The 71,349-nt window shown below is 44.2% G+C and overlaps 3 protein-coding genes and 1 long non-coding RNA gene across 4 annotated transcripts; all 4 read left to right on the top strand.

The window, feature by feature from the left end:
- The first annotated feature begins 23,804 nt into the window (after positions 1 to 23,804).
- On the top strand, positions 23,805 to 31,912 carry LOC116502971 (zinc finger protein 383-like). Its single transcript, XM_032209043.1, has 6 exons — positions 23,805 to 23,968; positions 24,601 to 25,087; positions 26,314 to 26,440; positions 27,045 to 27,170; positions 27,919 to 28,044; positions 29,837 to 31,912. The coding sequence occupies exons 2-6, from the start codon at positions 24,620 to 24,622 to the stop codon at positions 30,889 to 30,891; spliced, it is 1,902 nt and encodes a 633-aa protein (XP_032064934.1). The 5' UTR covers positions 23,805 to 23,968; positions 24,601 to 24,619; the 3' UTR covers positions 30,892 to 31,912.
- Positions 31,913 to 36,558: 4,646 nt separating this feature from the next.
- LOC116502995 (zinc finger protein 557-like) lies at positions 36,559 to 47,306 on the top strand. The gene is made up of 6 exons (XM_032209080.1): positions 36,559 to 36,715; positions 37,765 to 38,252; positions 39,188 to 39,314; positions 41,190 to 41,327; positions 42,643 to 42,767; positions 47,229 to 47,306. The coding sequence occupies exons 2-5, from the start codon at positions 38,157 to 38,159 to the stop codon at positions 42,705 to 42,707; spliced, it is 426 nt and encodes a 141-aa protein (XP_032064971.1). The 5' UTR covers positions 36,559 to 36,715; positions 37,765 to 38,156; the 3' UTR covers positions 42,708 to 42,767; positions 47,229 to 47,306.
- On the top strand, positions 46,746 to 48,694 carry LOC116524036 (oocyte zinc finger protein XlCOF26-like). The gene is made up of 2 exons (XM_032239134.1): positions 46,746 to 46,771; positions 47,229 to 48,694. Exons 1-2 carry the CDS (start codon positions 46,746 to 46,748, stop codon positions 48,073 to 48,075), a joined length of 873 nt encoding a protein of 290 aa, XP_032095025.1. The 3' UTR covers positions 48,076 to 48,694.
- Positions 48,695 to 53,036: 4,342 nt separating this feature from the next.
- Positions 53,037 to 55,241, top strand: LOC116502999. Its single transcript, XR_004254641.1, has 3 exons — positions 53,037 to 53,216; positions 54,088 to 54,522; positions 55,201 to 55,241. It is a non-coding gene; the product is annotated as an uncharacterized LOC116502999 (long non-coding RNA).
- The last annotated feature ends 16,108 nt before the right edge of the window (positions 55,242 to 71,349 follow it).

Genomic DNA, 71,349 nt, shown 5'->3' with positions numbered 1-71,349 from the left:
ATTTTGTGATTCAGTTAAGCCTAGCTCAGAACACTGCTATTTGACCTTTGCATGGGCACTGTGACACTTGACCTCCAATTGCCCCATCCATGGTCACTCCTCTATGCAAATAATATCTTCTTGGCAAATTAGCAGCATGAAGATCTTCAAGAGCAAACAGCAATGGAATGAACAGCTTGGTGAATTTGGACTTTGACTGAACACCAAATATATGGAGTGTGTCCTCCAGATTGATGGAACCATCAACATTGATGGAGAAGAGCTGAAGAAAGTAGTGCAATTCAAGTACCTCAGTTCTCTCATATGCAGTGAAAACAATAGCTTTATGGATGTCCACGCCAGTGTCAACACCACCTGGATGAAGTGGCACTGGGTAATTGGAATCCTGTATGTGATCATTGGATGCCCCTACACCTCAAGGCAAAGATTTACAGAATTAAAATTCAGAATTATAATGCTACAGGAACAGACCTGAAAATGCCCAATGATATCAATATGGTACGTGAATGGACACTCAATAAGAGACTTGACACCACTAGTTATAGATGTGGGGGAGCCGGTGTTCTATTAACACTCACCGTACAACAATGGCTAATGATTGTCTTTTGATTCGGTAGACTTCAATAGGAGAAACTGCAGTCACTTCAGGAAGACTTCTCCAAGCCATTGAAAACTAAACAGCATTGGATTTGGTTAGCCTCTACTGACTAAACTGTACACCTAACTTTCTACTGCACTACTTCCTGCTGGTTACCAGAGACATCAAGACCAGCCTACATTGCCAAAACTGAACAACTGATTGAATTCCTAGTAGGATTCAATTTGTGTTAGGGTAAAGGAAAAGGGAGATGGTGGAAAAAGGGGTATTCATCCATATGTTTGTAATTATTGGTATGCTTTAATATGTGCATTTATGTTTGATCTACCAGGTACCACATATGTGTGCAAACAAGACCTCAAGTGAAACTCCAGGGAAAGCCTGTGGAAGGCTGGACATGGCAGATTGTGAGGGTTGTAACCTATTGGGATAATTGGCCTTGTATGGAGCCTTTCAAATCATTTTCTTCCCAAAAACATTCCTCACTTAATAGAACAGAGGATTGCACAAGCTTGAAGCATTCTAGCCAACACTATACTCATTGCCCTCTACAGATTGGAATGCTGGCCAGTGACAGCAAAGTATGAGAGCAGGGGTGGGATTCTACCAATTCAGCCCGAGTTGGGCGTACCGGTAGCTCCAAAGATCAGCTGAGAGCGAACTGTTTCATTCTGACCTTCAAGTGGGCCTGATGCCTACCCATCCGCCCGCCCCTGGTCTATATTCACCTATATTTCCTTGTTTTTTAGCCCAGCTGATCAGCGCAGCAGAGCCAATTGCCGCACCTCAGATGTTTTGGCGTGCCTCAGCTGCAGTAGAAGCCTCTATTTCACCCACTGCGCACGTGCAAAGCGAACTGGTTGTTAGACCTGTTGAATCACACCACTGATGAGCAGGCCCTACACAGGATGGAAATGCGAATACTTCCATGGTGCCTTGGATTAACATGATTCCACCACGCCATGAATGACGATGTATGACGTTGACTGGGAGTCGTGTCAATCATAGCAAAACTGGTAAGGAAGATGTAGATAATATGGACACCCTGTACATGATAAAGAAGACTCGGTGATGATGACAGCCATGTGTCTAGAACCTGACGGTGGTGTCCCAGTGGTAGACTTAAGATAGAGTGGATGGATTGCATCAAGGAGGACATGAAATGCATGGGTGTCACTCCTGGATTGAGTCAAATGGGGACAAATGAGGAAGACTGAGATGAAGATGGACCTAGGTCCTGTGCACCTAAAGGCATGTGAATCGTGTCACTGGAAATCATGTAATTAAAACATTACAGCTGTTATTCTATTAACAGCTCATCTGTCTCCTGTCTGGCCATGGATTATTGAATGAATGAATGGTAGCCACTTTGAGATGAAGACATCCTGAATTCCAACCAAGAATTTGTTGACTCTCCCTCACCCAGTCTATGCCAAGCAAGAGAGAGAAGGTTTATACAGCTCATGTGTAGAAAGAAGAACCTGATTTCCTGCTGATGAAAATGCACAATGCACAATGCACAATGATATCAATATGGAATCTGAATGGACACTCAGTAGGAGACTTGGCACCACTAGTTACAGATGTATGGTGAGTGTTAACCCTGGCTCCCCCACAACAATGGATAATGATCGCCTTTTGATATGGTAGACTTCAAGGTTGGAGAAACCTGCAGGTACAATCATGTTTATGTGAAAGATGTGACAACATGGAGCTTTTATAGAGAACAAACAACATTGGACAAGATATTAGAGGGGACTGATGACCAATTGATAAGGATGCTATACATTTATTTATTAAATTATAAAATGGAAGAAGAATAAGTTAGAGACGATGATAGTATGGGCCAAAAATTTTGGATATAATATAGGCTTGGATAAATGCCAAAAGCTTTGGGATAGAAATCGGAAACTGACAATGGCCCATTATATAAGGAAAATATCTATAAAATGTTCTATGGGTGGCAAGGTTGGGTAAAGTGTTTAGTAATATGTCCCCAAACTGTTGGAAATGAAAACAAATATCTATCACATATTACCATATAAAAGCAAGGAAATTCTGGAAACAAATCCAGATGTGGTTAGAAAAAATGACCAGACAACATAGATGTTAAGCCAGAATTGTTTTCTTTAGACATTATATCAGATAGTTATGATAAAGGGACAATATATCTAATACTACACATCTTGCCCGCACAAGAGTTGCATATGCACAGCAGTGGAAGAATGAAAACACCCATTCAGAAGAGGAGATAATAAGGAAGATGCTAGTTGGTGCGGAAATGGACAGAGTAATGCTAATAATAAATGATAAAGGAAATACAGAATACTATGCCACGTGGGATAGATTCTATCAATGGTTAGAAACAAGAGGTGGAAGTTGGAATGCAGAAGAATCAGGTTAGGTGGACATGGAAAGAGCACTACTTCCTGCTGGTTACCAGAGACATCAAGACCAGCCTACATTGCCAAAACTGAACAACTGATTGAATTCCTAGTAGGATTCAATTTGTGCTAGGGTAAAGGAAAAGGGAGATGGTGGGAAAAGGGGTATTCATCCATATGTTTGTAATTATTGGTATGCTTTAATATGTGCATTTATGTTTGATCTACCAGGTACCACATGTGTGTGCAAACAAGACCTCAAGTGAAACTCCAGGGAAAGCCTGTGGAAGGCTGGACATGGCAGATTGTGAGGGTTGTAACCTATTGGGATAATTGGCCTTGTAGGGAGCCTTTCAAATCATTTTCTTCCCAAAAACATTCCTCACTTAATAGAACAGAGGATTGCACAAGCTTGAAGCATTCTAGCCAACACTATACTCATTGCCCTCTACAGATTGGAGTACTGGCCAGTGACAGCAAAGTATGAGAGCAGGGGTGGGATTCTACCAATTCGGCCCGAGTTGGGCGTACCGGTAGCTCCAAAGATCAGCTGAGAGCGAACTGTTTCATTCTGACCTTCAAGTGGGCCTGATGCCTACCCATCCGCCCGCCCCTGGTCTATATTCACCTATATTTCCTTGTTTTTTAGCCCAGCTGATCAGCGCAGCAGAGCCAATTGCCGCACCTCAGCTGTTTTGGTGTGCCTCAGCTGCAGTTAGAAGCCTCTATTTCACCCACTGCGCACGTGCAAAGCGAACTGGTTGTTAGACCTGTTGAATCACACCACTGATGAGCAGGCCCTACACAGGATGGAAATGCGAATACTTCCATGGTGCCTTGGATTAACATGATTCCACCATGCCATGAATGACGATGTATGACGTTGACTGGGAGTCGTGTCAATCATAGCAAAACTGGTAAGGAAGATGTTAGGTAATATGGACACCCTGTACATGATAAAGAAGACTCGGTGATGATGACAGCCATGTGTCTAGAACCTGATGGTGGTGTCCCAGTGGTAGACTTAAGATAGAGTGGATGGATTGCATCAAGGAGGACATGAAATGCATGGGTGTCACCCCTGGATTGAGTTAAATGGGGACAAATGAGGAAGACTGAGATGAAGATGGACCAAGGTCCTGTGCACCTAAAGGCACGTGAATCGTGTCACTGGAAATCATGTAATTAAAACATTACAGCTGTTATTCTGTTAACAGCTCATCTGTCTCCTGTCTGGCCATGGATTATTGAATGAATGGAAACCACTTTGAGATGAAGACATCCTGAATTCCAACCAAGAATTTGTTGACTCTCCCTCACCCAGTCTATGCCAAGCAAGAGAGAGAAGGTTTATACCGCTCATGTGTAGAAAGAAGAACCTGCTTTCCTGCTGATGAAAATGCACAATGATATCAATATGGAATCTGAATGGACACTCAGTAGGAGACTTGGCACCACTAGTTATAGATGTATGGTGAGTGTTAACCCTGGCTCCCCCACAACAATGGATAATGATCGCCTTTTGATATGGTAGACTTCAAGGTTGGAGAAACCTGCAGGTACAATCATGTTATGTGAAAGATGTGACAACATGGAGTTTTTATAGAGAACAAACAACGTTGGACAAGATATTAAAGGGGACTGATGACCAATTGATAAGGATGCTATACATTTATTTATTAAATTATAAAATGGAAGAAGAATAAGTTAGAGACGATGATAGTATGGGCCAAAATTTTGGATATAATATAGACTTGGATAAATGCCAAAAGCTTTGGGATAGAAATCGGAAACAGACAATGGCCCATTATATAAGGAAAATATCAATAAAATGTTCTATAGGTGGCATCTACCCCTGGCAAGATTGGCTAAAGTGTTTAGTAATATGTCCCCAAACTGTTAGAGATGAAAACAAATATCTATCACATATTACCATATAAAAGCAAGGAAATTCTGGAAACAAATCCATATGTGGTTAGAAAAAATGACCTGACAACTTATAGATGTTAAGCCAGAATTGTTTTCATTAAACATTATATCAGATGGTTATGATAAAGGGACAATATATCTAATATTACACATCTTGACCGCAGCAAGAATTGCATATGCACAGCAGAGGAAGAACGAAAACACCCATTCAGAAGAGGAGATGATAAGGAAGATACTAATGGACAGAGTAATGCTAATAATAAATGATAAAGGAAATGCAGAATACTATGCCACGTGGGATATATTCTATCAATGTTTAGTAACAAGAGGTGGAAGATGGAATGCAGAAGAATCAGGTTAGGTGGACCTGGAAAGAGATACTAAGTATGTATTAGAATGTAGATATTAGAATGATAGATAAGTTGACATGCTAGAATATGATGATCAGAAACTACTGTGCAACACTAGTGTTAAGTACTTTGAATATGGTAAGTACCTTGAATGCATGTAGTTTCCACCAAGGTCCACTGCTACCAGCAGGAACTCATTTAAATCTGATTGGCCGAAGGCCCTGCCAGAGCCTTATAAAAGGGCTGCTGCCAGACAGGACCTTCGCTGGATTGTAGATAGCAGTCATGAATAAAGAGCTGTTGTTACTGAGCCCGAGTCTGCCTCCTCTGTTCACCCTATCTAACACTGGTGATGAAGGTAGGGTTGGAAGGCAACTAGGCACCGAAAGAGCAGAAACAATCCAGCAAGTAATCCAGTCCGGAGTGAAGCAGCGCAGCGAGCAGCCATCTCAAGCAGCAAATTTGAATCGACTTCAACCAAGCTGACTACGCACGCCCCACCAGCTCTGTACAACCCAGCTGCTGAACACTGGGAGTCCTAAATGATGAGGTTTGACTGCTTCCTTGAAGACAACAACCTCCTGGGTCTATCCAAAGGCCGGAGGCTGGTCCTGTCTCCTCCAACGAAGTCACCCACCGCTCAGCTAAAGACTGGACTCTGAAACAGGATTTGAACTGGATGTGGAGGAGGTAGCCCTAACCCTAACCCTGTGAAAAGCTCCACGAGCTTCCACTGGGCGAAGCAACAGAAGCAACAGGTCCATCCAACCTGACTGAAGATCAGGCGCCAACTGAACTGCGCAGGTCTGGGTGAGCCACCAAAAAACCCACCTTGCATGACTACGTCACAAGCTGGACAAGCTCAACTAAGAGGGGAGGGATGTTAAGTACTTTGAATATGTTAAGTACCTTGAATGCATGTAGTTTCCACCAAGGTCCGCTGCTACCAGTGGGAACTCATTTAAATCTGATTGGCCGACGGCCCTACCAGAGCCCTATAAAAGGGCTGCTGCCGGACAGGACCTTCGCTGGATTGTAGATAGCAATCACTGAATAAAGAGCTGTTGTTACTGAGCCTGAGGCTGCCTCCTCCGTTCACCCTATCTAACAACTAGGATTGTTTAAAATAGTATATATACTGTATGTTATTTTGTTTTGCAAGTGTAATTGTCCTGGCAAGTGGAATGCCAGAACAATAGCACTGTATTCAATATATTTATATGTAAACAATAAAATATATATCTTAAAAGAAGGAGAAACTGTGGCCCCTTCAGGAAGAGTTCTCCAAGCCATTGAAAACAGCTTTGGACTTGGTTATGTCTATAGGTTAACACCTTGGACACCTAGAGAATACATCACTCAACATAGAAACGGAATGTATGATATAAAACAATAAAAAATATTTCACAAAAACAGCCTGAACTCTAATCAAAAATTCATTGATCATCACCCAATCTATGTCAAGCAAGAGAGAGAAGGTTTATACAACTCTGCGCATGTGCGAGAATCGGAATGGCGGCCAGGGCTCCTTCGTCGCAGATGATTTGACGGAAAAAGCATTGGGAGCCCGTGGAACCAGCTTTTTACCGCCTCTGCCAGGGTCCTCCGGGATGACAGGGATTCGGTGGACTTGTGCGGGCCAGAAGTTGAGGGAGACCGACGCCTTCGGCCGATCTGGGGCTTCGGATTCTCCGACGCGGCTGGGCGTCCTTGCCGGCGGGCGCAGCGGCCTTAAGGTCGCGGTGGAAGCGGTGGAAACGGAGGCGACTGAGGGCGTTTCGCGGCGGCTTCGGCAGCGGCTGGGCGCCCTTGGCGGCGAGTGCAGCGGCCTTATGGTAGCGGTGGAAGCGGAGGCGATTGGGGGCGTTTCGCGGCGGCTTCAGCAGTGGTGGGGTTTCTTAACCCCTTCTTTACAAGTTCTGAAGCTTGGCGAACAGCTTGGCGGACAGCTCGGGGAGCCCGGGGAACTCATAGTGACTCTGACTGTGTCGTCTGTTTATTACTATCGTTTGGAGTCGGGAAATTCGAACGGGGGCTTTATTCGGCTTAGGCGAAGTGGGCGGCTGTCTGTGCGTGCCGTGGCTGGAGCCTTTTCCGGATGCCTCCCCCCCCCTCCATATTTAGCTCAGCTTTTACAGCGACACTATTACCTTCAACAACACTGCTCCCCTCACTAATGCTGTCCCCGCTACCAACGCTGCTACTGGTATTATTATTACTCTTTCCAGCAACATAGCCCCCTGCTCCAGCATTGTTTCCTTTACCAACGCTGCCTTATTCTTCAACGCTGCCTTTTCTATCAACGCTGCCTTCTTCACCAACATTGGTTTCCTGCCGCTCTGGACTTTGCCTGCCAGACTTCCCTCACCCATATATCTAGGGCCTGTGATCCTGTTTGTCCTAGCCCTGACTGTTACCATCATTATTATACTGGTTTTACCCCCAGAAGGAAACTTTGGTCTGGGCTGCGGATGGACAGCTGATGGCAACAATCTGAACTCGCACTTTAAACTTTTAATCAATTGCGCAATTATTTTAGTTTCTTATTTCTTTCTTTTCTTTCATCTTTTTCTTCTTTCTTTGTATGGGCTATGCATGAGGTACGTATGAGATGAATGAATGTCCCACTTTTATGACCATATTGTTGTAAATTTTGTGTTTTTTAATTTTTACGTGGGGACTGTTTGGGGGAGTGCATGAGTAGGTGTGATTCGGAGGACCTGCCGGGAGTTGCGGGGGCCATGGGGGTGGTTGAGGGGACCAGAGACACGGGAGAGGGTCGGGGTATCGCGGTCGTAACAGGGAGGGGCAGATACGGCGGGGACTTTAGGGCAGGCCATTACCGGGGAAGGAGGGTTCGCTACATTACAGAGATCCCTCCTTCCGGCCCTAGGAGTCCCACTCCAAGACCAGATGGCGCAAGTAGTCAGGACCCTGGTCTCAGGCTGTTGTCGCTAAATGCCAGGTCTGTTGTTCAAAAAGCTCCTCTCGTCCGGGACTTAATTTTAGACGAGAGGGCAGACCTGGCATGTATTACTGAAACCTGGCTGGGCCCAGAGGGAGGAGTCCCCCTTGTAGAGCTGTGCCCAGAAGGATTTCAGGTGCTGCATCAGCCGAGAGCCCAGGGAAGGGGTGGGGGTGTGGCCGCTGTTATCCGGGAGTCGTTAGTTCCTCGTAGGGTCCCTGCTCCGGAGATTGTCGGGTGTGAGTCTTTGCTGTTAAAGTTGGACCTCAAGGGTCAAGTGGGTTTGCTGCTAACGTACCTGCCTCCCAACAGCGTTGCAGCAGCCCTCCCCTCGCTCCTCGAGTCGGTAGCCGAGCTGGCAATTGAGTTCCCTAGGTTGATGGTCCTGGGGGACTTTAATTTGCCGTCGCTCGGTGAAAACTCTGATGGGGCGCAGGAGTTCATGGCTTCCATGACAGCCATGGGCTTGACCCAAGTAATTCGAGGCCCAACCCATTCAGCGGGACACATGCTTGACCTTGTATTTCTCTCGGAGCAGTGGATTTGTGATCTTGGTCTGAGGGGGAGCGACATCATACCCCTGTCGTGGTCAGACCACTGCCTACTGAGGCTCGACTTCCGGAGGCCAAACCCCCACTGTAGGGAGGAGGAACCGACCAGGTGGTTCCGCCCCAGGCGTCTTATGGAACCGTCAAGGTTCCAGACAGAGCTTGGGGTTATTCCTGACACTTTCGCCCACAGTCCGGTGGAGACTCTGGCTGCTGCGTGGCACTCGGCAGCGTCGGAGGCCCTCGACCGGATTGCGCCACTGCGGCTCCTCCGAGGCGGCGGATCCCGGAGACCCCCTTGGTTCACCGAGGAGCTCCGGGAGATGAAGCGCCGGAGGAGATGCCTAGAGCACCGTTGGAGGTCCGATAAGTCCGAATCGAACCGAGCAATGGTAAAACCTGCACCAGGGAATACACCAGGGCACTTAGGGCAGCAAAAAGATCCCACATAGCCACCCTGGTTGCATCCGCTGAGTCCCGTCCAGCCGCCCTGTTTAGGATAACCCGCTCCCTATTGAACAAAAGGGAGGCGGGGGAACCCTTGCAGGGCAGAGCTGAAGAGTATGCCCAATTCTTAGCGGCCAAAATGCTCGGTTTCGGTCGGACTTGGACTCCACCCCCGCAGTTCCAGCCGAGGCACAGGGGGACCAAGTAGAACAGCTCTGGGTTGAGTTTCAGGACGTTACCCCCGGGGATGTGGACAAGGCCATGAGAGCTGTAAGTACCTCCACCTGTGTTCTGGATCCGTGTCCCTCATGGCTGGTTACGAACTGCAGTGAGGTGACACGAGGCTGGATCCAGGCGGTTGTAACCGCCTCCCTTCGGGAGGGGAACTTCCCCGCCGCACTGAAAGCGGCGGTGGTGAGACCCCTCCTGAAGAAACCATCCTTGGATCCAGCTGTTCTTAATAGCTATCGCCCAGTCTCCAACCTTCCCTTCTTGGGGAAGGTTGTTGAGAAGGTGGTGGCCTTCCAGCTCCAACGGTCCTTGGAGGAAGCAAACTACCTAGACCCCTTCCAGTCAGGCTTCAGACCCGGTTACAGCACAGAAACCGCTTTGGTCGCATTGATTGATGATCTCTGGAGAGCCAGAGATGAAGGACATTCCTCCATCCTGGTCCTCCTTGACCTCTCAGCGGCTTTCGATACCATCGACCATGGTATCCTTCTGCGACGACTGCGGGAGGTGGGAGTGGGAGGCACCGTACTACGGTGGTTCTCCTCCTACCTCTCGGACAGGTCGCAGTCGGTGTTAGTGGGGGGGCAGAGATCGTCCCCTAGGCCCCTAAATTATGGGGTGCCTCAGGGTTCGGTCTTATCCCCCCTACTATTTAACATCTACATGAAACCGCTGGGAGAGATCATCCGCAGGCACGGGATTAGATACCATCAATATGCGGACGATACTCAATTGTATCTGTCCGCCCCGTGCCAACTCAATGAAGCGGCAGACGTGATGAGCCGGGGCCTTGGGGCCGTTATGGACTGGATGAGGGTTAACAAGCTTGTGCTCAACCCAGAAAAGACCGAGTGGCTGTTGTGTTTTCCTCCCAAAGATTTGACTAATATTCCACCACTCAGGCTGGGGGGTCAAATTTTACACCCCTCAGAGAGGGTTCGCAACTTGGGAGTCCTCCTGGATCCACAGCTGTCATTTGACCACCACCTAACGGCTGTGACCAGGGGGGCATTCGCCCAGGTTCGCCTGGTGCGCCAGTTGCGGCCCTACCTGAATCGGGAGGCTCTCACAACAGTCACTCGGGCCCTTGTGATCTCTAGGCTGGAATACTGCAATGTGCTCTATATGGGGCTGCCCTTGAAGAGCATCCGGCGACTTCAGCTAGTGCAGAACGCAGCCGCGCGAGTGATCGCGGGTGCACCTCGATTCACCCGCATAACACCTATCCTCCGCGAGCTGCGCTGGCTGCCTGTCGATCTCCGGCTGCGCTTCAAGGTGCTATTAATCACCCATAAAGCCCTACATGGCAGTGGATCTGGATACTTGAGAGACCGCCTTCTGCCAATTACATCCCTGCGACCAATAAGATCTCATAGATTAGGCCTCCTCCGTATCCCATCGGCCAGCCAATGTCGGCTGGCAACTACAAGGAGGAGGGCCTTCTCAGCAGTAGCCCCGACCCTTTGGAACGAGCTCCCCGTGGAGATTCGTACCCTCTCCACCGTACAAGCCTTCCGCATAGCCTTGAAGAACTGGCTCGCCCGTCAGGCCTGGGGATAAGGATAGCCACCCCTCCCGAATGATGAATGTATGTTGCCTACTATTTTATTATATGTTTCTATCTTGATGTCTGTATTCCCCCTTCCCTGTTTTATGTGAGCCGCCCTGAGTCCCCTCAGGGAAAAGGGCGGCCTACAAATATTAATAAAACTCTAAAACTCTAAACTCATGTGTAGAAAGAAGAACCTGCTTTCATGCTGATGAAAATGCTACAGGAACAGATCTGAAAATGCACAATGACATCATTATAGTATGACTCCTTATTTATTTATTATTAAAATTTATATGCCGCCCAATCCCGAAGGACTCCGGGCGGCTTACAAAAAAGAAGAGGAAGAAAAAAATAGTAAAAAAAAAGACAGATTTAAAATCACATGCATTTCGTTCTAATCGGGGCTGGACTTCAACAGTGAACTCAGAATTCTCAACCTACCTAGCTGTTTCCCCCCAGTAAATTGAATACTTGAAAACTGTAGTTGTCAAACATCTAGGAAAACAGGTCATGGTTTCTGAATGTTGTTAATTAGGAGTCTAGAATATTTCAAATACCCTAAATTTGTGGGTAGTGAAAGCTAGTTTTGCTTTGTGAGCTCAGATACATTCATTAATATGGTTAATGTAGGTCTCTCCTTAGAAATGTAGCATTACTGGAAGCATATTTTTTTTCTTTGAATCTGAATTATTGTATAGACCATTACGTTTAGTAGGAGCTCTCACAAATGTCTGTATCTTTGTTTTATTGCATACTTATTCAGAATATTTATTATTACCCGGAGAAATTTGTCTGACGTTCTATATTAGTGTAGGACTCTAATTAAAAATGGATACACAATGTCCAATTAGACTTCTAATTAGTACTAGTTAAGCTTCAGTAGAAGAAATTGGCCAAGACTCAAGTCAATAAGTAGAAAGTAATTGCATCAGTTATAAGTTATTTCTCTTTAATTCTCTGCAGTGTCTGAACTTCTCAAAGTAATTCTCCAAGGACAAAACATTGAATAAATAAAGTTAAAGGTTAATTGTGTCTCCTTTAAATCAGGAGAGGGCAATCTCAGTCCAGGGCTGCGAGTCCTCTGAAACAAGATTGTGTGTGTGTGTGTGTGTGTGTACATGTGTCCCCAGAGATACCATTGACTACAGTTTGTGAAAATTGGTGCCATAATATCCTGCCATTCTGAGGTAGAAAATCCCCAAGTCATGCTTTAAATCATTGTTTTTTAATGGCAGCAACCCCCAGCATCCTGGAATGGGGAATTCTGGAATTCGGGAAGTTGAAGTCCACGTATCTTAAAGTTGCTGAGGTTGAGAAACACTAATTTAGAGGCATTCTGTTGGATTTGAAACCCATTGCAACTATTTTAGTGATCCTAAAGAAGATCTTTGAGATTTCCTACAAGTATTTTTTTTAATGCCTTCGAGTTAATCAACTCCTGGTAACTGCCAACCTCTGCAGTCTGTACACTCTGCTACACATATACAGAACATGAATATAAAAGACCAATTGCCTTGTTTTTTTCCCGTTACACCAAAGAGAAGAAGGGTTGCTTTCCATGGAGCTCAGGATCACTGCTGGTAGATTGGTAGTGGAGAACAAACAGCCTGTTGTCGGAGCTGGCAGCAGAGTTGGACAGTGAAGAGGTTGGGGAGAGACATGGGTCAGTCCTGGAGTCTGGAGAAGGCTCAGATGGGGGCTCTGTGTCGGAGGCAGAGAGGGGGGCCAGGGCCATCTGGGAGTTATGTGCTGCCTGCAGAGCCTCCAGAGTTAGACATCAGCGAGGCAGAGAAACAGGAGGAGCCTGTTCCCAGCACGAGTATGTGCAGAGCTGCCAGAAAAGGCAAGAACAATTCAGACAAAAGGGGCAACTCACATGAGCCTTTGCAGGAAACAACTTTGTTCGTTGTGGTCGGTTTAAATTCTGAAGCTCTATTTTGATTGTGCTTCGTGTAGCCTTGCAAAGCTAATTGGCAATTAGGTCTTTGTCAACATTTCAAGGGACAAGAGATTCTCATGGACATTCAGCCTTGATTTGACCCATTACATATCCCTATTGGTTTTCATTCCAAGATAGATAAATCATGCCCAGGAGGACCAACGTTCAATGAGCAATAGTCGGTGGGTGAGGCATGGCTCTACAAAAACTTTCCTTTTCAGGCTGCTGGGCACGGCGCTTCTCCCCTACTGGAGCGGTGCCTGGAGATTTAGTAAACTTATTGGAACAAGGAAGAGATACCTTCTTTGAGGCTCCCATCCTTCTCCGCCATTTGGGGGGTTGGTTTTTTTCTTCCCCCCCCCCCAACAGCCTTGCGCAGTGGGCTTGGGTTACCAGCTGGTATCTCTTCCTGGCAAGCGGGGCTTATGAGTCCAGGAAGGGGCTGACCTTGCCCGCTTTGCCTGCAAACCCCCAATGTTGAGAGACAAGCAGAAGAAGAACATCATGGCTTCAAAAATCTAAGGGGCTGCATATACTTGCGAAATACAGACTACAAGATATTCACATTAATAATAGCCGAATGCTTAAAAAGATTCCTAAAGGAGTTTATACACACTGACCAAAATGGTTTTCTACAAAAACGACACATGAAAAATAATATAAGAATAATATTAGATGTCTTAGAATATTACGAGATACTTAGTGGAACACAGGTGGCATTGCTATTTTAGATGCGCAAAAAGCTTTTGACAGTTAATTGGGAATTTGTGCTACAACAATTGAAATACATGGAATTTGGAAATAAATTTTTAAATATGTTTTGGGCACTTCTAACCAAGAAGCTAAAGTAATAGTGAATGGAGAGGTGACTAAAATAAGTTTAAAATACAGAAAGGTATGAGGCAAGGGTGTCCTCTATCCCCATTGCTATTTATATTGTCTCTAGAAGTGTTAACAAGAATAATATGGAAAGAAACTCAGATTAAAGGTATGGAAATTAGGAAAGAAGTCTACAAATTACAAGCATTTGCAGATGACTTAGTTTTTATTCTTGAAGAACCACTAAAATCAGGTCCGAGGCTGATGAAGGTACTAGAGGACTATGGGAAGGTAGTTGAGTTAAAAATTAATAAAGATAAAACCAAAATGATAGTTAAAATATGACAGAGAAGGAGGAGGAATTGGCCAAGGGAATAAATATTCAGATTGAAAAACAAATGAAATATTTAGGAATCTATATAAAGGAAAGGTGTACATCAATCAAAGAGGATAACTATGTTAACAAATTATATAAAGGAGGATTTGGAGAGGTGGGAAAATTTGATACTCTCCTTCATGGGAAGAATAACAGTGATCAAAATGAATATTCTACCAAAATTATTGTTTTTGTTCCAAAATATTTCTATAAAATTAGATAAAGAGTACTTTGGAAAATTGACTAAAATGACATCAGAATACATTGGAAAGGGAAGAAACCAAGGATTAAATTTAAACTTCTGCAAGCATTTGCAGACGACTTAGTTTTTATTTTTGAAGAACCACTAAAATCAGATCCGAGGCTGATGAAGGTACTAGAGGACAATGGGAAGGTAGCTGAGTTGAAAATTAATAAAGATTCGGGGAAAGGGGAGGAGTGAATAGCGACCGCGGGGGAGAGAAAATGGGCATCTTTTCTGGGCTAAATGCCAGGTCTGTGGTTCACAAGGCTCCCTTCGTCCAGGACCTAATTGTAGACGAGGGGGCAGACCTGGCATGTATTACTGAAACCTGGCTGGGCCCGGAGGGAGGAGTCCCCCTCACCGAAATGTGCCCAGATGGTTTTCAGGTGCTTCATCAACCGCGATCCCAGAGAAAGGGGCGGGGGAGTGGCCATTGTGATCCGACAGTCCTTAGCTCCTTGTAGGATCCCTGCTCAGGAGCTTGTCGGGTGTGAGTCCTTGCTGGTGAAGATGGACCTTGCAGGTCAAGTGGGCTTGTTGTTAACGTACCTGCCTCCCAACAGCGTGACAACAGCCCTCCCCTCGCTCCTCAAGTCAGTAGCTGAGCTGGCAGTTGAGCTCCCCAGACTTATGATACTGGGGGACTTCAATCTGCCTTCGCTCGGCGAACACTCAGATGGAGCGCAGGAGTTCATGGCTTCTATGACAGCCATGGGCTTGACCCAAGTAATCCAGGGTCTGACTCACTCAGCGGGTCACACACTCAACCTCGTATTTCTCTCGGAGCAGTGGAGTTGTGATCTTGGTTTGAGGGGTAGTGAGATCTTGCCCCTGTCATGGTCAGACCACTTCCTACTGAGGCTCGACTTTCGGAGACCAATCCCCCGTTGTAGGGAGGAGGAACCGATTAGCTGGTTCCACCTCAGGCATCTTATGGATCCCCAGGGTTTCCAGATGGCGCTTGGCATTATGCCTGACACTCTCGCCCGCAGTCTGGTGGAGACCTTAGTTGCTACTTGGAACTCGGTAGCATCTGAGGCTCTCCACTGGATTGTGCCTTTACGGCCAATCCGCGGCAGTGGATCCAGGAGGGCCCCTTGGTTTACCGAGGACCTCCGGGAGATGAAGCGCCAAAAGAGACGCCTAGAGCGCCGCTGAAGGTCCAATAAATCCGAGTCAGACCGAGCACTATTAAAAGCTTGCATTGGAGCATACCTCTCGGCAATACAGACAGCCAAGAACTATATTGCCGCTCTGATAGCGTCCGCTGAGTCACGCCCTGCCACCTTGTTTAGGGTGACCCGCTCCCTCCTAAATGGGAGGATTGCGGATAACCCCTTGCAAGGTAGAGCAGAGGAATATGTCCAGTTCCTCGCGGACAAAGTTGCTCGGCTTCGGATGGACCTGGACTCCAATTGCACAGAGCCAGCCGGGGTACCTGGGGAAGGTCTTGAACGCCATCTCTGGACTGACTTTCAACCTGTTGCTCCTGATGAAGTGGACAAGGCCATGGGAGCAGTGAGTGCTGCCATGTGTATACTGGACCCATGCCCCTCCTGGCTGGTTGCAAACAGCAAGGAGGTGACGCGGAGCTGGTTCCAGGCGATGGTGAATGCCTCTCTTCGGGAGGGCTTCTTCCCACCGGCATTGAAGACAGCGGTGGTGAGACCCCTCCTGAAGAAGCCATCGCTGGATCCAGGCATTTTGAATAACTACCGTCCAGTCTCCAACCTCCCCTTTATTGGGAAGGTTGTTGAGAAAGTGGTAGCCTCTCAACTCCAACAGTCCTTGAATGAAGCCGATTATCTGGACTCCTTTCAGTCTGGATTCAGGCCTGGCTACAGCACGGAAACCGTTTTGGTTGCACTGACCGATGATCTCTGGAGAGCCAGGGTTGGAAGTCATCTCTCCATCCTAGTGCTTCTCGATCTCTCAGCGGCCTTCAATACCATCGACCATGGTATCCTTCTGCGACGGTTACGAGAGGTGGGGGTGGGAGGCACCATTTTTCGGTGGTTCTCCTCCTACCTCTTGGACAGGTCGCAGTTGGTGTTGGTCGGGGGACAGAGGTCGACCCCTAGGCCCCTGAAATATGGGGTCCCTTGGGGTTTGGTCCTATCCCCCCTCCTGTTTAACATCTACATGAAGCCGCACGGGATAAAATACCATCAATACGCGGACGATACCCAGTTGTATCTGTCCTCCCCGTGCCAACTCAGTGAAGCAGTTGACGTGATGTGCCAGTGCCTGGAGGCTGTAAGGGTCTGGATGGGGGTTAACAAGCTTGCGCTCACTCCAGACAAGACCGAGTGGCTGTTGTGTTTCCCTCCCAAAAATTTGGTTAGTATTCCATCATTCAGGCTGGGGGGTGAAATTTTACACCCCTCAGACAGGGCTCGCAATTTGGGAGTCCTCCTGGACCCACAGCTGACCTTAGAACATCATTTGTCGGCTGTGACTAGGGGGGCATTTGCCCAGGTCCGCCTGGTGCACCAGTTGCATCCCTAACTGAACCGGGAGGCACTCGCAACAGTCACTCATGCCCTCGTGACCTCAAGACTGGACTACTGCAATGCGCTCTACATGGGGCAGCCCTTGAAGAGCATTCGAAGACTTCAACTCGTCCAGAATGCAGCCGCGTGAGCGATCGTGGGTGCACCTCGGTACACTCACGTTACACCTATCCTCCGCGAGCTGCACTGGTTACCGATCGGTCTCCGGATACGCTTCAAGGTGCTAGTCGTCACTTATAAAGCCCTTCATGGTATTGGACCTGGATACTTGTGAGACCGCCTGCTGCCAATTACCTCCCAAAGACCCATTAGATCACACAGGGTTGGCCTCCTCCGGGTTCCGTCTACTAGCCAATGCCATCTGGCTACCACCCGGGGGAGGGTCTTCTCTGTGGCAGCTCCGGCCCTTTGGAATGAACTCCCCGCAGAGATTCGGACCCTCACTTCTCTCCAGGCCTTCCGAAAAGCCATTAAAACCTGGCTGTGTCGGCAGGACTGGGGTTGATGAGTTCCCTTCCCCTCTCGATCTGTGTGGCTGTTGGCTATTTTTAAAAGCTTGTATTATACTCTTGTGTTTCCCTTTCCCCCTTGGGTTGTTCGCCGCCCTGAGTCCCGCAAGGAATAGGGCGGCATATAAATAAAACAAACCTCAAACCGAAAGAGGCGCCCGCTGGAATTAGGCGGGGGCCAGTCCCTGGGACCGGGCAAGCGAGCTTGGTCAAAGCTAGGTCCTGGACACTGCTGGTCAAGAGGAATTCAGTGCAATGAGAGAGCAATACATGAGGACAGGAGATGGCTTTCTTATAGTCTATTCGGTCAAAGACAAAGCCAGCTTTGAACATGTGGATAGGTTCCATCAACTCATTCTCCGAGTTAAGGATAGAGAATCTTTTCCAATGAATTTAGTGGCCAACAAAAGTTGATCTAATGCATTTGAGAAAAATCACCCAAGACCAAGGGAAGGAAATGGCAGCCAAGCACAATATTCCATATATAGAAACTAGTGGTAAGGATCCTCCACTGAATGTTGACAAAGCCTTCCATGATCTTGTTCGAGTAATCAGCAGCTGCTATTTCCAAACTGCAGAAATAAGTTTGTCCGTCTGTCCATCCATTCATCCATATTGATTCTGCATAATCTGAAAATGGCATAAGATTCTTGCCTGTGTTTACTTTTCCTTTAGAATATTCAGATCAAAATTTTATTTTAATAACGCCGGTGCTTCTCGGCTTTGTTTCTGGATGTGGGACTTTACCTTTGGACTTGACAAACTCAGGAGAACCCTTGGGGCCGCGCTAATATTATCCCACCAACAAGGGGGTGGTTGGCTTGGATGGCACCGAGTGGGATTAAGCGGCTGGCCTTACTACCGCCGCCGCATCCCTTCCAGCCCCCCCCCTCACCCGCTCTTCATTGTATCCTGGCTTGCAACATCCTGGTGGCCTGTGTCATTGCCCTCTTCGAGTGGGAGTGCCCCTAGAGTTTCCAGAACTACATCGGCCCACAGTCGGTTTCCTCGGAGTGGGTTGGTTATGTGGCGCTGGACGGAGGGGACAGTTGTTTCTACGTATCATCTTCATGACCCCGCCGGGCACCTCCCCCCACTCCATTTGAACGGACTGTCTCCACATTGTGGCTTCTTCTCTGCTCTTGTTGTGGTTGCAGAGCTTTTCCAACTTATTACTCTTACCACCTGGCTCTCCCTGCCTCTGTTTATGTTTATGGACTTTAGACTGCCTATGGACTTTGGACCCTGGACTCTGGACCCCTGGATTTCCAGATTTTTTGATCCTGTCTCCCTGTCTCAACTATTACCGCCCACCACTGCCATTGACCTGACTGTGTGTCGCCATTCTATGGACCAACGATTGACTTGCACAATTCCAACACTAATTTAATATCTGCGCAATCCCTCTTTCTTTTCCTTGGTATGTGGAGTGTTTGTGTATGCCTGCGAGCGAATGATCCCACTTTCTTTTAAATTATCATAATTATTTTTATTGTATTGTTATATCTTTTAAACTATTGTGGGGTATGCATGCGGAGAATGCTTGGTTGATGCGTATGAGGGGATTGAGAGTGTGGCCTGGGGCCCCCTCCACTGAGTGCGGAACCAGAAGTGGATGGGGGCCCGGATCCGCCTCTCATCCCGGAATGGCTGATCTGAATGGCCTGCCAAGTAGACCGGGGGCCTTGAGAGATAAAGGAGGGTCTACGGGTATTGGGGCGGGCCGGAGCATTACGGTTATGACTGGGAGGGGCAGGTACAATGGGAGCTCTAGGGCTAGCCATTACCGGGGAAGGAGGGTTCGCTACGTCACAGCGATCCCTTGTTCCGGCCCTGATAGCTCAACTTGGGAACCAGGTGACATGGGAAATCAGGGCCCTGGTCTCAGGCTGCTGTTGCTAAATTGGCCAAGGGAATAAATATTCAGATTGAAAAACAAATGAAATATTTAGGAATCTATATAAAAGAAAGGTATACACCAATCAAAGAGAATAACTATGTTAACAAATTATATAAAGGAGGATTTGGAGAGGTGGGAAAATTTGGCACTCTCCTTCATGGGAAGAATAGCAGTGATCAAAATGAATATTCTACCAAAATTATTGTTTTTGTTCCAAAATATTTCTATAAAATTAGATAAAGAGTACTTTGGAAAATTGACTAAAATGACATCAGAATACATTTGGAAAGGGATGAAACCAAGGATTAAATTTAAACTTCTGCAAGATGTAAAAGAAAGAGGATTTGGTGTACCAGAGTGGGAATTATATCACTAAGCAACAACGCTTACCTGGGTAAAAGAACGGATAGATTTAAAAAATAGACTGCTAACACTAGAGGGCCACGATTTACATTTCAGATGGGACATCTTCCTGTGGTACGGGAAGCAGGTAGCACATCAATATTTTCAGAGACACTTCATAAGACAGGCTTTATTAGAAACATGGAATAAATTCAAGAAGAAAATTTACAGCAAGGTTCCGATTTGGCTATCAACATTAGAAGTGGTAGTGCACCCAAATTTTATCAACCAGAGAAAACAGGTCATCTATAAAGATATAATAGACAAAGAAGGGAGATTAAGATCGAAGCAAAAGCTAAAAGAGCAAGGGATATAATTGTAATGGTGGTCCTATCTTCAAATCCAATCACGTTACTTGAAAGATACGAAAGAGTGGGGCATTAATAGGAAGCTGATGGCAATAGATAAGATCCTTTTGGGGACAAATGGTAAATGGTAAATTGATAAAGATTTACAAATGTTTATTGGAATATAAGATGGAAGAAGAGCAGGTGAAGGAGACAATGGTAGCATGGGTGATAAACTTTAGCTATAATATACATCTGGATAAGCAAGAACTATGGGAAAAGAATAGGAAAATAACATTGTCAATACAGCATAAAGAATTTTTTATAGGTGGCTGCGAGAATAGCCAAAATGTTTAGAAATTTAGTGCCAAAATGTTGGAAATGTGATCATGAATCAGGCACATACTACCATGTGTGATAGTTGTGACAAAAAACAAAACAATATTGACAGAAAATTCAAAGGTGGCTGATAGAGAAAACCAGAGGAAATAGAATTCATACCACTCTCGCCCACAGTCCGGTGGAGACTCTGGTTGCTGCCTGGCACTTGGCAGCATCGGAGTCCCTTGACCGGATTGCGCCACTACGGCCACTCCGCGGTGGCGGATCCCGGAGGCCTCCTTGGTTCACCGAGGAGCTCCGGGAGAGGAAGCGCCGGAGGAGACGCCTAGAGCACCTATGGAGGTCCGATAAATCCGAATCGAACCGAGCACTCTTAACAACTTGCACCAAGGAGTACATCAGGGCACTTAGGACAGCAAAAAGATCGTATATTGCCACCTTGGTTGCGTCCGCTGAGTCTCGCCCAGCCGCCCTGTTTAGGATAACCCGTTCCCTCCTAAATAGGAGGGATACGGGGGACCCCTTGCAGGGTAGGGCTGAAGACTATGTCCAGTTCTTAGCGGACAAAGTTGCTCAGTTTCGGTCGGATTTGGACTCCACCTTTGCAGACCCAGCCGAGGCACAGGCGGATAATTTGGCAGACCATCGCTGGGTTGAGTTTCAGGATGTTGCCCCCGGGGACGTGGACAAGGCCATGAGAGCTGTGAGTGCCTCCACTTGTGTACTGGATCCGTGTCCCTCCTGGCTGGTTGCCAACAGCGGTGAGGTGACACGGGGCTGGATCCAGGCGGTAGTTATCGCCTCCCTCCGGGAGGGGGTCTTTCCCCCCGCTCTTAAGGCAGCGGTGGTGAGACCCCTCCTGAAGAAACCATCTGACCGATGATCTCTGGAGAGCCAGGGTTGGAAGTCATCTATCCATCCTAGTGCTTCTCGATCTCTCAGCGGCCTTCAATACCATCGACCATGGTATCCTTCTGCGACAGTTACGAGAGGTGGGGGTGGGAGGCACCATTTTTCAGTGGTTCTCCTCTTACCTCTCGGACAGGTCGCAGTCGGTGTTGGTTGGGGGGCAGAGATCGACCCCTAGGCCCCTAACATATGGTGTGCCGCAGGGGTCGGTCTTGTCCCCCCTACTATTTAACATCTACATGAAACCGCTGGGCGAGATCATTCGGAGGCATGGGATAAGATACCACCAATACGCGGACGATACGCAGTTGTATCTGTCCGCCCCGTGCCAACTCAATGAAGCGGTGGACGTGATGAACCAGGGTCTCGAAGCCGTTAGGGACTGGATGAGGGCTAACAAGCTTGTACTCAACCCGGAAAAGACCGAGTGGCTGTTGTGTTTTCCTCCCAATAATTTGGCTAGTGTTCCATCACTCAGGCTGGGGGGCCAAATACTATACCCCTCAGACAGGGTTTGCAACTTGGGAGTCCTTCTGGACCCACAGCTGACCTTTGATTACCATCGGCTGTGACCAGGGGGGCATTTGCCCAGGTTCGCCTGGTGCGCCAGTTGCGACCCTACCTGAACCGGGAGACTCTCACAACAGTCACTCGGGCCCTTGTGACCTCTAGGCTGGAATACTGCAATGTGCTCTACATGGGGCTGCCCTTGAAGAGCATCCGGCGACTTCAGCTAGTCCAGAATGCGGCCGCACGAGTGATTGTGGGTGCACCTCGGTTCGCCCACATAACACCTATCCTCCGCGAGCTGCGCTGGCTACCTGTTGATCTCCGGGTGCGCTTCAAGGTGCTACTTACCACCCACAAAGCCCTTCATGGTAGTGGATCTGGGTACTTGAGAGACCGCCTTCTGCCAATTACCTCCTCGCAACCTATAAGATCTCACAGATTAGGCCTCCTCCGAGTTCCATCTGCCAGTCAGTGTCGACTGGCAACTACGCGGAGGAGAGCCTTTTCGGTAGTAGCTCCGACCCTTTGGAACGATCTCCCCGTGGAGATTCGTACTCTCACCACCCTTCAGACCTTCCGCACAGCCCTCAAGATCTGGCTATCCCGTCAGGCCTGGGGTTAAAGATTATAATCCGTCCCCACCCGAATGATCAATGTTGCTCTATTTTTAATTACGCATGTTCTATACGTCATTGTATGTATCCCCTCCCACATAAGTTGTAAGCCGCCCTGAGTCCCCTCAGGGAAAAGGACGGCCTATAAATAAACTTATACCATACCATACCATACCAGAACTATTTTCTTTTGGAAATCATAAACAATAAATATAACAGGGGGTAAATTACTTAACAATACATATTATTAAGGCAGCAAGAATGGTCTTTACCCAAAACTCGGAAAACAAGGAAATTCCACAAGAAGAGGAAGTAATTAGGAAAATTTTGACTTGTGCTGAAATGGATAAATTGACATGGGAATTGAAGAATAAAGATGAACCAGAATATTACAAGATCTGGGACATATTTTATCGATGGTTAGAACAAAAAAGGAAAGACCCAAAATAAACAACAACTAAGATTTATAGAATGGAGATTAGAATTACGTATGAAACTACAAAAGTGAAAATGATAAGAAGATAAAAACAAAGCAACGTGGTTGGAAATACAATATTTTTATATTTGTAAATCCCGAATCGACCAAATGTAAATAAGCTTGGTAGTTATAATGTATAACTTTATATCTTAATATGTATGGGCAAAGTCTTTGCCAGGATGGTTACACTGTGTCCAATGCTTTAATTTGTGTTCAATTAATACACTTTTTAAAAAAAAAAATCTAAGGGACTGGTTTGGACAAAACTCAACAGCACTTTTTCGTGCGGCTGTTGATAAAAATAGGATCGCCAACATGATCGCCACCCTCCGATGACTGTTAGGGCCCAAGAAGAACACCAAGTACAACAAAAAAAAAGAGCCAGAATCACAAAAACCATTTGGTGGATGTAGATAAAGTACCTAACGGAGCACCTTTGCTCACTAAAGTAGAGGGTGCTGTAATTCTAGAGGTGTTTGCAGGATTTTGTGCACGCACCAGAGGCACTGAAGCATCATCGCAGCTCTGCTGGGTTTTTTTAGAGACATGCGACTCCCAGCAAAGGGACAGAAGGAAACAGGGCGAAACTTGGGTGGGATCATTTTCAGCCTTCGCTTGACAGGCACACACCGCCGATGCCTCTTATGCCGGCTTTTCTCAATCTTAGTCAAGCTCTCCGATGTGTGGACTTCAACTCGCAGCATCCTTAAAGTTGCCAAGGTTGAGAAATACTGCTTTGCCAAGGTTGAGAAATACTGCTGTGCCAAGGAGAAAAAGCCCTTGCCCACCGAAGGAGGACGGGCAGCAAAACTAGGAAACGTTTGGCTTCTTTGCCCACGAGAGGGCTCCCTGGCTTTTCTTTGCTAGACCCGAAGTACCTGCTAGTTTTTCCCCTCTTAGCGAACAGCATGTAAGAGTCCCGTTTTGTTTTCCGGGTTATTGGGGGAAGTTGCTCTGATTGCTCCGATTGCTCCGCTTGCACGGCCGTCTTATTTCGATGCAAGGGGGTCTCAAAGCAGAGATCCCTTCCCCCCTTTTGCCTTAACCCTAAAATAAGAATTCCCTCCCTTCTCTAGATATTCGGCTAAAAAGTCTCCTTGACACAGGGCTGAATCTCAGCAGGTAGAAAGCGTGTGGGAGGGGGGGGGTGTCTCCGGGTCCCCATCCTTCCTGCATCCGTCTGCAGATCCAAGCTCTGTGGATGTGCAACCCCCCTCCCCGGAGTCTTGTTTCTCAGCAGCAGAGAAATTGGCCGGGTTGAAGGGCAGTCAGAAAATACGAGGTGGAAAGTGGATTGCAATGGAGAGATTGACAAGCACAACGCCCGGGATCTCTCTTTTGAATCCCAGGCTTTGCTGATCAGCTTTTTCCTCCAACCTGGAAAGGGGGAACTGGATAAAGATTTATTTCTAAGTAGGGGGTGGGATTCTGTGTTGCAAAATCTGTTTCTTTCGGGGGGGGGTATCTTATAGGCAGGGGAACTCCAGGCAGCATCGGACAGCAGGCAACCTGACCCAACCTAGCCCAGAATCAGAAGCAAATTTTGGTGACAGTTCTCTTTGGAGAGGGGCAGAATAACCAAAGCAGCCACTATGTGACTGATTTCTCTCTGCTCATCCCACTCTGTCAGTTATTAAGAGTTTTACATTCCTTCTATCTTTTGCTTTTCATGGATGCATTTTTTCAATCGGTTTACTATAATTGCTTTCACTATGGCCCAATATGTAAGATTTTTTTTTTTCGTTTTCTCTTAGTTGCAAAATTTCCTTTGAGATGGACCCCCAGTCACTCCTCCCAGAAGAGCAAGCAGAGGAAGCAATTTCTTGGGCTCCAGGGAATCTAATGAATGGCTGGTGTAGAAGAAGACCTGCTTGGTCAACATCCATGAAGGATCCAGAAGCCCATCGCTTTGGGAAAGAGGAACCGGTTGGCATCCCTGGGGAGGTCAAGGTGGACGTGGATGCCCTGCTCAAAGACATTGAGGAACACAACAGGCAGAGGTTTCGTTCGGATGCTCTTCCTTTGGGGGAACGTCCCTGGCAGACTCTGTTCCACCTGGGAGAGGCCGCTCAGAGGTGGCTGAGACCAAAGGACCGCACCAAAGGACAGGTGGTGGACGTGGTCATCTTGGAGCAGTTTCTACATGTGCTTCCTTTGGGAATGCGGGCTTGGGTGAGAGCCAGGAAGCCAAGTACCAGCCAGGAGGCAGCTCAGCTGGCTGAAGCTTACCTGGAGCAACAGGTATCCTTGCGAATAAGAAAGGGAGACCTTGATTCATAGCCTAATGCTAGGAATGTTGTTGTTCCTCTGACCACAAGCATTGGCCAAGCAAGAAGGGGTCTCCAGTAGGCTGGATTCTGAGGCCACCTGAATTTGTCTTGCAATTGGTTATAAATGGAGTGGGCAGTAGAAAGAGGGAAGGCTAAAAACATCATCTCCTTTGATAACAGAATAACAGCATCATGGTATGGCATGCCGGTTTGATAGCCACGGATAGGAAAACATTACAGAGGGTGGTGAGCACAGCACAAAACATTGTGGGCTGCCCTCTGATACCAGTAGATAAGACTGCTAGGGCTCGCTGCCTTAGAAGAGCGAGGAAAATCCTCAGGGACGACTTACACCCTGGAGAGCACATCTTTACCCTCCAACCACCAGGAAAGAGATATAGAATCATAGCCAGCCACACAAACAGGCTGAAGTACAGTTTTTATCCGTGGGCTGTCATACTCCTGAATGTGAAATAACATCACAACTACGTAGTTCGATGGGCTTGCAGAGCTGGTGCAATGTGTAACACGTTCACACTGGTGTAATGGGAGGACTGGGTGTTTGTTAATATGATTTATTGGGTTAGGGATTTTCTATCTTCACTGTGAATTGTATTGTGTTGGGGGGGGTGCACTAAGGGAGCTCTACCAATCATATTGTACATATGTTGTGCACTGACAAATAAATTATTATTATTATTCTTAACAGTTTCCAGCTTGCTAGGAAAGTCTGTTCTTACTTGGAGAGCTACAGGTCTAAAATATACCCCCAATATCTTGGTTCATATACCCTGCTAATTACAAATCCCGGGTTGGTATCTCAGGTTTACATAATATAGCTATACTGTAATTTATAATCCAGTGGCCTGGTTAACCTGTCAGTGGCTGGTTTTCTACAGTTTACTGAACCACAAATCACAACCACAAGTGAAATCATTGAGTTGTATCCCTGTTATAAGAGTATGGTTAAATTTCTAATCTTTGTCCTGCTAACTTTTTAGGGGAGTCCCTTGCTTCAACATTATGTTTAGATATCAACTGTCAGGGAGCTTTATATAAACTTAGGTAAGGAATTATAAAATCAAGATGCAGCAGGTATTATTTCTGAATATTTTTTGCTAAATGGCATGGTTAGCAGTCATCACAGTAGTAAACAGATCAAAAGCATTAATTTATTCCATTTTCTTCCTCTTATAGTGTCCTATGGCATTCCAAGATGTGGCTGTATATTTCACCCAAGAGGAATGGGACCTTCTAAATGAGGAGCAAAGAATATTGTATTACACCGTCATGCAAGAAAATTCTGAGAACATAACCTCTTTAGGTAAGGGTTCCTGTAAGATCAAGGAATCCTTTCTGAAGCTGTCAACTCTATTTTGCTTATATAACAGTCCTTGTGAGTTGTTTGTTTGTTTAGCAAATGTAATAACCAAGGAGCAAATTACATTTTATTTGGTAACCTGCTTTATCTTTAAAGCAGACTTTTCCGTTAGATTGAGCCGAGGGACAACAAATGCAAGGTTCCCTTAGGTTTCCATGGCTTGGGGTGCACTTTAACCTGGTTCTTCCCAAATCTAGACCAACATTTCAACTATGCTACACTAGTAGACAATTCTAAATTATTTTTGTTCTTGGTATTCTCTGACCTTGGTTGCTCTCCCACAAATAACTCAGATGACCAAGAGGTTCAGTATCATTTTGCACCACGCAGAAAACTGGAAACAATGTTGTGATCAGAGCACTATCAAAAAAGAAATTAGCTTCCAACCTGTCATCTAGAAACCTTTATGAGGTGTACCTCTATTGGAATTCTGAGCTAGCTAATTTACCCAGCCTGTCCCTGGATGAGACACTTTATCATGTTAGATAGCTATAAAGAAAATCAATAATCTTCCTTTCTTTTGTTGTGTTTCTTTCCCTTCCTTTAGAGCTTTTGATTTCTAAACCAGATCCAAGCCTCCAACCTGACTTGGACGAAGAGACACAGAGGGCCTTCAAAGGGAAAGACTCTATTGTTGAAGGAGTTATGAATTGGGAGGACATAACTGTAGTCGGTGAGAAAGTCTTTCTGTAACAAAAGAATCCGCCTATTTTTAAGTCTTATTGGGTTACATGTTACTTTTTTCCAAAGTCAATCACTTTGAATCAACCTGTCTCACATCCAGACACACAGCAGTTGGAAGATACATTGATCAGAATTTCCTTTAGTACATAGTTTAGCTCATAAGTTGGTGACTTTTCCTGCCATTAACTTAGCTGTTGCCCCACTGATTTCATTACTTCCCTCTGTCAGCGACCTGGGTTGGCTGTACAAAATCAGACGTGTTTCTGGGGGTTCACATTAACCACTGAACCATTCCCATGGAAACCCTCAGCAGAATCTGGGGGACGTCCATTCTGATTCAGCAGCCCTCTTTGCCCATTTTAATTGGCCCATTGCAGTTGCCGTAACTCCAAGTCGCAGTAAATCTTAATTCCACCCAATAAGGTAGTCCCTTCGTGTCCGCAAAACACAAACAGTTGCACATACTTGGACCCCTCACCAAAACTGTGACTGAGGTGCACCTAGTAATCAGTAGGAAAGATTTCAGAGAGCCCCTTTGAGAGTATAGTGGCCAGCAAAACATGCCCCTAAATCAACCCTAACCAGTTCCAGTATGGTAATATATTGATTTAAAGCCTGAGAAAACCTGGTTTCTACTCAAGGTAAAAATTTGATGACTTTTTGACATCTGGTACTAGTCTTTTTCCCTGCATTGTTTTTCAATATTTCCCCTGGTTTAACTTTTTTCCTTAATTTAGAATTGCCACCCCAATATCCATATGATTGCCTGCATAATGGTGAACCTGACATGATCTTCCAGATCGGAAGAGATGGGATGATTCAGGAGTCTGAGGAAAGGAGTAGACTGAGGCATTCTTTTCCAGGTGAGCTATTAGGGTTTGGGGTTTTTTTGAAGCCACCTGGGAAGGGAAGACTCGGAAGAAAGATGAAAGTCACTGTAAGACAGAGCCAGATTCTTTTTGAATGAGCAAAACAGAGCTTGAGGAACCAAAGTATTCTAAACAATGCAGAATGTTGTTTTCCTGCAAAAGTGGGGGAGGGGGGGCAGTCCAGCAATTTTCCAGCGTTCTTCAAAATATTCCATTGCCACAGCAATTCATTTTCCCCACTTATTTGCCATCCTTGTTACTACTTCTGTATCTAGAACGTCAGAAGAAGTGAGGTCTTTTAGTATTCTGTTAGTGTATCAAATTGTGAGGAAGGTACTTCCATTTTTGATAGTTCCCTTCATGGCTTGGGACCAGGTTATCTGAGGGACTTTTTTTGCCTGTGTAAGGCCCGGCCTCTTCTCCTTATTCAAGAAAGTAAAGACACTTGAAACTTAGCATTTCAAAAGGAACCTTTTATTGAATAGAAGTGATAGCAGGGCGAAAGCAAAGCAGGCTCTAAGAGCCCTCAAGCCATACAGTTAGAATAAAAGGAATTGGAAACCTATCCCAACAGTCCAGTGTGGATTCAGCCAATATGCAGGTGTGAAAATGTTATTGTACCGGCGCTCTGAGAAAGCGATAAGGGAACTTTCTCAGGGTCATCCTCTGCCGGCTTTGAAGCGATACAACCCACATGGCTCTCCCTCCCCTTACGTTCCCCAAAAGGTGAGAAAATGCCAGGCTGCTTAGGCACCAGGCTAAAGATTATAAATCAATGATTACAGGATGCAGAATATATAGGAGAGAGAGTAATAAAATGTAAACGTATGCAAAGTACAATAAAGATACATAATGGAACAGGGTCCCCATCCTCCCCTGAAGAATGGCAGATTCACAGATCTGACAGCCGGTCACATCCACCCAACCCACTAGAGTGGGGAGGCAAGATACTATCCCCTAAGGAGGTACATTTGACAGGACTCGAAGAAGAGCCTTCTTCCATGGTGGCTCCCTCCCTCTGGAACATTATCCCTCCAGAAATTAGACTGGGCCTCACCCCAATCTGACACTTTTGTAAGGCCCTGATGGTTTTGCTAGCATGCCTGGGGAACCCAGACCTGGATGGAGCCCATTAAATGGCTGATATGAGTGTGTGTTGTTGGAGGGGGGGGGGAGTATTTTATTATTTTTAATTCTTCCACATTGTGTTTTTATTTTCTGTAAGCCGCCTAGAGTCGCTGTGAGTGAATAGGTGGCTATCTAATTTTTCCAAAACAAATAAATGAAAAGGGATACTAAAAATAGCTGAAGAAAGAATGGTGGTTTAACTGAAATAGCCAAGCATTTCAGGCCAAATGTTTAAAAACCTGACTGTGGGCCACTGCAAGCTGTTGTAAATGCGAGCCAGTTGCCAAGTAGCCAAAATACAATCACATAACTGTGGTGTGGAGGGGTATTTGTGTGTGTCCATCAGTTGTGACTATGAGGATGGGTCATTATTACCTTACTTGAAGTCTGTCATAAATTTGAATTGTCGTAAGTTGAGGGGACTACCGATAGTGAATTAAATAGCCTAGAAATCAAAATTTCATACCGTATTTTCAGCCCTGAATCCAAATAATGGTATTTTTCCACAATTAAAGAATGTGAAGGAATAATTCAAAGTTTGATATTGAAACCAAGTCCATATTTTTCCCCCTTTTCTTGCTTTGCTCACCCACCCCCTTATTTACTTTTTTTTGCCTCTGTCTTCAAAGCTTTGTTTATATCTTTGTTGTTCTTGCAGAAAGTCTGGCTACCAGGAAAAAAAATTATCAGGAGGAGTTTAGAGCAGACCGACTTCAGGAGCCAACGCAGTGGGATATGTTCTTTGATCCCCAAATTTCTGAACCAATAGAGGTCAAATCTAGAGGACAACAAGGGTTATTCCTGGAGCTCATGCAAGCTTCTAGGGCTGACAAGAAAATGCCCAATAGTAACTCCCAAGTAAGTTCTACTGTATCAAAAAGGAACTACCCCTGTTCTGAATGTGGGAGAAGTTTTGATCGCCGTTCCAACTTAATTAAACATCAACGAATCCACACAGGAGAAAAGCCCTACCCTTGTACAGAGTGTGGGAAATGCTTTGACCAGCAGTCCAATCTAAACGTCCATCTAAGGATTCATACTGGCGAAAAGCCATATGGCTGCCCTGATTGCGGCAAAAGGTTTAGTATCAAATCACATTTACATGGACACTATAGGATACACACAGGGGAGAAGCCTTACGAATGTGAAGACTGTGGGAAGAGCTTCCGTGTGAAATCTTCCTTAAATAAGCACCAGCGAACCCATACAGGAGCGGCCAAGCTCTCCAAACCACCTGAGGTCAAATCAGAGGGTCCCCGGGCAATATTGCCAGAAGTGACACGGGTTTATGCAGCTCCCAAATCAGAAAAAATAATTAAAGTTATGAGTAGGAAGCCCCCTATAGAAATCACGGTGTCAAACAAGAATTTTTCCTGTTCCGAGTGTGGGAAAGGATTCGATCGGCCTTCACATCTCATTACGCACCAGAGGATCCACACAGGGGAAAAACCGTATCCGTGCATTCAGTGCGGGAAACGTTTTCACCAGCAGTCTAACCTGAATGTCCATTTGCGTCTCCACACTGGGGAGAAACCTTACGGCTGTCCTGAATGCGGCAAAAGATTCAACATCAAATCCCATCTACATGGACACTACAGGATCCACACAGGTGAGAAGCCATTTGAGTGTGAAGACTGCGGCAAGAGCTTCCGGGTGAAATCTTGCCTAAATAAGCATCAGCAAGTTCATACAGGAGAAAAGCAATATAAATGACTGAGGGGGAAAAAACCCTGAAGTTCTAACCTAATTAAACATCAGGTCATTCTGGAGAGAAAGATTACAATGCTCTGAACTTGGGGGGGGGAAGCAACTTTTGCAACAGATGAGACTTTATCAAACATGAAAGAATCCACGCAGGAGAAAATCCTTCTGTTTTCCTTCTGCAAGAAATAAGCACCTGAAAATCTACAGTGTCTTTGTGGGTGCTTAATCTGTGGGAAAATGTTCAGGATGGTAGTTCTAGCAGTGATTGGAAAGGGGTGGATTTGAACACACAACTGAGGCACTGATCATAGCAGCACAAAAACAGGCACTTAGTACATGATCCATAGAAACGAGTCTACTATCTAGGCAAATGTAGATTATGAAGACGGGTCTCAGAGACAGCCCAACACAGTGTCTAGATACAACACATAGATGCAGGCAGAAAGAACACACTCTGAACAGCCCAACAAGAAAACTGGCATTGTGTACAGGAATATATGCGCAGTGTATGGGCCACATCCAGATGGGAGATTCAACAGAAGGTCATGAAAGAGATTAGGACTAAGATCCTGTGGGACTTCCAGATTGAGACAGATAGGCAGGTACTAGCCAATCAACCAGGCATCATGATACTGGAAAAGGATAGAAGACAGCAATGGTGATAGAGGTATTGGTACCAAATGACACCAACATGTGGGAGGAGCAGTATAAGAAATTAGAGAAGTTCCAGGGCCTGAAGAAGGAAGTAGAGGAGATGTGGAAAGTCAAAATGGTCTCAGTGGTGGGAGGAGTGCCTGTGGCTATGACTGCTAAACTAGTATAATAGCTCCAACAGACCTCAGGAACAATGCCAGAGCTCTCTGTTCAAGAGTGTGCAGGGTTAGGAACAGCTAAGATCCTACGCAGGCCTTTGGTAGAGGACCAGAGATTGAAGGAAACACATATCACCATAGGGGTGAAAAGGGAAATAGCAATAGAACGTAGACTTATATACTGCTTCATATAGTGCTTTTACAGCCCTCTCTAGGGAGTTTACAGAGTCAGCCTATTGCCCCCAACAATCTGGCTGCTCATTTTACCCACCTAGGAAGGATGGAAGGCTGAGTCAACCTTGAGCCTGGTGAGATTTGAACTGCTAAGTTGCAGACAGCTGGCATCAGCAGAAGTGGCCTGCAGTACTGCTCTCTAAGCACTGAGCCACCTCAACTCACCTCAAATTTTTAAATGTACACAATATTCATAGTTCAAGTATAATCATTTGAAATGCAACAATTGAGAAACGTTTCCATGGTTTTTTTTTGGAGGAGGTTATTGTTCAATGAATCCCTAAGGAACAAAAGCAAATGTTTCTATGGGGTTCAGAGGGAAGCCGTTTGTGTTTGGAACTTAAATATCTTAAATTTGCAACAATTTGAGAGCCAGTATGATATAGTGGCTAAGATGCTGGTCTAGAAACCCAGAGACTGGGTTCTGGGTTCTAGACCCTCCTTCTCAACCCAACCAATCTCACAGGGCTATTAGAGAGAAAATAGGCAGAGGAAGGCAGGTTGGCATAGCACAAAGTCCGGTTGGTTCAATTCACCTGGTGCAATTTAGCCAATAACCACACCAAGGTGGGTGAGAACACATTAAGAACTTTATTTCTGCACAGAAGAGCTCACGCTTGGGATTAGAGTCACAAAGCAAGCATCCTCTGCATTCCCTTCACATCAGATATTTATATACTCTACAGATTGCATCAATTTTGGATTGGTTGGAGCCATTTATCTTACGATACCCCCTTAACTTTTTTTGGTGGGTTCTTCCCTTTCACTGGACAGATATTCTTAACAGCCTTATGGGGATGCCTGGTATCTATGCTCATTTTCCCCCTAGAATGTTCACACAGCTTCTTCAGTGTGTTGCAATTAGCTCATGGCTTTTGTTGTTTTATCAATGTATAAAATACAAAGAAAAATAAAAACAAGAAATTAAGGGAAAGAAAAAGGTGAAAGAAAACATGAGGTACAAGGGAAGGAAGGAAAAACCAAATTGATGGAAATGAACCTCCACAGCTCTTAAGTCCTCTGCTGCTTAAAATGGCTTTTTATGATTGGCTTGAAGGAACTTAGTTTAGTATAGATAGTTTAGCAGTGCTGATTGGAAATTGGCCCTTTTGATCTCATTTGGTATGCCTACAGCACTGAAGATTTTGAGGCCAGCTCCTCTGCTATTTGCTTGGCGATCACATTCCTTAATGGACCAACTTCATGGTGCCCAGTGGCGTAATCACAGACAATCAGGATACACTCATTGTCTGTACTAGATTGTGGCATGTGGCAAAGAGCCTACAATATCAATGGCTACTTTAGATAAGGAAATAGGAGTTAAAATGTACCCTTTTTCCATAGGAATGTTGTTCTGTTCCCTTTTTAGCTTTATCAACCTTACCTACAGATCTCTGGCCAATACCACCTTATCCAAAATTCTATGCCATCCCTATAACCATAAACCTGGACCATGGAGTTTCATGAACTAGCTTCAACACTGCTTATTGTGTAGCTATTTGTAATTTCTTCCTTTCTATAGGGATGAAGCCTTGTTCATTACAACTCTTTTTCTGAAATCTGGGTGTTGTGTCCTCATTTCCCTCCTTCCTCTATTGCTAACTAACAATGTTTTAGGGTTTGTTGACTCTTTTACAAGGTGAATTTCCCATTTAGGAGTCTCTATCCCTATAGGTTCACCCCTAAAGCTTTGTTTTTCCTAGATCATCTCACTTCTTCTATTAAGTCAAGATTGTTAGGAAGAATCCCAAGTTCCTTCCTGTTTCAAGCTGTATTCTCATCTTCAACTGGTCCCTGTAGTTAACTCCCACTATCTTAGCTTCTTTCTTGACTCCTTTTCTCCAGGTCCAACCTTCAGTAAACAAAAGTCTGTTCTCATGATTAGGTTATGTGGCATGTTACAGATTACTCCTACTACTGTTGTATGTTTCTTTCCCTGTGCTTGTTCTTTGGCTTTAACCAATGTGGCCATCTCAGTCTGCTAAACACTTATAAGAGGCTCTTTCTCCATAAACATTGCCTTTTTTATTAAATGAGGATGCAACAAGGTTTGTCCAATCCCAGTATCTACTAAACTTTTCACACTGGCCCCATTACTTTTTGCTAAGATCATAATTTTTCTTCCCAGAAGCACTTGTAAAGCTGCAATTTCTCTTCTTTTCCCCTCTGGCTTTTGCAGACTTTGGAATAAATGGCCACTTTTCCCACAGGTGTTAACAGCTATGGGTCTCTGGCCTCCCAATGCTTCCTTTGATTTGGGCAAGAGCTAAAGGCTTCTTTCTCCTTTTACCTTTCTCTCTCCCATCTTGTTAAAGTTCTTATTTCCTGGAAGAAGCTTTCTTATTCTAGTCTGCACCTTCCTTTCTAATATCCTCCAGTTTCTATGTTGCCACATACTCCTCAGCTAGTTCAACATTCCTTTGATCTGACTCTGTTGTGTTCCTGCACCCAAGACCTCATTTGGTAGGGAGGTAAATGTGGCGACTGTTCTAAAATTACTTCCTCTACCACTCTTCCCTTTGCTTCTTTCATTTGGTCTCAACCACTTTCCTGCCCAGGTCTTCCCACCACCTTGACTGCAATTCACAAATCCCTTCATGTTTGTTGTAGGTGTAGCTCCTAAACCTCTGCTATAGGTGTAGGGAGTCACATATCTGTAGAAGATTGCTTCTTTAACGTGAGAGTAATCCTCTACTTCTCTTCCTGGAAAACTACTATAAGGTCTCAAAGCCTTTCCTATTAAACATGATGCTAGTCTAGCTACCCCATTCACTTGCAAGAGGTACCCACTGTTTCAAACATTGTAAAATAGTTTATGTCTTCTACCTCTCACAACTTGGGCATTGTGATGTGTTTAGGGCCACCTCCACACACCATGCCTTTTGAAAGATTGAATATGCGCCTTCTGGGGACTGCATTTCTTTTAGTAGATAACCATCCCTTAAAATTATTTCCTTTTTACCCAGTTCCTACTCCAGGAAATCTTTCCTTCCCTTCCAAATTAATTCTTCTTCCTCTTTAATTAATTGCAGCCTTTCCTTTTTTTTTTAAGTTTTTTTTTATTTTTAACAAACAACCACAACAAACCATCTTCCAGCCTTTCCTCTTGTTGCAGTTTTAGGGTAGACTCCCATTTTAACCCAGTTAGTGGCCTCTCCTAAGGGAGAAGCTGTCCCTTCTTTCCAATGTTGCTGTGTTTGGTGTAATCTCTGGTATGAGATTTTTGCTTTTCTCAGCCGAATTGTGGCTTAATTTCTACAAGGTCCTTGGCTTTGTAAGGACCAAGCTCTCTCTTTTACAGCCCCCTTTCTACTAAGGCTTGGTTGTTTTTTTCATAGAGGCGTACTCAACTGAGTTTAAGCCACCATTGCTGTGGCTGCCCAATTGTATTGGATATCCACCTTGCTTTATGGATATCCCACTTCATGGATATTCTACAGGCACCACTTTGTCAAAGGTTCTTTTATCCAACTCAATGGGTTGCAAAAAAAAATGCCAGATAGCCAACACAACCCCACCTAGAGATACACCCACAAGCATTTAAAGGTTACTACTCACTGTTTACTACCTTCCCCAATTCTACTACAACTCCCATTTCTTCACTATCTTTGTTAATCCTATTTCTGGAGAAGAGTAGCTCTTCCCACAAGCAGCTTCATGCCATTTTAGATTCCCAAATGAACACAAACCACCTTCTTTCCTCCCTCCCTCACTCCCACACCACCGATAGGCTACACCCTGCTGCATCTCTGCTCAGCTTTTATAGCCACATTGGGTGGGGCTAGCTAGGGAGGGGTCTTAAAGGAATATGCTACACCCTGCTGCCTCTCTGCTCAGCTTTTATAGCCACAATTGGGGTGGGGCTAGCTAGGGAGAGGTCTTAAAGGGACAGGGCATCAGCAGCCCAGAGGCTGACTATTTTGCAAGCAGCTGGTCCTCTCACATTCAGCAAACGCACAAGCTGTGATCTGGTGAAATAGAATAAAGACAGGGGGAAAATTAGGCAAGAATTGGGATTATACTCGTGGACAGGCACAAAATTTTCCAGAGCCCCAGAAATGATACTGAGAAAAATTAGTATAAGGAGTCTCTAAGGAAGTGGCCCTTGGTTATTCCAGTTTCAGCGTCTAATGTAAATCAGGGCATAACAGAGATGGCAAGCAGCTGCCAAGCGACCCTTCCTTTATTCCACACCAAAAGGAAAGTTTGGTGAATGCACACTTCCTCCCTGAAATACAGGGTGCTCTAAATTCATCCCAATGACCAAAGCAGCATTGCACCCTAAGTTCTACCCCTTTTTTTTAAAGATAGTGACTCCCAACAGTGGAACAGAAGGAAACAGGACGATGCTTGCATGGGATGGCTGCTGTGCATCCGCCTTCATTTGACACGCACAAACCACGGATGCCTCCATGCCAGCGTTTCACAAGCTTAGCAAAACTATCACATATATGTGGGCTTCAACCTCCCAGGATTCTTAAAAGTTGCCAAGATTGAGAAACGCTGCTGTGTGCCAAGCCTATAAAGACCTCTGCCCGCTGAAGGAGTTTACTGTAGGTAAAACAGTGGCAAAACTTTTCTTTCCTCTGCCCACGAGAGGGCTCTCGGGTTTTTCTTTGCTAGTCTCGAACTACCGGCTAGCTTTTTTCTCTTCGCTGCGAACGGCACGAGAGAGTCCTAATTTGTTTTCCGGGTTATTGGGAAGTTGTTGTGATTGCTTCGCTACATGGCCGTCCTATTTGGATGGAAAGCACAGAAAAAACTCTTCTTTTTGGCGTAATCCTATAGTAAGAATTATTTTCCTTCTCTAGATATTCGGCTAAAAAGGCTTCTGGCACAGGGCTGAATCTGAGCAGGTAGAAAACGGGATGGGGTGGGGGGGTGTCCCCATCCTTCCGTCGGCCCATCCACCCTCCCGCCTGCAGGTCCATTTTGTGTAGTCGTCCATTGCCTCGCCTTGTCTCTCTCAGCGGCGGAGAAATTGGCGGGGTTGCAGGGCAGTCAGAAAAGAAGAGGCGGAAGAGGACTGAGATGGAGGAATCGGCAAGCACAACAGAGTTTTTACCCCCCTCCAACATGGAAAAGGGAAAAAACTGGGTGAAATTTATTTCGGAGTACATAGGGAGTGGGATTTCTGCGATACAAAATCGGTCTCTTCTCTATGCAGAGAAAATCTGAAAAGCAGAATTAACTCCAGGCAGGATTGAATGGCAGTCAACGGGGGTCCTTTTATTTACAGGGAAACCATCTTAGTAGAATTAAAAGCAGATTGTGGTGATGTTTCTGTGTGGAGTGTGTGTCTGTCTGTCTGTGGTTCTCTCTGACCACCACACATTGTCAATTACGTATGGCTATTGGTTGAGCTCTGAGCTTGGCATTTGGTTGAAAACGTTTCGTTACCATTCGAGGAGACATCCTCAGTGCGTTTTGAAACGTCAAACCAATTCAAAACGCACTAATGATGTCTCCTCAAATGGAATGGGACAAAAGGTTTGTGACCAATTTGCCAAGCTCTGCACGCAAACCAACAGCTAACTACCAACCCCAGCTACTAATATTAAAACACATTTCAACTGTTGAACTATTGGTGGTGATATTTGTGGTGATATATGTGGTGATATTTCTCTGTGGAGAGGGGCAGAAAGCCCAAAGCAGTAAGTATGTGCCTGTGTTTCTCCTACTCACCCCATTTTGTCACTTATGAAGTATTTTACATGCCTTGTGCCTTGCTTTGCTGTTCTTGGATGCAATTTTTTCATTCCCTTTGCTATTTTTGTTTTCAGTATGGTTCACTGCCCAATAAGTGAGATGTATGTTGCTTTTCTCCTAAAACTAGTTGCAGGTTTCCTTTGAGATGGACCCCCATACGTTTCGCCTTTCCTGAGTCCCAGCAGAGGAAGCAATTTTTGGGGCTCCAGGGAATCTAATGAATGGCTGGTGTAGAAGAAGATCTGCTTGGTCAACATCCATGAAGGAGTCAGAAGTCCATCGCTTTGCGAAAGAGGAACCGGTTGGCATCCCTGGGAAGGTCAAGATGGACGTGGATGCCCTGCTCAAAGACAGTGAGGAGTACAACAGGCAGAGGTTTCGTTCGGATGCTCTTCCTTTGGGGGAACGTCCCTGGCAGACTCTGTTCCACCTGGGAGAGGCCCGCTCAGAGATGGCTGAGACCACAGGACCGCACCAAAGGACAGGTGGTGGACGTGGTCATCTTGGAGCAGTTTCTGCATGTGCTTCCTTGAGAATGCAGGCTTGGGTGAGAGCCAGGAAGCCAAGTACCAGCCAGGAGGCAGCTCAGCTGGCGAAGCTTACCTGGAGCAACAGGTATCCTTGAGAATAAGAAAGGGAAACCTTGATTCATAGCCTAATGCTAGGAATGTTGTTGTTCCTCTGACCACAAGCAATGGCCAAGCAAGAAGGAGTCTCCAGTAGGCTGGATTTCTGAGGCCACCTGATTTGTCCTACAACTGGTTATAAATGGAGTGGGCAGTAGAAAGAGGGAAGGCTTAAAACTTCACCCCCTTGATAACAACCCCTAGCTTTCTAGGAAAGCCTGTTCTTACTTGGAGAGCTACAGATTTAAAATATAAGTCAATATCTTGGTTCACACCCTGCTGATTACAAACTCTGGGTTGGTATCCCATGTTCACATGACCTTCCTTAGAATCATTCCTTAGAATAACAGATTTGGAAGGGACCTTGGAGGTCTTCTAGTCCAACCCCCCTGCTTAGGCAGGAAACCCTACACCACTTCAGACAAATGGTTGCCAGTCTCTTCTTTAAAACCTCCAGTGTTGGAGCATTACACTTCTGGAGGCAAGCTGTTCCACTGATTAATTGTTCAACTGTCAGGAAATTTCTCCTCAGTTCTAAGTTGCTTCTCTCCTTGATTAGTTTTCACCCATTGTTTCTTGTACCTTCAGGTGCTTTGGAGAATAGCTTGATTCCCTCTTCTTTGTGGCAACCCCTGAGATACTAGAACACTGCTAACATGTCTCCCCTAGTCCTTCTTTTCATTAAACTGGACATACCCAGTTCCTGCAACCGTTCTTCATATATTTTAGCCTCCAGTCCCCTAATCATTTTTATTATCTTATCTAGCCGAATCTTTTAGCCAAACCATATTATGACTCAACCCATGACCTGCTCATTTAATAAGTCACTGACTGGGATGCTACAGCTAAATGGAATTGTTAGCAGCCATTGGAAAAGTAGACCGATCAAATGTATTAATCTAATCAATTGTCTTCCTTTTCTAGTGCCCTGTGTCATTTGAGGAAGTGGCCGTATACTTCACCCCAGAGGAGTGGGACCTTCTGGATGACGAACAAAGAATCTTGTATTACACGGTCATGCAAGAGAATTCTGAGAATGTGACCTCCTTAGGTAAGGTTCCCATTCCTGTAAGTCTATAGAAACCTTTCTGAAGGTGTCAGTCCCAACCAAAGAATCAGCTCCTCTTTGACTAGGTGTGACAGGCAAATTGCATGTTTTTGTGAAGTCATCTCTCTTACTTTTAAGGTTTTAGGTAAGCTCTGTTGAACCCTCTCCATATCCCCAAGGGCTGTTCCTACCTCATGCTACATAGTCTAAATAGAACTCATCGTACTTCTGAAAATTAGGACTTGCCATTCCTAATCCAGCATTGGCCAAGGAGGCAAGCAGTTGAAATCTGTAATGGTCAGGACTACCTCTACCAAAAGTGGCTTGAAATTAGCATAGGTTGAGTGGAAAGAGGTGGATGTCAGGAACACAACTAAAATTTCCCACCATGCACAAATAAAAGTACCTTGACTTATAAGTATTGGGATGCTTGGAATTTTGGTTGTAAGTCATTGCGCTTGTAAATAAAGGCACCGCATGATTAAACTTTGTCTTACAAGTGTTGAACTCTGTAAAGTAAGTCACTTTTGTTATTAAGCAAATCATGTAGTCTTTAAGCAAATAGTATGGTCATTAAACAAATAATGATTTTAGGCGAATCCAGCATATCCAGTGGAGAGGGGGTTTTTCCATTTTCTGCTGAAAAATAGAAACAAAATTTGCAAATTGAGATCACATAACCACTGGATACTGCAACCTGTCTTAAATACAAGCAGGTTGCCAAACAGCCAAATACAATTTGTGTGTGTGTGTGTGTGTATCTGCAGCAGTTATAACTTTAAGGGTGTCATAACTTTCTTGGAAGTCTGTCATAACTGTTGTGAAAGAGCCAGCAATCAGTTAAGGACTACCTGTAATGGATTACCGTAAATATACCAGAAATGAAAATGTCTGTTGTATAAGTAAAGATATTTTTTAATTTGTGGTTTCTTAGATTTCTATCAGGGGAACAAAAGACAGGTTACTTGGGAACCTGTTTTGTCCCTACAACAAAATAATCCTGTGTGGTAGGTTCAACTGAGAGATAAGGACAAATGCAAGGTTTCCTAAAGTTTCCATGGCTTGGGGTGAACTTTAATCTGATTCTTCCCAAATCTAGTTCAGTACTTCAACCATACTACACCAGTAGACAATTCTAAGATATTTGGTTCTTGATATTCTCTGAAGATTGGTTCTTCTCTCACAAACATCTCAGAGACAATCAACTGGTATCACTGTTGTGCAGCATAGGAAATGGTACCAGACAGAGGTGGGTTGATCTCGGTTCAGCCCGGTTCAGGCAAACCGGTAGTGATTCCACCCACCCACCCACCCAGACACTTTTGCACATGTGCAGAAATGTTGCACAAGCACACGAGCGTGCACAAGTGAACCAATAGTGCTGGGATTTGCAACCCACCTCTGGTACCAGAGAAACAATGAAGAAAAGAAGTAATACCCTGATCAAGGCACAATAAAAAAAGAAAATGAACTCCAACCAACTGTCTATAAACAAACAGCAGAGTTCTCACTCTCATGCACTGATGATGTTATCTTGCCTGGTAAATGAAATGTATGCAGAAAAACATCCAAGAAAACAGAACTCCTGCATGTTGCAAGTGCCAGATGTTAGTCACATGACCCCAGGAATACTGTGATGGTTGTAAATGCAAACGCTCATTGTGAAGTGTTTTTTTCCCCAGTGCCATTGTAAGTTCCAATGGTCATTGAAGTAGGCAATTGTTAAGTGAGGTCTTTTTGCATTAGAATTCTGAGGTAAATTCTGAGGTAACTAATTACCCCGCCTTGCCTAGGATAACACCCTTCGTTGTGTGAGATAGCTATAAAGAAAATCAATAATCTTCCTCTCTTTTGTTGTGTTTCTTTTCCTTGCTCTAGAGCTTTTGATATCGAAACCAGATCCAAGTCTCCAGACTGAGTGGGAAGAAGGGTTACAAATGGCTGATCTCGAGATATTCAAAGGAAAAGACCCTATTGTTGAAGGAGTTGTGAATTGGGAGGACATAATGGTGGTTGGTGAGAAGGTCTTTCTTCCTCTGACAAAAGAACTCTTATGTTTTATTGGGTTACATAATATGTTTATTTTTAAATTGAAGAATTTTTGACTCTCCTATCTGCCACCCAGACCCCAGGCAGTTGGAATATACAACATCCAATTAATCAAAATCTCTACAATGTTAGATTGTATTCCTTTAGTACAGTGGTGGCAAAACTTTTCAGCACTGCGTGCCCGAACTGGAATGTGTGTGCATGCATGTGCTTGCACGTGCCAGACAGTCTTTGGGTTTGCAACACGCACATGCACGCTGGCCAGCACGGGTGAGAGCACCGGAAACCCAAAGACCAGCTGGCCGGTACGTGCATGCCTGTTTTTTGGCTGTTTTCAGACTGTTTTCCAGGCTGTTTCCAGGCCTTTTTGGCTATTTACCAGGCTGTTTCCAGGCCATTTTCTGGGCCATTTTTGGCCTGAAAAATGATCTGAAAAAATGGCCTTGAAAATGGCCCGAAAGACAGCCCAAAAGCAGCCTGTTTTTTTGGCTGTTTTTCAGGCCGTTTTCTGGAGGTCTGGCACCCGTGAAGATCAGCTGGGCAGAAACCAGGAGAGCAGCTGGCAACGGCATGCATGCCCACAAAGAGGACTCTGCATGCCACCTCTGACATGTGTACATAGGTTTTAGCTCATGTGCAGGATGACATATTTCCTTTTCTTTCCTTAACATAGTTGTAACTGTTGCCCTGCCAATTTCATTACCTCCCCCTGACAAGCAGCTCGCTGGCTGTAGGATATCAGAGATGTGTTTCTGAGGGCACATGTTAACCACTCAGCCACTCCAGTGGATGCCCTCAGCAGAACGGGGGACATTCAGTAAGAACCATTCCAATTCATCAGCCCTCCTGCCATCAAAGCCTGTTTTAATTGGCCCACTGCCACTGCAGTAGCTGTAAATTCCACCAAGTCTAAGCCACATCTAATAGTGTTTTTTCATTGTGTCTGCAAAGCCACAGACAGTTCCATATATTTGGATCCCTCACCAAAAATGTTATTGAGGTGTACCTGGTAATCAGTGGGACAATATTTTAAGTGGAGACACCCATTGCGAGTATGATGGACAGCACAACCACACAAGGAGGACTTGGGTGTTGTCCCTAAATCAACCCTAGCTAGCTCTAGCATAGTTATATGTTGAATATAGCCTGCCAAAAACCACCTGAGTGGTTACCCCTTAAGGCAAAGCTTAAGATCTGGATGGCTTTAAGACAGTTTAAAAACTTTATATTTCCTACATTAGTTTTGATGTTTTCTCTGGTTTCACTTCTTTCCTTAATTCAGAATTGCCAACCCATATCCATATGAGACTTTCCATAATGGTAAATGTGACGTGGCCTTCCACATGAGAGGCGATAGAACAATTCAGAAGTCTGAGGAAAAGAGTAATCTGAGGCATTCTTCTTCAGGTGAGAGATTAGAGCAACACTTGTTTTTTAAAACAAACCTGTGGAGGTGCAGGTAGGAAAACACAGTTCCAGGAAAGAAGTGGAAAGATGGTTCCAGCTTCCTTCTACATTATGAATGAGCAAAACATAAACCTTCTGGAAACAGGCCATTTATCCGTGGTGGGGCAATGGTTGGAATGCAATACTGCAGGATACTTCTGCTAATTGCCGGCTGCCAGCAGTTTGGCAAATCAATTCTCAATGGCTCAAGGTTGACTCAGCCTTCCATCCTTTTGAGTTCAATAAAATGAGGCCCCAGATTGTTGGGGGCAATAGGCCGACTCTGTAAACTGCTTAGAGAGGGCTATAAAGCTCTGTGAAGCAGTATATAAGTCTAAGTGCTATTGCTATTATCAAAATTCCTGAAAGGAATGTTTCTCTGTTACACAGTTGTTGGGACCTGCTTATCAGATCCTTGTCCCACTTCACTGATTAAAGCCACTTGGCAGGGGTGGATTGCTGCCAGTTTTACTACTGGTTCGCTACCCGGCGCAATGCACCTACGTGCATGCGCTGTTCAATGTAAATTGTTCTTCGCACATGCACAGAACAATTTACAGTGAACTACGCATGCGCAGTCACTAAAAACCAAAATGACGGCCACCCAGCGGCGGCGAGATAACCAGTTCGGGGCGTGGCAAGGTTGGGTCGCTGCTGGTCCCTGCGACTGAGGCATGAATTCCACTACCGGTTCGGTCAAACCAGGCTGAACCGGCAGCAACCCACCTCTGCCGCTGGGAGGTGATAGACATTTTACGTCCATGAAGTGCTTTGACTTACTTTAGGGAGGAGGTAGTACATGCCACTCTAAAGATGTCATCTCTGGACTAAACTATTGTGGCTCATTTTCAACCAATCTCCAACCTCCCTTTTTTGATTAAAGTTGCGGTTGCACTTGAAGAAGCACTGATCATGCTACCAAGCTTCAATGGGGAGAAACTGTTTTAAGCTCAGCCTTAGCCAAACTGAGTAGCTGTCAGTTTTTCAACCACCCATTGTTTCGCTTTTGTCATTACAAGTCCTCCCAAAAATGAATGGACACGCCCTCCTTAAGAACTTCCTGGGAGATACTTTGAACCATTATTGACCATCCTTTACCATTCTTGTCTCTTAGATATTTTGAAACTATAGAAAGTCAAGTTAGCCAAAGTTATTTCCTTTCATATGTTGGCTGTAGCATTTAGGGTACCGAGACTGAAGATGAAAGAATAATCCAATCCACAGATAGCTGAACAACAGAAGTTTATTGAGCAACCAGAATTGACATGATATTTCTTTTTTTTTTTTTTTTTTTTTTGTAGATTTTATTGGTAAAAAGAAATACAACATCCATAACTTGTAACAAACAATACAACTACATTTCGAGATATTCCCATACTATCAAATCATATAAACATCAAAGGTTAGGTATCTTTCCCTCCCTCTTTTCTTCCCTCCCCCCTTACTTCCTTCTCCCCTGCCTTCCTCCTTTCTTTTCTCCTTTTCTCCTTTCCTTCCCCCTCCTTTCCCTCCCTCGCTCCCCCCTCCTTCACACATACCTTCCCTCCTTCCCTGCCTCTTTCCCTCCTCCTTCCTTTTATCTTAATCTCCCTCCTTTTCCTCCCTCCTTCCCTCCTTCCTTTCAACTCTCCTTCTCTCTTTCTTTCCCTCCCTCTTTCCCTCTTTACTACCCTCTCTTCTTCCCTCCCTCCTTCCTCCCCCAGTTTCTTCTCTTTCTTCTCTCCTTCTTTCTTCCCACCTTCTTTCCCTTCTCTTCTTTCTCTTCCTCCTCTTTCTTCCCCCCTTCTTCTGCCTTTCCTATTACCTCTCCTTTCTCCTCTCCATCCAGACTTCCCTACTATCCTCCTTCCCTCCCTTCTAACCTTTGTACATTTGCATATTTTCCTCTGCTGAGGACAATCTGGTTTCTCTTTCCCTTTCCTTGCTTGAAGAGGCAAGGATTATACGTCTTCTCGCCTCATCTAAATGAAGTTTGATCACTAATTTCATGCAGGTAATTATAGCGAATTTCCTATCAGCTTTTTAAAGTTTTCCCAGCATTGTAGCGTGACAAAATTGCTCGACGGTGGGTTCTCGCCCCTGATACATTTCTCCTTTCGTTTATCTCTCAGTTGTTGTATATTGTTCATTTGAGTTATTGGTTTAATCGTGATAGGTTAGTTAGCTATCTCTTTTTATGTCTAGGTCTTCACTGACTCATCAAGCCATTTGTATAGCTTCTCCCAGACTGTATAAAAGTCTGTGTCTTCTTTGTCATTAATTCGCATCGTCAGTCTGTTCATTTCTGCTAGTTCTAAAATTTTATTCATCACCATAGTGTGGTGGGGGCATTTTCACTCTTCCAGCACTGTGCGTAAACAATCCTTGACGCTGTCAGAATATGGACTAGGAGGTATTGGTCAGATTTGCAAATTTTTTGATCTATTATTCCTAATAAGAAAGTTTCCGGCTTAAAGCATAGTTTAATTGACAGGATTCCATTCAGCCATCCTAGTATTTGCTTCCAATATGCTTTGGCTACCGGACACGTCCACCACATATGGTAGTACGTGCCCAGCACCGTTTTACATTTCCAGCATATGGCTGAAACTTTTGAAGACATTTTCGCCAGTCTTGTCGGTGGAAGATGCCAGCGGTTAGAACATTTTATATATATTTTCTTTATAGGCCGTCGACTTTGTCAATTTTAGATTCCATTCCCAGACTCTTTCCCAGTCGTCTAGATCTATTGAGTGGCGATGTTTTGGGCCCAGGTTACCATGACTTCTTTTACTCTTTCTGCTTCCGTTTTCGAATCAGTAAGCAGTTGTATATTTTTGAAATTAATTTCTCATCTGGTCCAATTAAAATTTTATCTAATTCCTGGTTCTTGTTCTGGAAGCCAGGTTGTGCTAGATCGAATTTATGTTTGTTTTGAATTGAAGATATGGCCACCAATCGATGTTTATTCCCTTATCAGCCAAATTTTCCCTGGGGTTTAGTTTGTTTTGGTCGTCTAGCAACTGTTGGTAGGTAACAATTTTATCCAAGTTTATCAAATTCGGGTATATCAGGGCTTCCGTCGGAGATATCCATTTAGGTAGTTGCGTATAGTATCTCCTTCTAATTTCGAGCCAGTCCTTAATCAATACCCCCTAAATGGTGACTACTAAACTAATTGTGGATTTTATTTCCCTCGCACCATAAGTAGTTGTGCCACCCGTATTGCAGGTCGTGGCCCTCTATTGTTAAGATTCTTTTATTAGCTAACATTACCCATTCTTTTATCCACATAGTTGTTGCTGCTTGATGATATGTTTTCCATTCCGGTAATCCCATTCCCCCTTGAGTTCTTTTATCCTGCAGGTGCATATATTTTATTCTGGGCTTTTTACCATTCCATATAAGTTACGAATCATTTTGTCCAATCATTATAAAATTTTTCCCCTAGCTTAACCGGTGCCGTTTGAAATAGGTAGAGGATTTTTTGGAGAACATTCATTTTAATTACTGCGACTCTTCCCATCAGTGATAGTTGTAGTTTTGACCAGGTTTTTAAGTCCTTTTGGGTATTCTGTAACAACTTATCATAGTTGTCTTCTTTATGGAAGAGCACTTCGCAGACAGCCAGATCCTAAATACTTAATTTTTTTTAGTTACCTTTAATTCATTGTTCCTCTAGTTCTCCAATCTGGTTTTTGGGGGAAAATTTTTTTATAATCATTTTTTGTTTTTTCCTTGTTTTATTGTAAAACGGCCACACACCCAACGTTCTCAATGGTCCTCATCAAATTCGGTCCTGAAAGTAAGGGGTGACATGATCAATCAACAGCAAAATTATTAATCATGAACCATCATTCTTATAGTGTTTTCAGCTTCTTTGAGCTCTACCTACTTTACGTGTTATATCATTATTGACTAACAAGTCTCCAAGGCACAATAATTGGTTAGTCCTACATCATGGTGTTCGTGAGAACTTTCACGTTGTAATAGCTGAGTAAAGCAAGTGTTATCAAATAAGTGAATAAAATGTGCAGGTTATTAATTTGTTCATCATCCTATGTCCCAAACATGCCCTTGGGAACACTGCAAGCAAAGAATAGCTGACAGGCAAATATTTCTGAAGATGCTGCAGTTTTACTTACACGTATAACCTCAGTTCTAAGGACCATCCAGATGATTCACTGTAAAAACCCTACAGTTGGCAGCTCCTGCAGACCTTGCTCTTTTTTTAATGGTTACCAGAAAAATTACCTGTGCCAATGTCATTTTTTGTCCTTATGTTGCTGGCAAGCATAATTTTGCATCGCAGATTAAGTACCAAAATCTTCCTATTGAAACCAAGACTACATTTTGACCTTTTCTTGCTTTGCTCACTACCCCTTATTTACTTCTTTTGCCTCTGTCTTCAAAACTTTGTTCATATCTTCATTGTTTTTGCAGAAAGCCGCCCACCTACCAGAAAAATTTTTATCAGGAAGAGTTTGGAGCAGAACGACTTCAGGAGCCAACGCAGTGGGATGTGTTCTTTGATCCCAAAATTTCTGAACCACTGGAAGTCAAATCTAGAGGACAACAAGGGTTATTCCTGGAGCTCATACAAGCTTCTAAAGCTGACAAGAAAATGCACAGCAGTAGCTCCCCAGTAGGTTCTACTGTAACCAAAAGAAACTACCCCTGTTCTGAATGTGGGAGAAGTTTTGATCGCCGTTCCAACTTAATTAAACATCAGCGTATCCATACAGGAGAAAAGCCATATCCTTGTACAGAATGTGGGAAATGCTTTGACCAGCAGTCCAATCTAAACGTCCATCTAAGAGTCCATACTGGAGAGAAACCATATGGCTGCCCTGATTGCGGCAAAAGGTTTAGTATCAAATCACATTTACATGGACACTATAGGATACACACAGGGGAGAAGCCTTACGAATGTGAAGACTGTGGGAAGAGCTTCCGTGTGAAATCTTCCCTAAATAAGCACCAGCGAACCCATACAGGAGCGGCCAAGCTCTCCAAACCACCTGAGATCAAATCAGAGGGTCCCCGGGCAATATTGCCAGAAGTGACACGGGTTTATGCAGCTCTCAAATCAGAAAAAATAATTAAAATTATGAGTAGGAAGCCCCCTATAGAAATCACGGTGTCAAACAAGAATTTTTCCTGTTCTGAGTGTGGGAAAGGATTCGATCGGCCTTCACACATCTCATTACACACCAGAGGATCCACACCGGGGAAAAACCATATCCGTGCATTCAGTGCGGGAAACGTTTTCATCAGCAGTCTAACCTGAATGTCCATTTGCGTCTCCACACTGGGGAGAAACCTTATGGCTGTCCTGAATGCGGCAAAAGATTCAACATCAAATCCCATCTACATGGACACTACAGGATCCACACAGGTGAGAAGCCATTTGAGTGTGAAGACTGCGGGAAGAGGTTCCGGTGAAATCTTGTCTAAATAAGCACCAGCAAATCCATACAGGAGAAAAGCCATATAAATGTCTCTCCTGAGAAGAAAATCTAATTAAACACAGGTCACTCACTCTGGGGAGAAAAATCGCCTATGCTCTGAACTTGGGAAAATAATTTTGCAACAGATAAAATCTTATTAAGCATGAAAGAATTCAAACAGGAGAAAATCCTTGCCTATGTTCCTTTTGGCTGGTAAACCATCCACAAAAGACAGATATTATGGGGGGCCATCTGTGAGATAATTTCAGGAATAATTCATAGCAGAACACACACAGACACTATACATCATATATTTAATTATGGTTATTTTCAGTGAATTCCCTAATAAACTCAATTCTTGCAAATGCTTTTATGGGATCAGAGAGAAGCAGTGTGCATTTGGAACTTAAAATATTTTGCCCTGAGACCATGGAAATGATCCAACTTCTACTGTCCTGAAGTCACCTGTTATTTAAAAGGTGGCCCAAAGGAAATTAGAAAACAAGCGATATTCCATATGAAGAGGTTTATGCCATACTGCTTGCTCTGATTTTCCTAGGAATGTGGTGTTACCTCCAGCTAGGTAGTTCTGCACCTCATTGTAACATGAAACTTAGCAAGAGTTATTAATGTTCTCTAAGAAAACATCAGTTCGGACTATTAGAAAACCTTTAGGTTAATTACATATTTCGTTTCCCACTCATGCATGGCTATTTCACTGAAGCTTGTCTGGAAATGACATGAGGTGCTTCAGAAAATATGTCCTCAATCTGGTAACTGTAAGGCAGAAGCACTTAAGACTTGCCTTTCAAAGCCAGTGGGACTCAAAAGGGGTTGGTGAAATGTGCACAGGTTGGAAAAATCAGAACATTAGCATATAAGATATGGACCTTCCATTTCATGATACTGCTTTCTTCAGAAATATCATTTGAAAGAAGAAAGTACTTTTCCTCCTTCCTTTCATTTCTGTTCCATTCCAATTATGGACCTAACGACTGTAACAGCCTGGTTTGCACAACATACCATAGTTAACTGAGTCATGAAGAGTTATGTGTTAAGTGGACAGAAAAAAATAAGTTGATTGACCCCAGTAATTAGCCCTTAAGAGGCTGCCGTCGCCACCTGTTCTTTGTGCCAGTCGCGTATGTGCATCCCATTGCCTGCTGCGCTGGAGGGACTTGCCCGGGCAAGTCCGAGTGGAGCGGCACAGCAGGCAATAAGATACACGTGCACAGCTGGTGCGAATAACAAGGAAGCGACGGCAACAGCTTTTTCAGTGCATTCGAGACCTCCGATAGTTTTCGGCAGCCTCTAGCCAGCTGCCACTTTTGCTAATGGCTGGCAAAGAGGTGGCGGCTGGGAGGCTTCTTGCAGTCGCACCAAAAAAGAGAACTTGCCTTCCGGAGTCCGGACCAGCCACTGCAGGAGGAAGATATGCCCAAAGAAAGAGGCGGTCATGGGGAGGAAGTAGAGCTAGGGCCGGAGCCTCTGAAGTGGAAACCGGACTGACGGAGAGCAGGCAGCATACAGGAAGGAGGCCTTTGACAGATTAGGCCAGGCCTGGGCAGAAAATAGGTAGATAAATAGAAATTCAATTTTTTTTGTTACCGTGTTCTGTGGGCGTGGCTTGATGGGGAGGGTCATGTGACTGGGCATGAGTGACCATGCCCACTCAGTCACATAACACCATCCACCAAGCCACACCCACAGAACCGGTAGGGGAAAAAATTGAGTACCACCATTGGACTTTTGGTGGAATTGTTAGACGGTTGGTGCAGCCCCAATCAGCAGGGTTGTATGAAAGTGGAGCCCAGGTCCTACCAAACCTTGAGCAGTTGAGGCATGCTTGCAGTAATCCAGTGAGGAGCATTCACATTTATTTCTATTTTCTTGTTCTACAGCATTATCAGTGTAACTCTGCTTTCTTATTCTAATTTTTTTTAATGCCAACTTTTCAAGATCGGGTAAACTTGTAAGAAGCACTTGCCCAAGAATAATCAACTGCCCTTTTTGCATAACAAAGCCAGTTAAATCTGGGTTTCCCACTTATCCTCTGCATACTGTGGGTCTCTGAGGTGGAATGCAGACCATTAAGTTACCTCTTGTCCTGAAAGAAGATTTATTTTTGCCATACAGATGGTTCTCGTTTAACCATCTTCCATTCAGTGACCACATTCAAAGTTACAGCGCCATTGAACAAATGCTACTTGGACCCAGTCCCCAAAGTTACGTCTTCTGTAACAACCCCATTGTCACAGGATGAAAATGTAGGCACTTGCATTTAGGACTGTAGTAGCACTTCAATTTCCCCACCTCACCTACCTATTCCCACCATTATTTCTATCCTTTTGATGGCTTCTTCCTACTGCTTTTGAAGTGCAGCCTAGTAATATGCAAGGCAGCTGTTGTCATGACTGGCCTTGTTCCTGAAACCCCATACACCAGTGTTTTTCAACCACTGTGCCGTGGCACACTAGTGTGCCGTGACATAGTGTAAGGTGTGCCGTGGGAGAATTACTTTATATATAGTCAATATAGGCACAGAGTTAAAAAATTTTAACATTTTCTAATGGTGGTGTGCCTCGTGATTTTTTCATGAAAAAAGTGCCTTTGCATAAAAGGTTGAAAACACTGCCATACACCATTCTCAAAAACTAGAGAACCTGTTTTCATTTGGAAAACAGCACAGGAAAAAGATCTTCCGGCGGCAGGTGCCTCATGTAGGAAGAAGGTCAGCTGCATGTGGCAGGTCTGGCACAAAGGTATGTCAGCTGAGATTCTATAGTGGGGTATGTGGCTGCAACATGGACTCCATGACATTCCTTGGGGGCAGTGGTAGCACCTGCGACACTGAGGCTGAGAAAGGTCTGGGGACAGCTGAGATTATTGAAAGTCCTAGGCCTCTATGACAGGGAATTGCGCAGCCGGTGTCCAAATGAATCGAGACACTGACACGAACTTGTAGTTTTATATAAACATATTTTACATCTATACACCAAAGATAGTCAGGCAAACAGCATCATAAATCACAGAGCCACAGGGGGTGGGGGGAGGCAGGGAAAAGGGAAACACTCCACACTCATAGCAACCAATCACAGTGCAGATTGCCTCATACCGGAGCAACCGGTAGCACTCTTCGACCAATCACTTATAACTGTGTGTTCTGGCCCATTGCACAACCTCACTGCTAAATTTAAAAGTCTTAAACTCAGCCCTAGCACTACCATCGTTCGAGAGGAGACAGTGCCCTTAACCTTAGTGAGGCTTGAGACTCGGTTTGGTCCTTTCCAGCCTCAAGCCTCACTAAGGTTAAGGACTGCCTCCTCTCGAATTATGGCAGTGCTGGGGCTGAATGTTAAGATGTTTAAATTTAGTAGCTGGAGCAGTGGGTTGTGCAATGAGCCAGAATACACAGTGGATGGATCTCCCTAAGACATTTGGTTAGTGATGGCAAAGAGGACTGCCGGGATTTCCATCACTAAGCAATGTGGATATGTGATGCTATGTTTTACAACTGCATTGCTTATCTGTGGAAATTCTTGTCATTGTTAACAAAGGACAAGCTGTATACCTGTAACAGTTGTGTTATATGGATGTCCCAATTTGTTACCATGTTTGTTTTTAGATGCCTTGCTAATTGGTTAGAATTCGTTTTTGTCTAGGAGACTGTGCTAAAAAAAAAAAAAAAAAAAAAAAAATAAACAGAATGCTCATTTTTAAAAAAACAAAGAACAATAAATTAAAACTTTTCCACAGATTTAGCCCTGGGATATTAATGCAATGTTGTTATTACACCCAAAGTGTAAAGGCAAAAAGAAAAAAAACAAAAACCGAAACAATAAAACATTAAAAACCAGAACAATTAACATCATTAAAACACCAGAAACCATACTGTGAATAATTAGCGGGAACAGTTCCCAAAAAAGGAGCCTTGGGTTTATTCCCTTCAGCCTATTCGTAACCATGCATAACAATAGAGATGGAAAGCAGCTGCCACGTGATCTCTTCTTTATTCCATACCTCGAAGGAAACAATTTGGGGATGGAGATTTCTCCCTGAAATAGGGTGATCTAAACAGGAATTTCTGCAGGATTGATGCATTCATCCGAATGACCAAAGCAGCATCGTCTTTTAGGTACACGTGTGGCTTCCAATAAAAGGGCAGAAGGAGACGGGGAAGCTTGGATGGGGATGGGATCATTGCTGTTCATCTGCCTTCGTTTGACACACACACACTGATGCTTCCATGCCAGTCTGTAGAGATTCCCAGTCATCAAGGTAATGGTGGTCCCAAAGGCGCTTTCTCAGGAGGCAACTGGACTTTCGTGTGTTTTCTTTGAAGACGTTTCGAAGCTTCTTCATCTCCGACAGGACAGCGGGGAATGGAAGGAACGGAGCCCACTATCCACTATCGGAGCTGAAGAAGCTTCTTGGAGGAGAAGCAAAACGTCTGCAAAGAAAACACAAGAAAGTCCAGTTGCCTCCTGAGAAAGCCCTTTGGGACTTCCGTGCCAGTGTTTCTCATCTTAGCAAACTCTCAAACTTCGATTCACGGAATTTTTAAAGTTGCCAAGGTTGAGAAACGCTACTCTGGGCCAAGCCAATAAAACCTCTCTGCTCGCTGAAGAATGGCCGGTGGCATCTTACTGTAAACTCAGCAGAGGCAAAACTAGGAAGCGTTTCTTTCCTCTGCCCACGAGAGGGCCCTGGGGTTTTTCTTTGCTAGACCCGAAATCCCAGCTAGCTTTTTCTTCCCTTCGCTGCGGACGGAGCGCTGTTTTGTTTTCCGGGTTATCGGGAAGTTGCTGCGATCGTTTCGCTACAGGGCCGTCCTATTTAAATGCACGAAGGTCTAGCAGAGAGAAAAATATCTTTCTTCTTTTGGCTGAATCCTAAAGTAAGAATTATTGTCCTTCCAGCAGCCGGATATTCGGCTAAAAAGGCTTCTTGACACGGCTGAACCTGGGCAGGTAGAAAGCAGGTGGGTCCCCATCGTTCCCTCCACCCATCCACATCTTTGTGCATCTGCCCATCCCTGCAGTTCCAATGTGTGTAGTCGTTCACAGCAGCAGAGAGTCTCGTTTGAGCCCCGGCTTTGCTGACTAGTTTTTTCTCCAACCTGGGAAGATTTATTTCTCAGTATTTTGGTGCGGTGGGGTGGGGGGAGAGATCTGCGATGCAAACTCGGTCTCTTCTCTACGCAGAGAAAATCTTAAAAGCATATGAATTCCAAACAGCATTAGATGGCAATCAATGGGATCCTATTATTTGCAGGGAAACCATCTTAGTACAATTAAAAGCACAATGGGGTGATATTTTTCAGGTACTGAGGATTAATAGCTGCCAGCTGATATAAAGTTGTAGACTGCAATGGCTGATGCAAGGAGGAGGACTAATTGCATGGTAGGTGTCTATATATATATATAGGTAGTCATTAGAGGGTATTTCTCCCTCATCGTATATTTCATTTCTGTCCTTGTATTTCATTTCTGTCCTTGTGTCCGAGCTGAATGGTAAGGGATTTTAGCTACCACTTATATGTTTGTATATATTTATATAAACCACTGTTAATAAAGGCTCTGTGTGCTGTGTTTTGCTCCTGGGTTTATCTCATAATAATAGTCCCTGCCAAAACTCTGACATATTTATCTGTGGAGAAGGACAGAATACCCAAAGCAGTAAGTATGTTTCTCCTACTCACCCCATTTTGTCACTTACGAAGTATTTTACATGCCTTGTGCCTTGCTTTTGCTGTTCTTGGATGCAGTTTTTTCATTCCCTTTGCTATTTTTGTTTTCAGTATGGTTTGCTGCCCAATAAGTGAGATATATGTTGCTTTCTCCTAAAACTAGTTGCAAACTTTCCTTTGAGATGGACCCCCATACGTTTCGCCTTTCCCGAGTCCCAGCAGAGGAACCAGTTGGTTTGGCCCAGTGGATCAGCCCAGTGCCTTCTCTAGAAGAAGATGCATATGGTCAGCCTCCATGAAAGCTTCAGTAGAAGTGACTACTCTGCTCATGGGCATTGAGGAGTACAACAGACAGATGTTTCATTCCAATGCGCTTCCTTTGGGGGAACGTCCTTGGCAGATTCTGTTCCAGCTGCGGGAGGCCGCTCAGAGATGGCTGAGACCACAGGACCGCACCAAAGGACAGATTGTGGACGTGGTCATCTTGGAGCAGTTTCTGCATGTGCTTCCTTTGGGAATGCAGGCTTGGGTGAGAGCCAGGAAGCCAAGTACCAGCCAGGAGGCAGCTCAGCTGGCTGAAGCTTACCTGGAGCAACAGGTATCCTTGGGAATAAGAAGGGAAACCTTGATTCATAGCCTAATGCTAGGAATGTTGTTGTTCCTCTGACCACAAGCATGGCCAAGCAAGAAGGAGTCTCCAGTAGGCTGGATTCTGAGGCCACCTGAATTTGTCCTGCAATTGGTTATAAATGGAGTGGCAGTAGAAAGAGGGGGTAAAAACTTCATCTCCCTCGAGATAGTTCCCAACTTTCTAGCAAAGCCTGTTATGACTTGGAGAGCTACAGGTTTAACATAAAGACATTATCCCAGTAGCTCATACAAGTTGTAATGACAAATCCTGGTTTAGAATCCCAGGAATATTATTAAGCCTTTTTTTTTAGTTAACCCAATTACTGGTTTAAGCTAATAAGGCAGTGGTAGATTTCTATAGTTGCTGAAATACAATCACAACCCAAAGTCCAAACACTGACTTGGGTTTCAAATGTAGGAGTGCAGTTAAACCTCTAATCTCCCTCCTCCTGCCTTAATGTGAGTTAGGCAGGGCCCTTTTCAACACCTGGGAGCTTAAGATAAACTTTATATAAGCTTGAATCAGGAATTACAAATTCAAGATATGAAGCAGGCGTTAAAACTTAATATTTTTGCTAAATGACATCGCAGTCATCAGAATAATAGATCAAATGCATTGCTTTGTTCAATTGTCTTCCTCTTCTAGTGCCCTGTGTCATTTGAGGAAGTGGCCATACTTCACCCGAGGAGTGGGACCTTCTGGATGACGAACAAAGAATCTTGTATTACACCGTCATGCAAGAGAATTCTGAGAATGTGACCTCCTTAGGTAAGGTTCCCATTCGTTGTCCTTCTGAAAATTAGGACTTGCCATTCCTAATCCTGCATTGGCCAAGGAGGCAAGCAGTTGAAATCCATAATGCTGTGAAACATTGTTTTATATAGTAACTGGACTGAGATTATTAAATTTTATAAATAAATAAATACATATTATATGCACAAAGAGTGAAAGATTTGACTTACCCATTATGGATGGTAAAGATGATGACAGCTTTGGTCAGAAAACACCTATTGTCTAAGTTTAATAATGATTGGAAACCCCTTTACTGACTTTTTGTGAAACAGGGAAAAATGGAAATCTTTAGTTTATCAACAACCCTGTATGGTAGGTTGAACTCAGAAAGAACGATGGATGCTAGTTCACTGGGAGTTTCCATGGCATAGGTAGATTTTAACTTGGTTCTCCCCAAGTCTAATCCATTACTTTACTACACTACACTAGTAAACAATTCTAAGGTGTTCAGTTCTTGGTGTTGTCTGAGTTTGGTTGTTTTTCTACAAATACCCCTGAGACAACCAACAGGCTTGCTATCATTGTTGCATACTGCAGGAAGAAGCAGCAGAGAAACAATTAAAAAAGAAAAAAATACTCTGATCGAGGCACAATCAAGAAAGCAACTGAACCCCAATCAAGCAGCTATAAGCAACCAGCATACTCCACACACTCATGCACTGATGATGATACTTTACCTGGTAAATAAAATGTGTACAGAAAAAAAAACCAATTAAGAGAAAGAAACAAACAGTTCAGCCTTGAGCTAAACATCTTCTCTGCTATAATTAGTTCTTGCTTAGTAAATAATTGGGAAGTCTGTCACTAAGCAGCATAGTCACTAAGCCTAACACATGACCAGGATGAATTAGGACTTCAATTCTCATTCGGTCATTAAGCAAGTAACCATAAATTGTAAAGCAACATCATGTGGCAGTTTTTCCATTGACTTGTTTGTTGGAACCTGGTTTTGAGGTGCACAAATAGTGATCACATGACTGTGGGATACTGCAATGATTATAAAAATTGTCCACTTGCAAAGTTCCTGAATGGTATGGGGTGACACTGCAACAGTCATAAATATGAGTACTGATCATTATTATTTTTTCAATGACATTGTCACTTTGAATAGTGGCTGAACTGGGCATTTAGTAAGGTTTTTACCTATACTGAAATTCTAAGCTAATAAATAACCATCCTGGCCCAGGATATTTTATTGTGTTAGATGACTATAAAGAATCAGTAATTCTCTTCTCTTTTATTGTGTTTCTTTCTCTTGCTCTAGAGCTCTTAATTTCCAAACCAGATCCATGTCTCCAGCTTGATGGGGAGAAGTATCCGATGGCTGATCTCCAGACATTGAAAGGAAAAAACACTATTGATCAACGGATTGTAAATTGTGAGGGCATAACTGTGGTTGGTAAGAAGGTCTTTCTTTTGTTTGATAAAAGAATCTTTCGTTACATTTTATTGGGTTATATAATTTACTTTTTAAAATTCAAACATTTTTAATCTGTCTACTGCCCAGACCTTGGGCAGTTGGGATACATCTAATTGATCAGAATATCTCCAAATATATAGGTTTTAGCTCATGTGTGGATGACCTATTCCTTTTCTTCTCTTAACATAGTTGTAACTCTAATGGACACTTCCAGTAACATCCACAACCATTCCAATCATCAGTTTCCTAGCAAAGCCTGTTTTAATTGGCCCACTGTGGCTTCAGTAACTCTAAGTCCCAGTAAATCTAAACTCCACCCAATAAGGTAGTCTCTTCTGAGTGACCATCACATAAGGTACATCTTCAGATCTTGATCCTTTTAGACTTACAGAAGAAATCTATTTTCCTGCAGTGTTTCCAGTATTTCCTCTGCTTTGCTTCCTTCCTTAATTTAAATTGTCACCCCAATATCCATATGACAGTTTCCATAACAGGGAATTTGACATGATCTTTCAGAAGGGAGCAGAGGGAAGGATTCTGCAGTCCGAAGAAAGGAGTAATGTGAGGCATTTTTCTCCTGGTGAGGTATTAGGTCAACTCTTTTGACCTAAATAACCCTAACCCCCAACCCTTCCAAGAAAAAAAAAGAAAAAGAAATCCAGCTTCCTTCTCCATTATGAATGAACAAACCATCCCCCTTCTGGAACAGAACATTCAAACAACGCAGAACATTCTGTTTTCTATGCCAATTTGCCGTTCCTGCGATAGTCCAGCAATTTCCTATGTTTCATAAAACAATTTCATATGTTTGTCTCCTAATATGTCTCTTTTGCTTTGATGGGGTATTGCGCTAATTTTGAGCTGAGGAGCAAGCAATAATGCCACTAGAATGATCTAGGACATCTTAGCTCCTCTAGGTATTTCTGAATTGTTGCACCCCTCAGCATGGACTAGACAGTGATGGCGAACCTTTTTTGGCTCCTGTGCCAAAAGTGGGGGGAGCACAGGGGGGTTGTGCGCGGCATGCCACACCCATAATGCTATGCATGTGACACCTCCCTGCGTGCGTGCACAATCAAGCACGACAACCCCCTACTTTGGCACAGTTTTTTACCTCCCCAGGCTCCAGAGTTTTTCTAGGAGCCTGGGGAGGTGAAAACAGCCCCCCCCCCCCCGATGCCCATAAGAGGCCTCTGGAGCTTCCCTGAAGCTCCGGAGGGCAAAAACGGACTACAGGGAACCCGGAAGTTTGGGAATGTGACTTCCAGTTTGGCCGCAGAGTTGATTTTCGACTCCGGAGCCTTCAGGTAAGCCTCCTGAAGGCCCCTGAGGGCGAAAAATGGACCTATAAACAAACCGGAAGTCACAAGTTAAGCAGGCCTTTGTGGGGGAGAAACAATTTTAAGCTCAACCTTAGCAAGACTGAGTGGATGGTTATTGGCCATCTATATTTCTACCTTTGTCACAACCTGTCCTACCAGAGGTGGGTTCCTACTGGTTCAGCCCAACTGGTAGTGGTATAGCGGCCTGGGTCACTGGAACTGGCAGCAACCCAGGCCTACCACACCCCTGAACCGGTTACCTGATTGCCGTCACCGCCATTTTGTTTTTGAATTCTGTGCATGCACAGAACAATTTTAAAGCTGGCCAGAACCCACCCCTGCCTCTTACCAACAACTTTTCTATTGAAACTGAGACCGTATTTTTCCCCCTTTTTCTTGCTTTGTGCCTGCTACCATGTTGCTTCTTTTGCCTCTGTCTTCAATAGAGGATATCTTTGTTGTTCTTGCAGAAAATGTCACTACAAGAAAAAGTCCTCATCAACAGAAGCGTGGAGCAGAGCAATTTCACGAACCTCTGCGGTTGGATGTTTCCTTTGATCCCAAACATTCTGAAAAAATGGGATCAAATCCAGAAGGCGGCAGGAGTTATCACTGGAATTATCACAAGCTTCTAAGGCTAGCAAGAAAATGCTAGAAGTAGCTCCCAATTAGCCACAATGGCAACAAGGAAAAATATGGATGTTATGAGTGTGGGAAAAGGTTTGATCAGCCATCACAAGTTATTAACCACCAGAGGATCCACACAGGAGAGAAGCCATATCCGTGTACCGAATGTGGGAAGCGTTTTAACAAACAGTCCAATCTTAATGTCCATGTACGTCTCCATCGAGGAGAGAAACCTTACAGCTGCCCTGATTGTGGCAAAAGATTAATGCCAAATATCATTTACGTGGACACTACAGGATACACACAGGGGAGAAACCTTATGTTTGTGAAGACTGTGGGAAGAGATTCCCTGTTAAATCATCTCTAAATAAGCACCAACGAATCCATTCAGGAGATCCCAAGCTGCCCATACCACCTGAGATTAAATCAGAAGGCAATACTCAGACAGTATTACCAGAAGTAAAACAGGTGTGCACAGTTCCTGAGGCAGAAAAAATAGTTAAAATCATCAGTACCAATTCCGCAATAGGGGTAACAGTGTCAAACAGGAATTATGTCTGTTATGAATGCGGAAAACGTTTGATCGGCCTTTACAGCTTAGTAAACACTGAGGATTCATAAAGGAGAAAGGTCATATCCATGTATTGAATGCGGGAAACGTTTTAATAAGCAGTCTAACCTTACTGTCCATTTACGTCTCCATACTGGAGAGAGACCTTATGGCTGTCCAGATTGTGGCAAAAGATTTTGTACTAAATCTCATTTACTTGGACACTATAGGAAGCACACAGGGGAGAAGCCTTATCAGTGTGAAGTCTGTGGGAAGAGATTCCCTGTTAAAGCTTCCCTAAATAAGCACTGCCGAACCCATACAGGAGATCCCAAGCTGTCCAAACCAACTGAGAGCAAATCAGAAGACAATACTCAGGCAATATTACCAGAGGTGACATATGCAATTCCTGAACCAGGAAATTTCATCAAAATTATAACTAAGAAGCCCCCAAAAGGAATTACAGTGTCAGACAGGAATTTTGTCTGTCGTGAGTGTGGGAAAAGTTTTGATCAGTCTTCACACCTTACTACACACCAGAGGATCCACACAGAAGAAAAGCCATATCCATGTACTGAATGTGGGAAGCGTTTTAATAAGCAGTCTAATCTTAATGTCCATTTACGTCTCCATACTGGAGAGAAACCTTATGGCTGTCCTGATTGTGGTGAAAAATTCAACATGAAATCCCATCTACAAGGACATTACAGGATCCACACAGGCGAGAAGCCGTTTGTGTGAAGATTGTGGGAAGAGCTTCCGGGTGAAATCTTGTCTAACTAGGCATCAGCAAATCCATACAGGAGAAAAGCTATATCCATGTAATGAATGTGGGAAACGTTTTAATAAGCAGTCTAATCTTAATGTCCATTTACGTCTCCATACTGGAGAGAAACCTTATGGCTGTCCTGATTGTGGCCAAAAATTCAATATGAAATCCCATCTACAAGGACATTACAGGATCCACACAGGTGAAAAGCCATTTGAGTGTGAAGATTGTGGGAAGAGCTTCCGGGTAAAATCTCGTCTAACTAGGCATCAGCAAATCCATACAGGAGAAAAGTCATATCAATGTCTTTCCTGAGAAAAAAAAAATCAGCTAATTAAACACCAGCTGTTTCACTCTGGGAAGAAAAATTGCATGTGCTTTGCATGTCACAATACTTTTTGCAACAGATCAGATTTTATTAAGCATGAAAAAATTCACACAGGGGGAAAAAATCATTGCCTGTGTTGCTGTAAGCACTGAGAAATATTTCCATGATATTTTTATGTGATTATTTTCCAGGAATTTACTAATAACTCTCTTGCAAATGCTTTTATGGAGCCAGAGGGAAGCAGTGTGCATTTGGAACTTAAATTTTGTGTCCCTCTTCTATAAGAACTGGAGGTGTCTGTTGTTTTAAAATGCCTCTTTTAGGATTGGCCTGAAGGAGCTTAGTAAACAGTAGACATTCCATGAAAGCTTTGATGCCATGCTGTCTGGCTTCAATTTTCCTAGGAACAAGCAGTGGCACTATCTTCCAGATAAGTTGTTCTGTACTCCAGGATAACCTGAAAATAATAATTATTGCTGTTCTTTAAGAAAGCTTCATTTGGGACTGTGAGAAACCCTTAGATTAATTTTGTGTTTCCCATTCAAGCATGGCTATTTTATTGAAGCTTGTCTTGAAATGAATGAGACACTTCAGAAAAAAATATCCTAAATCCAGTAGCGGTAAGTCAGAAGCAGCATTTAAGACTTGCCTTTTGTGCTCAACAGGATTCAAAATGAGATATATAAAATGTGCACAAGTTGGACAAAATCAAAAACTGACAGATAGAAATATAGCTTCCACTTCAAGATGCTGCTTCAGGAACATCAGTCGAAAAAGAAAGTCCCCCTCCACCTGATTTTTTAATTTCTGTTTAAGTCTATTTAGCCAGATGACTGCATAACAGTCAGGTTCTCCCAACATGCATAACTGAGTCATGAGAGGTAGTGAGTTGTGTGAACAGAAAAACTGGTATGATTGGCACCCACCCATTAGCCCTAAGAAAGTTTAAATCAAGCAGCTCGAGTTTTCTGGAAATCAAGTAGCGTGTGCTTGAGTGTACAGAACATACAATGTTTAAACTGTATTGTCCACACAGCTGACAATACACACACCTTCCATAGCCTAGTGCAGTGGTTCCCAAACTTGGCAACTTTAAGACTTGTGGACTTCAACTCCCAGAATTCTCCAGCCAGCTCTTGCCAAGTTTGGGAACCACTGGCCTAGTGTTAGAGTCAACATGAACATTCTAGGAATTCCATCTTTGTGGTTCTTTTGGCTTTTACCACTAGAGTCACATAGAAACATTGAAAAAGAGAACATAGTAGATACGTCCAGGCCCCTAATGTTGTCCATGGTGGATTGGTGATGATTATGCCAGTGCGAGATCTCCCCTCCAGCAAAACAGAGGCCCAGGAATCCTAGCCTTTTTGGCAGCAGCTGGGAAGACTGTTGATTTAGATGTGGTGGCCAGACAACTTGTGCACCCCCAGCAATGAATGGAATGGAGGAAAGTAACTGGGTGAAGGACACCAGTCAGCAGGGTTGTCTGAAAATGGTCACCAGGTTCCACCAAGCCTCGCACTGTTGAGCCTCGCTTACTTTTGTAGAAGTCTAATGGAGAATATTCACAATTGTTTCCATTTTCTTGTTCTACAGCCATTCTGATTTTTTTAAGTGACAACTTTTCAAGATCGGGTAATTTCCCCAAAAATAATCAACTGTCTTTTTTTTAATGCACATTGAAGCCAGTTAAACATGGTTTTCCCACTATCTCTTGCAATACTGTTTCTTGCTAAAGAATTGTTACTCTTTTATTCGGGGGGGGGGGGAGAGAGAGAGAGGTTTTACACACCAGCAGAATCATTAGGCATTTTCCGAATATTTGATCCACTGAGCCTCAAAGGTTTGCCATGCCTGACATCAATAGTAAACTGCATGCTTGGAACATATTTTAAGAATAAAGAGTAAAATATTGTAGTAGCTCCAGCAGTTCTCTGTATGCAGCCTTTCCTGAATGTACTTCTTATCGGTAGGTTCTTTGGCTGACTTCAGACCGATGGAAAACATCTTGCTAAATGTGTGAGTTCAGGGCTTCTAGTCCAGTGATTTGCCTCAAGAGAGCCTGCACCGTGAAGTGGGCATGGTTAAAAAGAGAGATTAAGATATAGATAGCTATAAACACTGGCTAGAGTTTGCTCTCTGGTGTGGCTAGTCCAGTGGTGGGTTGCAAATATTTTTAGTACCGGTTCGGGCGCGCTCCCATACGCACTTGCATGAGCAGAAGCATCCGGGCAAGTGGGCGGGGCCTTCTGCCGCCACTACTACTGGTTTGATCGAACCGGGAGCAACCCACCACTGGCTTAGTTCCTACAATTTTGGTCTGAAACACCCAGTTTTTACTTTCAGAAAACCTTTAAAAACTGGATTTTTTTTCTAGCCTTGAAGGCCTGGATATTGGCAGAAGCCAGCTTGCATCCTTGCCCTGGGCTGATGTGGGTTTTTTTGTCTGGCATTCTCTGTTGTTGTTTTTTTCTATTATTTTCGTTTATATGTTTCAGATGTTTTGTTGGTTAGTCACACAGAGCTATTTTACAAGATAAATCTATATAATAAACCAAGAAACAAGCTAACTCTTGGAGATGATTTTCAATAGACTCTGAACTTTGACTAAATCATAACTTTTGAGATATAAAAAGTCTTTGACGCACTTTGCATCAGATTTTAGACATGGAGCAACAGTCCTGTCTTTTAGGATGCCTAATCTACCATTGCTGGGAATCATAGGTACAGAATAGGTACTATGGAGCAGAATGTGGGAAAGACCTTGGGAGACAAGGAGAGGCTGCCTAAAGAATGGCTAAATAAGAGGGATATTAGATTACAGCTGGATAATGAGCAGAGCAAGAGACTGAGAAGGGACCCCCTAGTTCCTCAGGCTATAAAGGAAATGGTGGGAGGACTGTACTTTCATATTTGTAAACTTCTGTTAATGTAGCTTTTCTGTGTGTGCTTCCTGTGTGGTCTGCCTGTTAATGATGACATCATGCTCCAACCATTCTCCAGCTGCAGCAGAGGTGATATTCAGCAGGTTCTGACCAGTTCTGGAGAACCAGTAGCGGAAATTTTGAGTAGTTCGGAGAACCGGTAAATACCACCTCTGACTGGCCCTGCCCCCATCTATTCTCTGCCTCCTGAGTCCCAGCTGATTGGGAGGGAATGGGGATTTTGCAGTATCCTTCCCCTTGCCACCCCCAAGTCACGCCCACAGAACCTGTAGTAAAAAAAGTTGAATCCCACCACTGATTGCAGGCTATGCTCTCTGTTAACTGACTATTCACTAGGCTGCATTTCTTTGCCCCATCTTCCAAGGTCTTTTTCCTGTATACCATTGCATACCAGCAGCATGTCCCATGAAATTATAAAGCAGAGAAGGACTTGTACATTGATACAGCAGTCCCAAACATTTCTGCCTCCACAGACCAGCAGCAGCAATGGTGGCAGGGGAGGGGATGGTTTTACAGGCACAACCTAGTTGTCACTCGTGCAAATAAAGCTTTGCGCACTCGACCAACACTTGTGCAGCCCGGTTCCCCAAGGGCTATAGCCCAGTGTTTGCATTAATGCACCTGAATGCCTCCCCTTCTGCGGTTTCAAAACTGAGGTATAAGAAGATCCTGAATGTGAAATTCCTTTGTTGCACTGGGCGTTTTGAGCTGGCTGAGCATGTCCTTCTCTGGTGTCTTCTACAATGAAGGCACGTGTTAATTAGTTCCCCAAAATGGAACATCAGTACCCCCGAAATGAGATTGGCTTGGGGAATTAGAGCCCATTTTTTGAATCAATGTTTGGCTGCTATGTGTCTTATTTGTATTTTGGATATTGTGTATTTTATGTATTTTACTTATTTTATTGTAAACCCCCTAGGGCAGTGTTTCTCAACCTTGGTGACTTTAAGTCCTGTGGACTTCAACTCCCAGAATTCCCCAGCCAGCTATGCTATGCTGGCTGGGGGATTCTGGGAGTTGAAGTCCATAGGACTTAAAGTCACCAAGGTTGAGAAACACTGCCCTAGGGCAGGGGTGGGTTTCAACCGGTTCGCGGCGGTCCCTGCGAACCGGTTGGTCGCCGAACCCGGAAGTAAGTAACTTCCGGGAACAGCAAAGGGCCCACCCGCGCCCGCGCGCCCGCGCCCACTCCTTACCCGGTTTTGACGAATTCTGCGCTTCCACGCATGCGCAGGACGCATACAGCGCCTGCGCGATCCTCCAGGAGCAGCTGGAGCATCGCACAGATGCTAGTACGCATGCGTGCGCCGCGCGCGTGCACGCACGCGCTGCACGTGTGCGCGAGGACGCCGCCGGCCTTGTTCCAACCAACCGGTTGGAACAGGGCGAGAAACCCACCCCTGCCCTAGGGTCATATAAAAGTGAGATGGTTGGCTACATACATGAAGGAAGGAAGGAAGGAAGGAAGGAGGGAAAGAGGCAGGCAGGATGGAAGGATGGGAAGAAAGGAAGGAAAAGGAAGGAAGGAAGGAAGGAAGGAAGGAAGGAGCCAACCAATGGGCAAGGCTTCCAGGGCATGCTGATCAGGCACATTTGCAAATTGAACTGATTGACTATATTTCTTCGATAACATCCAAAATGCTTCTTTCTGTGTATGTGTGTTTTGTGCTTGTGTTTTAAAACCCATCCGGAATTGATTAGGAAAAAGAGATTTAGCAACTTTGCTAAATTTTCAGGTGCTATTATATAAACTTTTATTTATGCAATCTACACTAAACTGATAATCCCTTATTTTAGATGTGCAGTTTATTTCTACAAAAACTATTTTATAACCTTGTACCATAGCATTTATATTTTCTCACATACAGTTTATGTGAGTATTATAATTCATAGGAATTGGAGCGGTAAAATTTTACAATATTAAGCTACAATATTAAACTTCAGTTATTGTTCAAATGGCTGTAATTTTTATATCCTCGTGGTTTTATGCTATCTTTAGCTGGCCTGTGACCAAAATACAAACTTTTGTTATTGTTGACTAATTAAAAATCGTTCTAGTACAGTCTTCCTGATGATCTATATTGGTCTAGACCCATGATGGCGAACCTATGGCGCGCATGTGTGCATTGGCCAGCTGATTTTCGACCTTCCGGAGGGCCAGGGAAGCCCGTTTTCACCCTCCCCAGCAAGCTTCAGAAGCCTCAGAAGCCTGGGAGGGCAAAAAAAGGCCCAATGGGCCAACCGGAAGTTTGGAAACAATCCGTTTCCAGCTTCCGCGGGAGGCCATTTTGCCCTCCCTAGGCTTTAGGAAAGCCTCCGGAGTCTGGGGGAAGGGGGGTGAAAAACAGGCCCAACGGGCCAACCAGAAGTTTGAGAGTGATCTGTTTCCAGCTTCCAGGGGGCTGGGGGAGGCCATTTTCACCCTCCCCAGCCTTCAGGAAAGCCTCCAGAGCCTGAGGAGGGCAAAAACTCACATACCTGGGGGTGGGGTGAAGGGATGGCATGCGTGCATGTGTGTGGGAGGGGTTGCGCACACATGCGCAGGTGGGCAGGGTGTATTGAATTGTAAGTGTGGGCACGCACGTGCGATAGCACACACACAATTTTGGCACGCCTTTACAAAAAGATTCGCCATCCCTGGTCTAGATACTAGTTCATTAAGAGTTCAGTTAAATTCATGTTCCTAAATTCATAGCTCATGTTAATTTAAAGGAACAAAGTTGCCAATTCTGTTCATAGCAAAAGAATTGTCAATAGCCATTAATGGCTTTTCTTGGTTCCCGTGTCTCCAGATGTATACACAATTTCCTTCTTCTTTCTGGGAAGAAATTGTTGGGCAACAAAGAGGGCAAATATGTGAGATGGTTGCTAATCCTCAGCATTTATCATTTCCCATAGAACTAAATGGCTCTCATTTTGCATGCCTGCTTTTATCTGCACAAAATATTATAGATATATGTATTTATTATTTCTTGTTTATGACAGGAAAAAAATAAGAGTTACAAACATCTATATGTATTTGTTTACTACTCCCAATTCATGTATATTTAAGTAACAACATCAGTTAGAAGTAGGGCTAGAAGATATACCCTCTAATTTCTTTTTTTCAAAATTCTCTTAATCTGTCTGTTCTATCCTTTCCTATTGGTCAATAGACACATGTGATGTCACAGCCCTCTTTATTCTCCAGTGGGGGAGAGGGAAAGCTCACAATACTTATTATGAAGTGTTGGGCTTTTTGGGTACTACTGTTAACTCTCAAGGTAAAGCATTGTTCTAGTTGACCAATCAAAGGGCGAAGGGCTGGGCGCTCATTTGAATACAAGCCAGTATATGACAGAAAAGGGAGAGACATTACGGAGGCACTTATCACTACAAACGTCAGGTGAGCGTAAGTACAGACGATTGAAACAATGGCTATTGTTCCAACCCAGAAAAAGTTAAAACCTCAGAAGAAATTGCGACAGAAACAGAAGAGGAAACAAGGAAGAAATCGGCAACAAAGGAACTTGGTAATCAGTCAAATGAGGAAATGTGATAGTTTTGAAGCTAAGATTTTGCCACCTCTTTGTCTTTCCCAACAAAGATGCCTCTGTCAATGAAGGGGAATAAAAAGGCAGTCTTTGCACAACAATACCTCCTGGCCACACAAGACAGGGAGCAACAGTACTACCTCAGCAATTACGCATCCTCCCAAGCCACCATGGGCATCGGTGTGGTGTATCCAGCAATTGTGTGGCAATGCAAGCCCCCTGTGGTGAAATGGCCAGTGACAGTGAGACATCAGCAACGAAGTGCCCTCACCACCCACTTGTGCCAAGATTACCCACAACGATATGTCTTCAGCAGTGCCGTACCCTCACCAGTTATCTGTGGCAAGATGGGATCTAAAGTTTGCACTCTCACCACTAAAGATCTTCAGTGCGAAGTGAATGAGATGATATCCAGGCAGTTGATACCATGCTTGTTTGCAAGTGACCCTATCTCTCCTTATTAGCAGAGTCATTACGTCCTTCCTCCCTGGCTGGCCTAAAGTAGTCTCTGAAGGGGAGAAGGAAGAGTACAAGTGGCCAGCCTGAGAAAAATCCCATCTTCCACCCAATGGAAGACCATCTAAGGTACCTCTCAAACCCAATTGTCTTAAGACAACAACCTTGCCACCTACAATATTCAGGGAATGTAGCAGATATTCACACAGAATGGCCTTGAGAAGGAAAATCAGGCAAGCAGAAAATCCAGTTGTCATTATAAAAAGATCTTCTTACTCCTCAAGTTGGTTGTACTTCCAAACATTCATATTGTGAGTGAAGAATTTCCCTTCAGAAACAGCAAAAGCAACTAGTTATTGACATACAAATAAAATGGGATTTAGAATGAGCAACACCTGTTTAACAGTGTTATGTATCTTGACCATGTTTACTGCCTACATTGTTTATAGTTCTAGCACCTTTTCTCAAATTCACATCTTCTCAGGCATTCTAGATGACTGACACATGTGAGTTTTGCCCCTTAAATTTACAAACATCCATGTACAGCATACAGTACTTTACTCTAAATTTCTACCATGAATTAATTTCTTGCTAGTGGTCACTTGTTCCTATTACAATAAAAGTGAAAAAGGGTGGTATTCCCCCTTTTTGATACAAGGTGTAACAAGCTAGGGGGGGGAAGGGGGAAATCCATTATTCCAAGATGATAGACACACATACTGAAGAAGAGGGGGAAAGTGTATTTTACTACACATAAAAATGCCATGCTTTTTATTTAGCAAGTTCTGGGTTATAATAAATTCTGCAATGGCAATTCACTTTTGGTACCAATATATAAATAGTTAACTTCCAATTACCTCAGAATTAGTTGTAATTTCCACTCCCAATGACAGGATTTTGACTCTATTTCCCTATGCATTTTTAATCCCCAGTTATGCAACAATTTCCTGGTGAACCAGTTCTCTGCTTGCATTATGGCAAACAATTTACCCCAAATGATATACATTATTTCCAAGTAAACTTTTAATCCCAATGAAACGTCCACTGGCTGATTTTTGCATGAAAATGTCTTGTGGGAAATTATTTCAAATGCATTCCATTCCTCGGCTCTACATTAACATGGCATACAAGATATAGATTGTGGTTTAGAGGCACCACCACAGAAAAAGTAACATGAGTATAAAAATTACCGTTAAGAAGATACATAACAATGATAATGGCCTTGAGCCCAGAAGTCAATGAGAAACTTCTGGAACCAAGAAAGCCATGGAAAACACAGAAGTACAGAAGAGAAGAACCTTAGACTTAGAATAACTTTGTCACTTTGAATGTACACTAATAGGCATACATTAAAATGAAATTCCATTGCATACAGCTCTCAAAGAAAGGGTCTCCATCTCTAATAACACTACATAAACATGACTAAATAACAAACAAAATGATAAATAAATACAAAATTATGCATATACCCACATATATGACATGGACAAACAACACAGTCTAGTTCAGATGTATACATGTACATGGCGAGGGAAACAAATCTTGTGAGTTTACCCGACAGATGGCCATAGGGAACAAAGCTGTTACAGAATCTGATAGTCCTGCTAGAAATATTTTGAAACCTCCTCCCAGAAGGGAGCAACAGAACAGACCATGAAATGGGTGTGTGGGGTCTCTAACAATGTTTGGGTTCTAAGCACAGTATCCTGAATCAGGGGAAGCGAGCTTCCTATAATCTTCTCAGCTGTCCTTACCACTCTCTGTATGGACTTCCATCTGAGGCACTGCCGCCACCAAACCAAACAGTGATGCAGTTTGCTAAAACGCTCTCAATCGTGCCTCTGTAAAAAGAGGCCAGGATAGAAGGAGAAAGATGTGCTCTCCAGAGGTTCTCCTGATGTTCAGAACCATGTTGATTGCAACAACATTGGGTTCTGTTGGGTTTATAAGAACAGGGATCCTCAACAAAGGGAAAGCAAAGATTTTTTTTTACAGTTGAGAGCTATAAGGCATGAAATCTCAGGGATCAGATTTGCTAACCAGTTAAAGGAAGCTAGACAGGCCCTTGTTAGTATCTGTTAATTCTATTATTAGGCAAAATGGCCCTTTCAGGAGGGCAGCATTGTGAAGGAGAAGGAATGTTGAGGCAATCAAGCTGCTTGAAGATGAAAGACTGGGATCCCTCTAGAGCAGGGGTCTCCAACCTTGGCATTTGTGGACTTCATCTCTCAGAATTCATCAGCCATATTTGCTGAGAGATGAAGTCTGCAAGTTGCCAAGGTTGGAGACCCTTGCTCTAGGTTGCAACTCTCTTGTGAAAGCTGCCCTTGGGCTCTTCTCTGAGCAGGTAAGGAGACTTCTTTTGATGGATTGCAGAAGGGCTTTATCTGGAAGCAAAGAGGGCCAATTTGGATCTGACAGGACTAGAGAAAAACAGAAGCTCGGTTTGAGCCTGCTCATGTCCAAACGACAAGGAGAAAAAAGGGTGAAGCCTCCATGTTATTTGGTACATTTATTTTCTCCAGCACACATTGTGATTGCATACTGAATTCAGAGAGGACCAAAGGAAAGTTTTAAGTACAAGATAAGGTTGCCACTTTACGCATATAAGGTCTGCTTTAACATAGGCATCACTCATGGTTTTACCGAGGCCTGGTAAGCAGCAATACAAATAGGAGAAATTAGAGGTCATGCGAGAACAATTTCATTTGGAAAGGTCATTACTGGGTCCTCTTCCTTTTACTCCCCTGTTGCTACCAGAATTGATGCAAGCAAGGGCTTACAGAAGGGCCTAGGGAAAACACCCCACCCCGCTTTCCTTCAAACTGGAGAGGTGGAGCTATTGCCTCACAATCAGGAGGTTGTGAGTTCAATCCTAGGTAGAGGCAGATGTAGTATCTCTTGCTTGGCAGGGGGTTGGACTAGATGACTTGCAAGGTCCCTTCCAACTCTGTTAATTCTGTTAGTTTTCCCAATCAGACAGGCCTGCCCCAAGCTTTCTTGTGCAGGGGGCCTTTGGGTTTATTATAGAAGAGGGCAATGCTGCCCTCCCTTTCAAGAGGGCAGCATTGTGAAGAAGGAATGTTGAGGCAATCAAGCTGCTTGAAGATGAAAGACTGGGATCTAATCTTCTCAGCTTGTCCTTACCACTCTCTGTATGGACTTTCCATCTGAGGCACTGCCGCCACCAACCAAAACAGTGATGCAGTTTGCTAAAACGCTCTCAATCGTGCCTCTATAAAACCTCAAACTTGGGGCTAAAGAAATAATAGGAAGATGAGAAACTGAGTGGAAGAGAGTCACTTAATCTGTGTATCCAAGGACACAGTGGGGGGAAAGAACAATCTAATTGAATATTATACAGTAGTAACAATGGATGGATGGATGGATGGATGGATGGATGGCTGGATGATGGATAATGTGCCATCACGTCATTGTGACTCTTACGTACACTTAGATAGATTTTCTCCATAACCAATTTATATCTATTGTATTTATTTATTTGTATTTTATTGGTCCTGTATGCCACCCACTCCCGAAGGACTCCGGGCGGCTTACAATAAACAAGGGAAGGGGATAAATAGACAAATAGACAAACAACAATTTAAAATACACAACATTCATAGTTACTGTGGGGCTGGCTATTTCAACAGCCCCCCGGCCTGCCGGAGCAGCCAGATCTTAGTGGCTTTGCGGAAGGCCGGGAGAGTAGTAAGGGTCCGGATCTCCACGGGGAGCTCATTCCAGAGGGCTGGAGCTGCAACAGAGAAGGCTCTCCCCAGGGAGTCACCAGCTGACATTGGCTGGCAGATGGGATCCGGAGGAGGCCTAGTCTGTGCGATCTGATCGGTCTATGGGAGGTAATTGGCAGGAGGCAGTTTCTCAGGTACCCAGGTCCGATGCCATGTAGGGCTTATAAGTAACGACTAGCACCTTGAAGCGAGTCCGGAAACTAATGGGTAGCCAGTGAAGCTCGCGGAGGATAGGTGTAACGTGGGTGTACCTGGGTGCACCCACGATCGCTCGCGCAGCTGCGTTCTGGACTAGCTGAA

This window comes from Thamnophis elegans, chromosome 2 (genome assembly GCF_009769535.1).
Source record: "Thamnophis elegans isolate rThaEle1 chromosome 2, rThaEle1.pri, whole genome shotgun sequence".
NCBI classification, from domain to species: Eukaryota; Metazoa; Chordata; class Lepidosauria; order Squamata; family Colubridae; genus Thamnophis; species Thamnophis elegans.
Note: the sequence above shows the minus strand (reverse complement) of the source record. Positions and strands in the feature narration are given on the sequence as shown.

Coding starts and splice junctions, on each gene's coding strand:
- LOC116502971 (XM_032209043.1), top strand. CDS start 24,620: ATGGACCCCCAGTCACTCCTCCCAGAAGAGCAAGCAGAGGAAGCAATT. Junction 25,088..26,313: donor AAGCTTACCTGGAGCAACAG/GTATCCTTGCGA, acceptor TTCCTCTTATAG/TGTCCTATGGCATTCCAAGA. Junction 26,441..27,044: donor TGAGAACATAACCTCTTTAG/GTAAGGGTTCCT, acceptor CCCTTCCTTTAG/AGCTTTTGATTTCTAAACCA.
- LOC116524036 (XM_032239134.1), top strand. CDS start 46,746: ATGGTGTTCGTGAGAACTTTCACGTT. Junction 46,772..47,228: donor TTCGTGAGAACTTTCACGTT/GTAATAGCTGAG, acceptor TTGTTTTTGCAG/AAAGCCGCCCACCTACCAGA.
- LOC116502995 (XM_032209080.1), top strand. CDS start 38,157: ATGTGCTTCCTTGAGAATGCAGGCTTGGGTGAGAGCCAGGAAGCCAAG. Junction 38,253..39,187: donor AAGCTTACCTGGAGCAACAG/GTATCCTTGAGA, acceptor TTCCTTTTCTAG/TGCCCTGTGTCATTTGAGGA. Junction 41,328..42,642: donor GGAGGACATAATGGTGGTTG/GTGAGAAGGTCT, acceptor TCCTTAATTCAG/AATTGCCAACCCATATCCAT.